Source organism: Hyperoodon ampullatus, assembly GCF_949752795.1.
Source record: "Hyperoodon ampullatus genome assembly, chromosome: X".
Lineage (NCBI taxonomy): Eukaryota > Metazoa > Chordata > Mammalia > Artiodactyla > Ziphiidae > Hyperoodon > Hyperoodon ampullatus.
Genome location: NC_136913.1, coordinates 131,459,344 through 131,527,729, shown reverse-complemented (window position 1 = coordinate 131,527,729; position 68,386 = coordinate 131,459,344). Strand labels below are relative to the sequence as shown.

At 58.8% G+C, this 68,386-nt stretch overlaps 2 protein-coding genes across 10 annotated transcripts; one reads left to right on the top strand and one right to left on the bottom strand.

Moving 5' to 3' along the window:
• The first annotated feature begins 8,206 nt into the window (after positions 1-8,206).
• On the top strand, positions 8,207-16,585 carry CCNQ (cyclin Q). Of its 2 annotated transcripts, none has more exons than XM_079727309.1 (5): positions 8,207-8,314; positions 9,279-9,462; positions 10,942-11,074; positions 12,299-12,526; positions 16,151-16,585. In XM_079727309.1, exons 2-5 carry the CDS (start codon positions 9,293-9,295, stop codon positions 16,178-16,180), a joined length of 561 nt encoding a protein of 186 aa, XP_079583435.1. In that variant the 5' UTR covers positions 8,207-8,314; positions 9,279-9,292; the 3' UTR covers positions 16,181-16,585. The 2 variants fall into 2 exon arrangements, with proteins under 2 accessions (XP_079583435.1, XP_079583434.1); XM_079727308.1 differs by having other exon boundaries at positions 16,091-16,585.
• Positions 16,586-23,371: 6,786 nt separating this feature from the next.
• On the bottom strand, positions 23,372-64,772 carry ATP2B3 (ATPase plasma membrane Ca2+ transporting 3; the record flags this gene model as incomplete). Of its 8 annotated transcripts, XM_079727216.1 has the most annotated exons (21): positions 23,372-23,692; positions 33,793-33,879; positions 38,481-38,663; positions 39,725-39,832; positions 40,745-40,956; positions 41,691-41,904; positions 43,431-43,622; positions 43,920-44,026; positions 44,639-44,726; positions 44,858-45,037; positions 49,581-49,815; positions 52,331-52,572; positions 52,946-53,188; positions 53,832-54,046; positions 54,413-54,577; positions 56,135-56,176; positions 59,263-59,388; positions 59,513-59,638; positions 60,038-60,295; positions 60,478-60,675; positions 64,565-64,772. In XM_079727216.1, the coding sequence occupies 21 exons, from the start codon at positions 64,770-64,772 to the stop codon at positions 23,372-23,374; spliced, it is 3,750 nt and encodes a 1,249-aa protein (XP_079583342.1). The 8 variants fall into 8 exon arrangements, with proteins under 8 accessions (XP_079583342.1, XP_079583341.1, XP_079583344.1 ...); XM_079727215.1 differs by lacking the exon at positions 56,135-56,176 and having other exon boundaries at positions 33,766-33,879; positions 54,413-54,620; positions 59,252-59,388; XM_079727218.1 differs by lacking the exon at positions 33,793-33,879.
• Between the last annotated feature and the right edge of the window lie 3,614 nt (positions 64,773-68,386).

Below are 68,386 nucleotides of genomic sequence, written 5' to 3'. Positions count from 1 at the left end.
TTTTTTTCTAGGTATTTTTTTATTTCCTCTTTGATTTCTTCAGTGATCACTTCACTTCAGTGATCCTTGCTGGGTATAGTAATCTTGGTTGCAGGTTTTTCTCCTTCATCACTTTAAATATGTCCTGCCAGTCTCTTCTGGCTTGCAGAGTTTCTGCTGAAAGATCAGCTCTTAACCTTATGGGGATTCCCTTGTGTGTTATTTGTTGTTTTTCCCTTGCTGCTTTTAATATGTTTTCTTTGTATTTAATTTTTGACAGTTTGATTAATATGTGTCTTGGCGTATTTCTCCTTGGATTTATCCTGTATGGGACTCTCTGTGCCTCCTGGACTTGATTAACTATTTCCTTTCCCATATTAGGGAAGTTTTCAACTATAATCTCTTCAAATATTTTCTCAGTGCCTTTCTTTTTCTCTTCTTCTTCTGGAACCCCTATAATTCGAATGTTGGTGCATTTAACACTGTCCCAGAGGTCTCTGAGACTGTCCTCAGTTCTTTTCATTCTTTTTTCTTTCTTCTGCTCTGCAGTAGTTATTTCCACTATTTTATCTTGCACGTCACATATCCGTTCTTCTGCCTCAGTTATTCTGCTATTGATCCCATCTAGAGTATTTTTAATTTCATCTATTGTGTTTCTAATCGTTGCTTGATTCATCTTTAGTTCTTCTAGGTCCTTGTTAACCATTTCTTGCATTTTGTCTATTCTATTTCCAAGATTTTGGATCATCTTTACTATCATTATTCTGAATTCTTTTTTGGGTAGACTGCCTATTTCCTCTTCATTTGTTAGGTCTGGTGGGTTTTTATCTTGCTCCTTCTCCTGCTGTGTGTTTTTCTGTCTTCTCATTTTGCTTATCTTACTGTGTTTGGGGTCTCCTTTTTGCAGGCTGCAGGTTCATACCTCCCGTTGTTTTTGGTGTCTGTCTCCAGTGGCTTAGGTTGGTTCAGTGGGTTGTGTAGGCTTCCTGGTGGAGGGGACTAGTGCCTGTGTTCTGGTGGATGAGGTTGGATCTTGTCTTTCTGGTGGGCAGGTCCACGTCTGGTGGTGTGTTTTGGGGTGTCTGTGGACTTTTTATGATTTTAGGCCGCCTCTCTGCTAATGGGTGGCATTGTGTTCCTGTCTTGCTAGTTGTTTGGCATAGGGTGTCCAGCACTGTAGCTTGCTGGTCGTTGAGTGAAGCTGGGTGCTGTTGTTGAGATGGAGATCTCTGGAAGATTTTCGCCGTTTGATATTATGTGGAGCTGGGAGGTCTCTTGTGGACCAGTGTCCTGAGGTTGGCTCTCCCACCTCAGAGGCACAGCACTGACTCCTGGCTGCAGCAGTAAGAACCTTTCATCCACACGGCTCCTCAATTTGGGATGATTCGTTGTCTATTCATTTATTCCACAGATGCAGGGCACATCAAGTTGATTGTGGAGCTTTAATCCGCTGCTCCTGAGGCTGCTGGGAGAGATTTCCCTTTCTCTTCTTTGTTCTCACGGCTCCCAGGTCTCAGCTTTGGATTTGGCCCCGCCTCTGCGTGTAGGTCGCCAGAGGGCATCTGTTCTTCGCTCAGACGGCCAGGGTTAAAGGAGCAGCCACTTTGGGGACTCTGGCTCACTCAGGCCTGGGGGTGGGGGGTGGAGGGAGGGGCACGGAGTGCGGGGCGAGCCTGCGGGGGCAGAGGCCGGCGTGACGTTGCACAAGCCCGAGGCGCGCCGTGTGTTCTCCCGGGGAAGCCGTCCCTGGATCCCAGGACCCCGGCAGTGGCGGGCTGCACAGGCTCCCCGGAAGGGGGGCGTGGACAGTGACCTGCGCTCACACACAGGCCTCTTGGTGGCGGCAGCAGCAGCCCCAGTGTCCCACGCTCGTCTCTGGGGTCCGCGCTTTCAGCCGCGGCTCGCGCCCGTCTGTGGAGCTCCTTTAAGCAGCGCTCTGAATCCCCTCTCCTCGCGCACCAGGAAACAAAGAGGGAAGAAAAAGTCTTTTGCTTCTTCGGCAGGTCCAGACTTTTTCCTGGACGCCCTCCTGGCTAGATGTGGAGCACTAGCCCCCTTCAGGCTGTGTTCACGCCGCCAACCCCAGTCCTTTCCCTGCGCTCCGACCGAAGCCGAGCCTCAGCTCCCAGCCCCACCCGTCCCGGCAGGTGAGCAGACAAGCCTCTTGGGCTGGTGAGTGCCAGACGGCACCGATCCTCTGTGCAGGAATCTCTCCACTTTGCCCTCTGCACCCCTGTGGCTGTGCTCTCCTCTGAGGCCCCGAAGCTGCCCCCCTCCGCCACCTGCAGTCTCCGCCAGTGAAGGGGCTTCTAGTGTGTGGAAACCTTTCCTCCTTCACGGCTCCCTCCCACTGGTGCCGGTCCTGTTCCTATTCTTTTGTCTCTGCTTTTTCTTTTTTCTTTTGCCCTACCCAGCTACGTGGGGAGTTTCTTGCCTTTTGGGAGGTCTGAGGTCTTCTGCCAGCGTTCAGTGGGTGTTCTATAGGAGCAGTTCCACGTGTAGATGAATTTCTGATGTATCTGTGGGGAGAAAGGTGATCTCCACGTCTTACTCTTCCGCCGTCTTCCCCGGAAGATCCCCCCGGGTTTTCTGATCAGCTTGCCCAGTCGTGGAGCATGAGGGCACGGGGATGATGAGGCTTCAAAGCTGTTGGCAGTGAGACATTCAAGTACGGAGCCAGACCCTGTACTAAGCGGTCAACTGTAACCAGTGCTGCAGGTGGGAGGCAGCTCAGAGGTGACGCTTGACCTTGGCGAGTGCTATGGTCCGAATGCGCCCTCCCCCAAACTCATATGGTAAAGTTTGAAGGCCCGAGGTGATGGTACCGAGAGGTGGGGCCTTTGGGAAGTGATGAGGCAGAGCCCTGTGGAATTAGTGCCCTTATAAAAGAGGCTCTGGGGACTTCCCTGGTGGTCCAGTGGTTAAGGATCCGCCTTCCAATGCAGGGGACGTGGGGTCGAACCCCGGTCGGGGAACTAACATCCCACATGCAGTGGGGCAACTAAGCCTGCCTGCCGCAACTAGAGAGCCCGCATGCCGTAACTAAGACCCGATACAGCCAAATAAATAATAAATAAATATTTTAAAAAAAAGAGGCTCCAGAGAGCTCCCTTGCCCCTTCCACCATGTGAGGACACAGCGAGAAGTTGGTTATCTGCAACCCAGAAGAAGGTCCTCCCCAGAACCTGACCATGCTGGCACCCTGACCTTGGAATTCCAGCCTCCAGAATAGTGAGAAATCAATGTCTGTGGTTTATAAGCCCCCCAGTCTGTGGTGTTTTGTTATGGTAGCCTGAATAGACTAAGAGGAGGATGGGGTGCAGGTGGGGTGGGAGGACAGTCTCCTGCAGCAGGGGCCATATGCGGGACAGGGGCCAAGGGCAGAGTATGGGATCCAGGGACATGAGTGGCTTCAGGGATGTGGTGTTGAGAAGGGTGGGTGGGCAGAGGTCAGTGGGGGCAGGGAGAGGGGCCCAGAGGGAGGCTGCTGGGCTTGCCTATGGGGAGAGGGAGGCTTGAGCACCTGCCCTCACTGGCCCGGAAGGTGCCAGTGGAGAGGGGGGAGGGAGGGATGAAGTGGTGACAGTGGAAAGAGAAGTTTCCAAGGACAAGTGGCAGGGCTGGCCTTGGACCAGGCTGTGCTTCCACTGACCGCTCCTCGGGTGGAGGCCCCTGGGGATGAGGTGGGCAGGGCGGGCACTTTGGAGATCACACCTGCCTTTGAAGACCACGTGGGCACAGGCTTTCCTCTGCACCCTGAACACCTCTACCCCTTCTCTGCCTCATCCCGTGAGCTTCAGCTTGACCTACTCATTCACTCCCTCGTTAGGTGACAGCGCCATCGGGAGAAGGAGGCTGCAGTTTACTTAATGTCAAGGCGCACAGTCAGGGGGTAGATAAGGAAGCGTTGGCAAATATCAGAATCCTCTTCTGAGAGCAAGTCCGCCCTGCCTTTATTGATCATTCTCTCTGTGCAGGGACTGGAGATGATCCCCAGGTGAGGTCAGGGGAGGGGGGATGAGAGTGGAGATGCCACCTTTGGGAGTGGTGACAGGTGGCAGGGAAGGGATGGCCCCCGTGGTGGGTGTGGCTTGCCCGTGGGAGAGGAGACAGTGCCTCGAGGTTTGCTGGCTCCAATTGGTGGCTAGTGAATGATTCATTTGTCAACCACTGTGCCCAGGCTGCCTGCCAGGAGGGTGCCCTGTGACCCAGTGCTTTCAAAATGAATGTGCTCTTTGAGTCATTCCCTCGGTCACATTCACAGGCACCTACTGCTCGCTGAGCCCAGACTCCTCACACTACAGAAGGCCCAGGGGAGAAGGAGGGGTCCCAGCAGGGCTGTTGAACCAGCAAACAGCGGGCCAGAAGGGGACAGGCAGGCCGCTGGGCCAGGGGCCAGAGGGAAGAGTGATACGATCAGGGTGTGTGCGTGCGTGTGCACACCTGAGTGTACGTGGGGGGAGTGTCTGACTCGTGTGCGTGCATCTGTGTGTGCGTGCATTGGGGGGGGGCGTGTGCATTATGCACAGATGTGGGAAGCTCGGAGGCAGTGGCCCCATCTCCCAGGACCCACAGCGCCTTTAGGAGGGGAGAGGGTGGTGCTGCTCCCGGCCCAGGGACAGACAGCAGTGACAGAGAGCTCAAGGCATGACAGGGGTCAGCAGCCCAGGAGGCTGGGGCCCCCAAGCCCCTTCACTCGCGTGCACACGCACGCCCACACAGAGGTACTCAGCCCAGAGGGCCTGCCCCTTGCCCTGGACAGAGACAGAAAAGGAGAGACACAGACACAAGGGAGGAGGCCACGTGAGGAGGGAGGCAGAGACTGGAGTGATGCGGCCACAAGCCCAGGGACGTCTGGGGCCACCAGAAGCTGGAGGACAACGAAGGATGCTCCTATAGAGCCTCTGGAGGTAGTATGGCCCTGGCGACACCTTGATTTCAGACATCTGGCCTCTAGAATCGTGTGAGGATAAAGTTCTACTGTTTTAAGCCACCTAGGTTGCCGGTCATTTGTCACAGCTGCGCCAGGAAACCAACTCAGCTGGTGTGGAGAGAGGGCTGGGGGAGGGGGAGCTGAGTAGGGGGGTGGGGGCTGAGGAAGGAGATTAAGGTTGGCCTGGGTGGGTGGGTGGGAAAAGGTGGCTTTTTTCCTCTCAAAGTTCCCAGCTCTCTCAAATCAGAGCAATTGTCTGACTATCAGAATGCCCAGAGTAACTGTCACTGGCTTGGGGGTCCCTTTGGTGTTCTACATGCCTGACTCCTGACGCAGTTTCCTACTTGTGGAAGACACAGACGAAACGTGGGAAGTCACTGTGAGCTGGACATTCAACCACATTCATTCAGCAAACATTTATTAAGCTCCTACTGTGCTGCCAGGCTGAAAAGCCGAGCAGCAACCAGATCCCCAAGGGATGCTGGGCCCCTGGAAAACCCTGACACAAACAGCCCTCATGCCCTCATTTCGGGCACAGCATTTCCTTCAGGGCTCATCTGTAGGTCTGGGAAACTCCGACAAACCTGGATTCGGGTTTTACGAACACTGACATTGAACCCCACGTCTTCTCCAGTTGGGAGACAAGCGACACCCCCCCCACCCCGGCCCCTGCCCCCCCGCCGCGGCTTGGCAGACAGCCAGCTCTCCCCGTCCTGAGCCACGCTGGGCCACCAGCCCCGAGGGACACCTTAGTCGGACCGCAGGGACTTGTAGCTCAGGTGCCGGGGAGGGTGATATTTTCGTGCCCTGATCCTAGGACTGTAATGTCACTTCACCCTGGAGGAGTAGCCCCGCTGGTTCCGGTTGCCGCCGTTCGGCTCCCGAGGGCGGAGCGTGAGTCTCCAGGAGGCGGGGCGTCAGCCTCCCGGGGGCGGGGCCTCGGCTCCAAGGGTGTCGGCTCCAAAGGCGACGTATGTGGCATGCAGGGGACAGGGCGGGCGCGCTCAAGCTGCCAGGCAGCTTCAGCCTCTGCGCTTGCGCTTGAGCTTGAGCCTGCGTATTGGGCCGGACCCGCCTTCGGCGGACAGCTGCGCTACCCACCCGGGGGCGGGCGGGCGGGCGGGCCGGCCTGGGCTGGGCTGGCTGGCTGGCGGGCTGGCGCGCTGGCGGGCGGGCGGGCCGGGCCGGGGTGGGGCGGGATCTCCGCTCCCGCCGTGAGCACCCGGGGAGCCGGCCGCCTCGCGTCCGGGCCCTTCTCCTTCCCGCGGGGGATCTGGGCCCGTGGGGCGGGACCTCATGGAGGTAGCTGGCCCGGGGTCCTGCGGTGGAGGGGGCGCGGCACTGGACGCGGAGGGGCGGCCAGCACCCCAGGCGAGGGTGCACTTCCGAGTGACGAGGTTCATCATGGAGGCAGGTAACCGCGGCCGGGAAGAGGGCTGGCGCCGCGCGGACGGGACGTGGAGGCCAGAGCCGCAGTGCTGCACTTTCACCCAGCTGGCCCCAGCCCGCCGCGGGAGCATCGAGCGGGCAGGCAGGGGCTGGCGTAGCGAGGATCCGCTTCCCGAAAGATGGGACCCGCCAAATTCGGTGCTGGCATGGCTGAGCGCAGGGAAGAGATCGGGCCTGCCCTGCCCTAGCGGAGGCTGGGAGGCTCGGCTTAGGGGTACCGGCCTCTGCCTTTCCGCCACGCCCTGCACACTAGGCTTTGAGCTGCGAGGCATATGCGATCATGGCCATTTCATGGGCGGGCGCATAGGTCCAAAGAGAGGATGTGGAGCCTAGAAGGCCCCAACTAGAAGGTGGCGGAATCTGGGCACCCGCATCTCGATTGAGTGTACTGCGCCTTCTGACACACCTGCCTCGCAGCATACGGGGACGCTGGCACTTGGTCACACGGAGCCTTTTGGAGCCCTTGGTGAGGCTCCTGTCAAACCTTGCTGACGAGGTCCCATCACATCTAGGGCCCAGGGGCTTCCCCGGTGGCGCAGTAGTTGAGAATCCGCCTGCCAATGCAGGGGGCACGGGTTCCATCTCTGGTCCGGGAAGATCCCACATGCCGCGGAGCAACACAGCCCGTGCGCCACAACTACTGAGCCTGCAGTGCTGTAACTACTGAAGCCCGCGCGCCTAGAGCCCATGCTCCGCAACAAGAGAAGCCACCGCAATGAGAAGCCCGCGCACCATAACGAAGAGTAGCCCCCGCTCGCCACAGCTAGAGAAAGCCCGCGCGCAGCAACGAAGACCCAATGCAGCAAATAAATAAATAAATAAACAAACATACAGGGAACTCCGGCAAATTTAAGTTTAAAAAACAAACAAACAAACAACCCCCCCCCAAAAAAAAACCCCAAACAAAACAACTAGGAGCCGGGGCGCAACTTGTGTTTTGAACCCTGCCAGGGCATCCACACCGTAGTGTTGGGCGCTCCTGCTCCGAAGGCGAGGCGATGTAGCTGATTGGCTTCTGGTAGAAACACTTTATCTGTCAATAGTGGTTTTCTCAACTGACAGATAGCTGTTGCCGATCTTTGTTACTTTGTATGCATTCTGCGGAGGAGGGCAATCTTTGTTACTTTGTGTGCATTCTGTGGAGGAGGGCGTTGGGTGAGTCCGCTTTCAAGTCAAGGTGGGCAGAGTCTTCGGAAATAGCGCAGGACCCTTAATCCCAGTGATTTGTACATTTAATTTCCAGGAAGTTTTGCAAAGTGTATAAGGAAGGATGGCAGTGCCCCCTCATATACCCCATTCATCTGCTTGGAGGATCCATGTAAACCAGGGAAGCATGCTACCCTTTGAGGGTTTGCTATATAAAAACCAAGACTTGGAGGGTCATGTGCAGTAATACCACCTAATCTGACATCTCTGAGAATGAGTGGTCCCATGTAGGAACTATCTATGAAACTGAAGTTTAAACCCGGAAATGCTAAAACCTAAATGCTAAAAGTTAATGCTAAAATGTTTTGCATATGCCCTTGCCCTCTGTGTGAGGCTAAATACCGGTCCTCCAAAGATTTCCCCATCCTAATTCCCAGAACCTGTGACTGTTACCTCATGTAGCAACAGAGATTTTGCAGCTGGGATTAAGCATCTTGATGTTGGGGAACTATCCTAGGTTATCTGGTGGGCCCAATATAATCACACCCATCCTTAGAGAGAGAGGCAGGAGGAGTAGATAGGCCATGTGATGATGGAAGCAGAGTTAGAAGATGCTGCACCGCTGGCTTTGAAGATGGAGGAAGGGGCCGTGAGCCAAAGATTGCGGGCGCTTCTAGAAGCTGGAAAGGGCAAGGGAGTGGATTCTCCTCTGGAACCTCCAGAAGGAACCAGCCCTGCCGACACCTTGAACTTAGCCCCCTAAGGCTCATTTTGGACTTCTGACCACCGGGATTGTAAGAGAAAAAAGTATGTGTTGTTTTAAGCCACTTAGTTTGTGATAACTTGTTACAGCAGCTCTGGGGAACTAATACACCTTTTTAGGTAGAGGATGTTGAACACAATTTTAATGATTGTTGGTTATTCTCCACCTTCTTTCAGTCTATGGGATGTCATTTAACTTTCCCTTATTAACCCTGGTCATTTTGAATTTCTTTTGGTTCTGTGACCCAATGCAGTGATTTCCCTAGGAGCTGTCTGGGGGATTTAGGGCTTTAACCCCTAAATCAAACCATCATGCTCTGTTTTTTGAGTTCTGTTCCCTTTTCAGTATGTTGCTCTTTTTCCCTCGAGCCTGGCTGTGGCCATTGATGTTGCTTTTCTCCTGCTCTGCCTGCGGTTGCCTTTGGCAGTCACCCTGCTTGCTTTTCTTGCCTTTTCTAACCTGGGGACTAGTAAACCAGTGCTGAGTATAATCTTAAACTATGACCTCGGGACTTGTGGCATCTGTTTGATACTCAGAGGCCTTTTTCCTCCTGTCACCTTGGCAGGATTTTGGTTAGGTGAGCTGCAGAGGTGGGGGCAACCTCTAGTTAAATGCCTGCTAAGGTGGAAACAGGCACACAACTTGGTCCTTTTCAAGATGTGCAGAAAGGGACATGCCAGGTGCAGTAGTTTGAAGCCTTGCTTCTCCTGGCGTGGCCTTGAGGCTTGGGAGAAGTGTGGAGCCCACAGAGCTACTGAAGGGAATGCTGCACTTCAGCGTGACCCCCAGGGGCTTGTTAGCACGTTAGAGTCTGAGAAGCTCGCGTCTAAATCCCTCCGGTCGAGGACCCAGTGGAAGGCACGGCAGCCCCTGCCAGCTGGGCCCTGAGCTCTCAGTCTTGTCAGAACAGGGATGTGCACCCTTAGGGCCCAACCTGGCGGCTCCCCTCACACTTTGCAGGGAGTGAGCCCTGGATGAAGCACTCCCCTGCCTGCTTTCTCTCGGTAGGTGTCAAGCTAGGGATGCGGTCCATCCCCATCGCCACCGCCTGTGCCATATACCATAAGTTCTCCTGCGAGATCGACCTGGACGCCTATGACCCCTACTTGGTGGCCATGTCTTCCCTTTACTTGGCCGGCAAAGTGGAGGAGCAGCACCTGCGTACTCGTGACATCATCAACGTTTCCAACAGGTAGCTGCTTCCGGTGTCCCCCTGAATGGGAGGCCAGAGAAGGATCTCACTAGGCCCTGCCCCCCAGGCGGCAGCAGTCCAACTAAGAAGGAGGCACCAGGGTGGCCTTGCACTGGGGCCGGGAGCACTAACAGCAAAGGCAGGAGTGAGCCAGAAGCAGGGGCACCTGTACGAGAGAAGCTGGGGCCAGATTTTGGGAAGCCTCAGAGGCCAGGTGGGGTGCAGAGGGGAGTGGGAAAGAGGGTGTCCCTAGCGTCGCAGGCGGGCACAGCTGGAGCAGAGGGAGCTCGCACGGTGTGTACATACAGCTGATTCGCTTTGTGATACAGCAGAAACTGACACACCATTGTAAAGCAATTATACTCCAATAAGGGTGTTAAAAAAATAAATAAAAGATCAAATTCTATTCTAAAAAAAAAAAAAGATTCTCGTGGAGTCTTGGACAGGCTGGATGGAACCAGTTGGGTTCTGGGGCCGCCGTCCTATTTAGATGGTGTGGAAACTTGGTCAGAGCTGCTCAGGGGTGTCTCTCGCAGTCCTGGGCCCGAGCGGCTGTGTTCCTTTTGGGGAAGGACACGGGGGTCCAGCTGGCTGGGCAGGCTGTGCCGAGGTCCCGGGGCCTGGGAGGAAGCAATTTATGGAAAGTTAGTGCGTCATAGCCTTTCCAGGAACTCTAATCGATAGGGAAGAAAACTATTTTGTGCTGCTTCTCTTTTAAGAAACAGTTAACGGAAAAGCACTCCCCACCCTGTAAACATGACAGGTTCATGGTGTACCTTCAAAGAGTAGGAGAAAAACAGGAGAGGCAACTGTGGAAGGGCAGCTGGAGTCCACGTGTAGTTGCCAGGGCCCCAGCGGGGAGGGCGGGCGGGCACGAGGGGAAGCTGCGGGGCGCTCTAATAGGACGTTGGCGCCGCTGTGGTTCTGTGGGGAAATCGGAAGAGGAGGGAGGCGCGGGGAAGGGCGAGTCAGCGCAGAGAACTGGGATCACTTGAGTGTGTATCCCATTCCCGTCCAGCTTGGTGATCTTGCATAGGTGGGAGTGTTGTGGACGAATAAGGTGTAAATAAGGACAGAAAGATCTGGAATGAAAGACAATGGAAAACTAAAATACATTTACATTTCTGAGGGCATCATTCTTGTGTTTAAATGCCTTCCTTGGGCCCAGAGTGAGAGCCCCGGGCATCGCCGCCGCGGGTGCAAAGACTGTTCCTCTGGAGACATTGCAGAGAGCCCATCTTTACACTCGACGTCCTGCTGAGGAGGTGGGACAGCCATGGGGCTAACGCTAGAAGTGGCTTCTTTCGTCTCTGGTTACCGTTTCTATCGCATACGTAGACCCGTAGGTGGAGAGTGGTTGATGGTGACCCTATGCTGATCAACAGCACAGGGGCCCTGGCATTGCATCCGGATATCCCATGACTGGGGGCTCCTGGGGCCACCCACTTCTGCCGTCAGCCATGCTGTTTCTCTGCACAGGTACTTCCACCCGGACAGCGAGCCCTTGGAACTGGACTCACGCTTTTGGGAGCTCCGGGACAGCATCGTGCAGTGTGAGCTGTTCGTACTGCGGGTTCTGCGTTTCCAGGTCTCCTTCCAGCACCCTCACAAGGTATGTGCTGGGGGGGTCGCCGACAGTTCCCAGAGGCATGAAGCTATTTGCTTTTTATCCGGAAAGTGCAGCCCCCTGAGCCTGGAGCCACACGGGGCCCTGAGGAGGAGCAGTGACCGGCTCGGGCAGCCTCGTGCGTCCCCACTCTCGGGGTCCCTCAGGCAGCTCTAATTTCAGCTGCTGCCTTTCCGCCCGCTCGGCTGTGGCTGCAAGCCGGGATCCGCGTGCCCTCTGAAGCCCGTGCCCGTCCCCAGACCCGTATAAGTTGTTTGTTCACTGAGCTACGGGGAGGCAGGGCCCGTTTCCTGACCTGCCGAGTCCCTGGGCCAGGAGTTGCTGCCCCGCCTCAGAGCTCACGCCAGCTCAGCTGTGTGTACGAACCCACGAGGAAAGCCTGGTCACTCACCATTCACAGCTAGGAGTGCATTCGTCCCAGCAGAAGAATTGCTTCCGAAAAGCAGCAGAAGGGGCACGTGAACCCGTAGAGCACTCGGAAGGCCCCTGTGCGCAGCTGGAAAGGCGGCCTGCAGAGAGGCAGGGGAGGGCTTGGTACGTGGGCCTTCCCGACCGCCTCCCTAGTCCCAGAGCCACTGGTGGAGGTTCCCAGCCGTAGTGTTTTCTGTCGGCATGCAGTGCAGGGCTGCCCTCCTCAGTGGCACTCCCCGTGGGCTCAGGACAGCGTGGTGTTCGGGCAGAGGGGGTGCTGACAGATGGCCGAGCTGGAGGGCATTCAGAGGCCCTAGCGCCCCGAGAGCCAGTGTCCGGTGTCTGGCTGGCCCCTAGCCTCAGGCTGGACTGTGGGTGCCATGCCCTGTCGTGCAGATCGGGACGCTGTTTCTGGAGTTTTAATGTTTGAGCTGGGCCAAGGGGATGAGCAGAATGATCGCTGATGGTGGCCAGCACAGGGCCACGTTGACGGAGAGGGACAGTGGCGGGGTGGCCATTGAGAGCGGCTGAGCGGGTTTTGGGAGCCGGGCCTGGAGGCTGAGAGCAGGCGGGCCCAAGGGGACCGAGGCGGGGCTGGAGGTGAACCTGGCAGGAGGGTGCGGCAAGGCCCGTGGAAGGCACTGGGGCTTTTTTCCAATGGCACCGGGAGGCGACATCCGATCTGTGGTGAACACACATCGTGACAGCCTAGGGGCGAGTGGCTGGTGGGCAGACAGGCCGCAGGCTCACAGTGAGGAGGCAGGTGGCTGGGGCGAGCTGACTGCCGTGTCTTTGCAGTACCTGCTCCACTACCTGGTGTCACTCAAGAACTGGCTGAACCGTTACAGCTGGCAGCGCAGCCCCGTCTCCATCACCGCCTGGGCCCTGCTGCGGGACAGCTACCACGGGAGGCTGTGCCTCCGGTTCCAAGCTCAGCACATAGCCGTGGCAGTGCTCCACCTGGCCCTGCAGGCCTATGGGGTCGAGGTGCCCTCTGAGGCCGAGGCCGAGAAGCCATGGTGGCAGGTGAGGTGACTGCGTTGGCAGTCCCCCTTGGCGTGTGTCCCCCTCTTCTCTGCCTGAGGTCCCTGTACCTGGTGTCACATTTCTTTGTAGTAATTATCCACAAAGAAAGATACGGGCTACTTGGGAACCTTGAAGCTTGAGGATACTCTGTCCTAAGCGTCTAAGGCAGGCTCTCCCCCTCGACACTGTGGGCGTTCAGGGCCGGATGCAGGATGTTGGGCAGGACAGCCAGGCGTCGCCAAGTGCCTCGGGGTAGGGATCACCCCTGGCTGAGAACTACTGAGGTCAACCAAGTCCTGTTTTTGAACTGAGTGGGAGCTTCTCATAGATCCGAGGTTAATAAGTCTGGCTTCACGTCAGAAGACATTTAGGGGGTGCTCTAAAAAGACACTGGTTGGTAGGTAGGTAGATAGATGATGTGTGGCTGGATAGGTGATGGTGGGTGGTGGGATGGAGAGATGATAGAAAAGGAGGTTGTTGGATAATAGATGGGGGTGTGGATGCATAGATGGATAAGACAGATGACACCCCGCTTCCCCCAGACGTACTGAATGCCAAGAGCAGTTTGTTGAGAGCTGGGTGAACTGTGTGTGTCAGAAAGGCTGCAGTCCTAGCGGGTTTCCCTGGGTAGCCCCACTGTTTCTTAAAATGGGATTTTGACATCATTTTCTGTTTTTCCTTTCCTATACTTGAAGTTTGCTGCCCCTCTCTTCATGACACCCCATTGTCCCTCCTTGTCCTACAATGAGGTTCCATGTAAGCAGACTTTGGGGTGACGGAAGGCTCCTCCTTTTTGGGCACCACCCCTCCCATGTGAACCCACAGTGGCTGCCTCCCCCTTCCTGAGGCTCCCTCCCCCCGGCCTGCTCGCCCTTCCTGGGAGGTCACAGCTTCTTTCTGTGCTTCATTGACCTTTATTGCCTGTCTACCCCCCCGCCACCACCCCAAGGCCAGGGACCTTATCTGCTTCATCAGCTGCCCCACGCCCAGTGCCTGGGCAGGTGGGGGGCAAAGGGCGGCTGCGTGGACAAAAGCATTGCTCCGTGCCGGGCTTCTTGGGGACTTCCAGATCACGTGAGCCCAATGTCCCCACTCTCTTGAATCAGGTGGCGGCGCAAGGGGCCGCTGCTTCCTGGCCCATCCTGGGCTACTTGAATCTGCCGGGTCATCACTGGCTTCCTCTGTGTGTCTTCCGTGCTGCTCACCTTTCTCTTCACTTGCTCCTGCCCGTGACCAGGGCTGGAGCTGCCACAGCACCCTCTGCCTCCCGCTCTCGGCCGTCACCCCTTGCCCCTCATGAGAGGAGAGCACGGGGAACAGCTCCGCCGTGGACCTCTTTTCTGGGCGACACACACTTAACCCAGCAATCGTTCTCCTGGACGAGGCCGCCCCTCTGGGCGGTACACCTGCGCTTCCCTCGCTCTTGTCTTTCCGGGTGGCTCTGGGTTCCATGCACGGGAGTGGTCGGGCATCCTTTGAGCAGGTGAGGGCCACTTGCTTGGTGATGTGTGGCTGCTGATGGGCCGCCCGCCCCGCCCCCGGATGCTTCCTCTAAACCGTGAGACACTCTTCCTGCTCATCTGCTCTCAGCCACCACTTCTCTGAAGTCGCTCGTCTGCCCTCGAGCGTGGCAGCCGTGGCAGCGGGGGTGGCCGTTTGTGCCCAGGTGCTTCGGGTCTCTGGGTGGATGAGGCTCTGGCTCTAAAGCAGTAGCGAGTTGTAGCAGGTGTCAGAATTCCCATCTTTTTAAGGCCGAGTCCTGTTCCGTGGTACGGCTGGGCCACGTCATGTTGGTTCGTTCCTCCATGGAGGACACTTGGATTGTTTCCAGCTTTTGGCCCTGGACTACTTTTTAAAAAATATTTATTTATTTACATGGCTGTGCTGGGTCTTGGCTGCAACAGGCGGGCTCCTTAGTTGCAGCTCGCATGTGGGATCTAGTTCCCTGACCAGGGATCGAACCCAGGCCCGCTGCATTGGGAGTGCGGAGTCTTAACCACTGTGCCACCGGGGAAGTCCCGGCCCTGGACTACTTTTTAACGATCATTTCTTGGCTTGGGGTCTCCAAGAGCATACAGCTCGTGGACCCTGACAAGTAAGCCTGTATTTCTTTTCTTTTTTTTTTTAACCTCTTTATTGGAGTATAATTGCTTTACAATGGTGTGTTAGTTTCTGCTTTATAACAAAGTGAATCAGTTATACATATACATACATCCCCATATCTCCTCCGTCTTGCATCTCCCTCCCTCCCACCCTCCCTATCCCACCCCTCTAGGTGGTCACAAAGCACCGAGCTGATCTCCCTGTGCTATGCAAGCCTGTATTTCTGAAGTATTTATTTTCCAACCAGAGTCCAGGGGGTGACGGCTGATCTTCCTGAGCCAGTGGTCGAGGGAGGGGGTGTTTCCAGGTCACCATCTCCCACCTGAAGTGACAGCCTGTGGAGAGTTCAGGCTTCCTTTGGTGGCCATGCAGCAGGGTGGACTCAGGTCCAGCTTTTGCCCTAGCTCAGCCCTGGGCCTTGACCTTCGTGGTACCTTGATTCCCCAGGCAGCAACCCCCTGGCCCAGGGGCCACGGCATCCAACCAAGTGCTCCTTGTTTTGCTTTTTACTTGCCGTGTCATCAGGGGTCCCCAGGAGCACCCTCAGGCTCGATGTGTTGCCGGGAGGACTCACAGAGTTCAGAAAAGCCATTATGCTCGTGGTTATGGGAGTTCGAGTTAGTTACCGGGGAAGGATACAGGTTGAAATCAGCAAAGATAAAAGGAACGGAGGACAGGTCCAGGAGAGACCAGATATGAGCTCCCAGGTCCCTCGGCCCTGGGCAAACCGAGACCCTCTCATCAGGCAGGGGCCTAGAGCTCCCCTCCCAGGAGCCAGGCCAGGACCAGACCTTCCTTGGGAACGTGCAGAGCTAAGCCCTCTTCATTTGGGCCCCTGGGGACTCATGTTGCAATTTTATAAGCTCCGTGGCACAGTCAAGTGGCGGTCTGGGGACTTCCCTGGCAGTCCAGTGGTTAGGACTCGGCGCTCTCACAGCCGGGGCCCGGGTTCAATCCCTGGTCGGGGAACTAAGATCCAGCAAGCTGTGCAGCGTGGCCAAAAAAAAAAAAAAAAAAAAGACGTGCTCTGGTCCAGGCTAGAGAGCAGGTCCACGTGTTCCCTAGGGGTTGGCCTAGGGTAGAGTGGGGTCCAGGAGACCTAGCCTATTTCTGGAAATGAACTCCCCACCCCTGCTCCCATGCCCAGAGACTGTGGACCTGAGAGCTCCAGGGGGAGGCAGGAGCCTGTCACCAGCTTCCCATGTAACCCAGGACAAGTCCCCTCTCGTGTATGAGTTGGACAATCACCACAGCCTCTTCCATCTGGAATGTTCTCTGCTTTGTGATCAGCCTCGGCAGGCTGGACCTGAACCGGCTGTGCAGAGAGCCACCCTCGTTTCCAATAGCCGAGTCCCCATGCCATCCCCCACCCCTGTGCACTGTGATTCTGTGCTTAGTGGCAGGTGCCTTGTTTAACCGAGAGGGAGTCTAACCAGAACCTGTTTTCCTTCTCCTTTCTAGGTGTTTAGTGAAGACCTTACCAAGCCAATCATTGATAACATTGTGTCTGATCTCATTCAGATTTATACCATGGACACAGAGATCCCCTAAGGCCCTGGTCCAGGCCTGCCCAAAGAGAAGTCCGTGACGCTCGGCAGCCTGGGGATGGCAGCGCCACAGGGCCGTGAACGCCAGCCCCCAGAGGACCAGCTGGAAGGGCTGGTGAAGGCGATGACTGTCCCCGGCAGCCGTGGTCTGGACAGTGACAGGAACCACGCCTCCAGCGGGCGGGCTGGGAGTGCACCGCGAAGGGCTGCCGAGGCCAGGCGCTGCGTCTGCTTTTGTCCTTTGGGAGGACCGGACTGCCGTGGAGGGTGACGTCATCGGAAGGAAAATCAAAGAAAGGATGGGACTGCGCCCCTGGGGATTTTTTAAAAGCCTGATTTATAGAATGAATTAATGTGCAACATAGATGGAACTTTATTTTGTGTAATAAAAGATACAAATGAACGGGGACACCCTGTGTTTGCTCTGTAGCCCGTGCTGCCCTGGGGGGTTTGTGGGTGCCATCCAGACTCGATTTCCCCTCAAATGCTCTCCAGTTGGAAGTGCCTGGGGTAGGCCCTCCACCACTTCTGGAAGGCAGGATGGCACAGCGTGTGCTTGTGTCACAATGACGTCCCCTAGGAGGGCCCACATGTCCTCCCTCCTCTGCTGGCACCCTTGCAGGGCTTGGCAATCATTCTGCTTGGAAAGTGAGGTTACATCTTGGAAAGAGGGGTTAAGCAGTGTCATTTGAGTTCAAGAAGACCAAAGTGTATCTAGAAAGTTACAAATTTGTATTAATGCCAAGACAGTGAGTCAAGAGGCCAAGCCTAGGGAATCTCAGAGCCGTGCCCTGCCCCCCGACTCCCACTCAAGTGGCACTGCTCCAGGAAGGGCTGCTCCTGGGTGTGCCCTGGGGGAAGGAGGCCAGCCTGGGCGGTTCTCCCTGGGAACCCCCGTTGGGCTCGACGCATGCTGGTAGGACCATCCTTCAACACATGATGGCATGGGCGCTGGGGGACTGTCCCAGGCACTTCACCACATTTGCGAGGTTGTCACCAGGGGAGCGCAGGCTCTGGTCACTGGCCACCATGCCCTCTGGCACCCACAGGTATGGGGGCTGGTTCGCACGCCCAGGGTCCACTGGGTGAGAGGCAGAGGGAGGGGTCACTCATGGGTGACAAGTCAGGCAGTAGGGCTTGCTTGAGTTTGCAAAGTGATTGTGTTATTTGTCTTCAGGGTGAAGGATATGAGTAAATGTCCCCTTTTCCACTGTGTCCTTTCCAGCTCAACTGGGCACCCTTTGATGACAGAGTCTGTGCCAAAGCCCAGGGCCCGGTCTCTGAGCGCGGACAGTGGAGGGTGAGGGGCCTGGCTGGCAGGCCTCTGAGGGCGGCTTCGGCTCTCTTGCCAGTCCTTTCTGCCTCGTGCTTTTTAAAAAGCACCTTGCCTCCATCACCCCCTTCCTCCCCACAGGCTGGGCCCAGCTCCCCCCCACCCCGGCCTTGCCTGCCCCACGTGGCCTAGCACTGCCCTTGGTGTCCCCACCCCAGCCGAGAGCCACCGTGCTGAACAGGGCGAGCTCTGGGCTGCGGGGCTAACAGCAGCCTCTCTGGAGGTTCTGTGGCCCTAAGTTTCCTCTCACGATTACCAGGTATCAGGCAAGTTCCTTTCTCTCAATGGGACTCAGTTTCCCACTATGTAAATCGAGCAGGTTGGACCAAACAATTTCAGACTGTGACTGCTGACTGCTATTTTAAATCCCTCAACCCATGTGTGTGCCTGTCACACTGCCCTGGGGACTTGCTGGCTTTGTGTGCTGGCCTCTGGGCCTGTCAGCTCAGTGCTTGTCACTAAGGGGTCGTCTGTGTGTCTTCCTGATGCCGCTAAGGCTGTGAGCCCCACCTTCAGTGTGTGTTGTCATTGGAACAGAGATAAGGATAGGTATTGGGACGTATGTGACACTTTTGAGGAATATGTGACACGGCCAGCTGTGCTTTGTATGTGCTTTGCAAGGACAGTTCAGCCATAGAGTATGAATTAAAACCTGGTGCAGGGTGGTTTTCTTTTGTTTGCTTTGGCTTCCTATTACTGAGGCTTTTGTAGAAGACAGTATGGATTAAAGATATACAACCTTCCATCTCCTTTATTTTAGGTTCAAAAAGGAGAGATTGAGATAAGATTTTCTAGAACCTGAAGCTTCCAGGAGCTTTTCATTCCAGAGCACATCTTAATTACTGTAAAGTGATAAATGTTTGACCCTTCCTCGGCCTGTCAAGCCAGAGGAAGGAGCGGGCAAAGCAGGTTCTATGTGGGGCTCGGCCCATCTCTTCTTTTCCAGCTGGGATGGGGAGTGGTGTCCCCCAGAGATATGTTCATGTCCTAAGCCCCGGAACCTGTGGATGAGACCTTATTTGGAAATAGTCTTTGCGGTGCTGTCAAGGTAAGATGCGATTCTACAGGAGTAGGGTGACCCTAGTCCAATATGCCTGGTGTCTATCAGAAGAGGAGAGAGACACAGAGACAGGCCTGTGCAGAGGGAGAACACCAGGTGAAGACACAGACTCACAGGGACAAGGCCCTGTGACGACGGAGGCAGAGACTAGAGTGATGTGTCTACAAGCCAAGGACTGCCAGCGATGCCAGAGCTGGAAAAAACTAGAATCTTCCCCTAGAGGCTGCAGAAGGTACGTGGCCCTGCCACACCTTGATTTCAGACTTCTGATCCCCAGAACTGGGAGAGAAGGAACGCCTGTGCTTTAGCGCCCCCATCTCCCGGTTTGTGGTACTTTGTTACAGCAGCCCAGGAAACTCACACATGGGCCTTCCCCCAACTCATGGCACCCACCCCTGTTCCCAGGCTACCAGCTGGTAAAGATGGCATCCGGCTTCGTGAAGGCATGGGTGTTAGAGTACCTTCCTTGCCCCAAGGCACTTGGCTAAGTACCAGTTTCTTCCCATGGGAACCTGGGTCATATTTGATAGTGGAAGTCCATGAAAAAGAGAAGTCAGACATAAATGAATGAGATCTCTCCAGAAGGTGCAGCTGTCTTGATATGGCATTTGGCCCAACCTAGACTTACTTAGCATTATGATTCGAGATGGCCTTGTGCTTCAGTGAAGCAAGAGCTCCCTGCTATTTGTTTGCCTGCTGTTTTCTGCCATTTGTCTCTGGTCTTTTTTAGAAGTATGGACTCTGGTGGTTGGAAGGGAACTTAGAAGCCATTTTGCTCGTTTCTTGGCAGCTTCCCTGGAAAATGCTTTCTCTGGCACTGCCAAGTCTACAAGGGTGACAGGCAGAGTGGGGGAATAGAAATATGAGGAAACAGGACGCAGGGACTTTTGGCACCATTGCCGCAGGAGTCATTTGCAAATCTTGGGCCAGAGTTGCCTTCGTGGCTCTACTGGTGCAGCACGGCTGTCCCCAGCACAGGTGTTCAAAGACGCCTAGTGAGCGAAGGAATGAATGGGACAGTGACGCTCGGAGCAAGTGAATGAGTGCAGTAATGGGCTTTCTTTCCATGGCTTTGGTTTAAAGAGGAAATCTGTGATTGGAGCCCTTGTGCACTGCTGGGTGGAATAGAAAACGCTGCTGGTGCAGTGGAAAACGGTCTGGCCGTCCCTCCAAAAATTAAACAGAAGATTACCATAGGATCCAGCAATTCCACTTCCAGGTATCTACCCAGAAGAAGTGAACGCAGGGGCTCAAATAGGTATTTGTACACCCGTGTTCACAACTGCGTGATTCACACTAGCCAAATGTGGAAACCACCCAAGTGTCCATCAATGGATGAATGGATAAACAAGATGTGGTCCATCCAATCAGTGGAATGTTACTCAGCCTTGAAAAGGAAGGTCGTCTGACACCTGCTACAACGTGGCTGCACCTGCAAGGCATCATGGTCAGGGAAATCAGCCGGACACAAAGGACGGATACTGTGTGACTCCACTGGTATGAGCTGCTTCGAGCCGTCAGATTCCTAGAGACAGAAAGTAGGGTGGGGGGGCACGGGCTGGGGGAGGGGTAAGGAGGGCACGGGCTGGGGGAGGGGTAGGGGGGCACGGGCTGGGGGTGTAGGGAGGGCACGGGCTGGGGGTGTAGGGAGGGCACGGGCTGTGGGAGGGGGAGGGGGGCTAGTGTCTAATGGGGACAGAGTTTCCCTTGGGGAAGATGAACACTTCTAGAGATGGATGGTGGGGATGGCTGCACATCAACTTGAATGTACTTAATGCTGCCCAGCTGGACGCTGAAAACTGGTTAACGTGGTAAACTTGATGTTATGTGTACTTTCTCACAATTAAAAATGAAGCCGTCTGCATGTGTGCCAGGGTTCTGGCATTTGGGTGGTGTTCCCTGCTCCCACCCTCCTCTGAGGATGCCACTCTGGAGATTCACATCAGGCCCTTCCAGGTCAAGACAGTTGGAGGACCACCATGCGAACCTGACCCCACAGGGTGGTCGAGCCCTCTCCTCCTTCCATGAGGATTGGCAAGGTGGCCACAGCCCCAGGGGACCCCCGCTGCTCCCGGGGCTCACCCCAGCTTGGTAAAGGGAGGAAGATGCTTCTCTTTAGGTCTGGAGGAGAATTCACCAAATAATAAATCACACACGTTACCCAGACTGAGATTGTGGGAGCCTTTCTTTTTTTTTTCAATACACAGAAAGTTTGGTCTATTCTTTAAATTAGGAAATTCAACTACAGACTTTAAATTATTATGCATCTGTGGTCTTCCTCATTAAGATATTTTTGTTCATCTTTATAACAGGCAGATAAAAATGTAAAACAGATTTAATAAGTGAACACAGTTGACCAAGCCATTCCATATAAGATAATGCTTGAGAGAGAGGGGCTCCCCGACGAGACAGGGCCCCGGGTCTGAAGACGCACAGAAATGAGAGCAGCGATCTGCACCCCACACCCCATGGAAAGGCAACCTAGGGACTAAACAATCGCCGTGTACAGGAGGCAACTTTGGACAGCAGCAGCAAGGCTTTGTGTCTACAACAGAGGATGAAAAGAAGCCCGTGAGCATAGCATTACTCAGTGTATATTCTTCAATTTGAACATTTCCAATTTCAGTTCTTGTCTGAGAACACACAGACCCTCAACAAATTGAGTTGCCCTGTTTGTTGTTGTTTAAACAAGCACATTAGGGAACAATTTACAAATGGGAAACATTCTCAATGTGCCCTTTGGAAGAAAGGGATGGCTTTAAGTTGTCGGTAGCTGGCATTTTAAGTGGGATTTGCTTTTCTAACCGAAATTCCTTTGCCCGAGATTTGACTACTCCTGCTCAGGGGTGACATGGCATTAATGTTAACAGCGGGGACCGAGCACGCTTGGGACGCCGCCTGCCCGGAGGCACACAGACACAAGTGGAGGCAAGGCAAGCCCTGGCCAGGGGCTGCGGGATGGGCACGGGATAGGCGAACCAGCCTTGCCACTGGTCCAGCTGCTGCTCAGCTGCTGAGCGTGCCCCTCCACCCCTCAGCTCCCAGCTGTCCCCCAGCGGCTCAGCCCCAGACCCGAGCGACAGGCACCTGTACTAGCCGTGGTTGGACCCCAACCTCCTCCCTGCAAAATGTGAGACAGAAGAATTCTGAAGGTAAAAGAACCTCTGCTCTTTCTGCATTTCCCACCCCGGTTGTCGCGCATTAGAGGAAAACTGAGGCTTGGCACGCCGCGTGCCCACACTTCCAGGAGAGGCTCCCGAGGGAACCGTCTGGGGAGCCCAGGCCCAGCTCTCCCCACCTGCAGACCAGGTGCTCAGCCGATGACGTGGCAGAGCTGAACTCCTCAGCTTTCCGCACGCACCATTATAGCAACAGAGACGAGGGACCATCGCTCCCAGGGGCTTGGCCTCCCCGAGGTCGCCGTAGGCGGCTGCAGACCCAAATCCATGCCCTCGTGGGTCACAGTTATCCTTGAACAGGATCCGAAGAGTGCTTTGCGCTTTGGCGGCTGGTGACTGAGAACTTTTCCCAGTCGCTTTATGGGCGTCTCAGTGACAGCTTCTTGGCATTTGCCAGAGCAGAGCGGGAGTCCAGGTGGAGGCACCCAGGGGGCTGGGGTCTGCGCTGTGGCCGCAACGGCTCCTCCTGGGTTTGGACGGTGCGTCTGTCTCCGCTTTCTTTCTGACTCTCTGCATTCTTCCCCACCTCCACCCGTGGACCTGGCTCTCCTGGGGCTGCTCTGGGGATTCTGGATCATTCCAGGAGGTCAGGCATGGCAGGCGGCCTGGCTTCGTGCTCTTGAAGTTGGGGCTCTGACAAAGAAAGCCTACCCACTGGCCAGAATTCAGGACTTGGAACTGGAGTTGGAACCAAAGGAAACCGAAAGCAAAACTCCCCCTTCGGCCTTCGGCCTAGTGGAGGGAATCATTCTCATCAATACTTTGGTATTTTCCTTTTAAGTAAAAATTCCATCCAATGGTGTTTTTTTCTCTATAGGCAGGGGTCTCAAAGTGCAAATGTTCCAACTGTTCCAACTGTAATTGCTCCGGCCTCGCGCCTGCCCTCCCAGGAACTGTGCTGGGAGTACGGAGGATGGAGCGGACTCGGGGGAGGGGAGCAGTGCGGGGGAGGGGGGTCCCAAGCAACCAGAAGGATATTCTTGCAGTCTAGTTCCCTGAAAAAACCCCTGCCGCGATAAATAATGAAATTTCAAAATGAAAACACCCGATAAGAGAAATGGAAATATCATGCCGTTAAGTAGTTCCTTATTCTTTAGATATGCATCTGGTCCTATGTGCACGTACACGTCTATACGCGCACACACGTGGCTACGCACACATGCACACACAGACTGACTGCACGTGTCCTGGGGAGGGGGTGCTGGGCCAGTGGACCATCTGGGCGGGAGCATCCTTCCTGCAGAGCGGTGCTCGCCTGTTGTACCTGTTGAGCCAATTGCTCTGCAGCAGGTGCCACGAAGCTCTCAATAAACCGAAAGCAGCCCTCTGCCGCACTGCACAGCCCAAACAGGGAACATCTGGTGGAATTACAGTGTTCGTTTAAAAAAGCTTCCATAGAAAAAGGGGGGAACACAACTGTTCTTGCTCTCTGGTCTCTCCTTCCTCCTCCTCCCCCTCCTGGTCCTCCTGAGTAAGAAGCCTAGAATGGATTGGCTTCTGGCAGGTGCCTTCGAGCATCTTCAGCGGCGTGGCGGGCCCTCCTCGTGGCCGGTGCCCTCGCCCGGCCCGCCCGGGTGCGTGTGTGTGCGGGGAGTGCGCGTGCCGTGCCGAGAGCAGTTCAGCTTAGAGGGACGTCTCCACGCTGTGGAGCGGGCTCGCGGGGCCGGAGGAAAACACTGACGAGGTAGCTGACTTGGTGCCGCGCGTAGTCAGGTAGACGCCGCTGTCTATGGCGTTGTTGTTCTGGTTGGGGGAGGGTGGGGGCGGGGCCCGCAGGCGCTCCTCGTTCTCGTCCACGTCCGTGTCATCGATGAGTGGGATGTTGTGGGTGTAGTCATTGATCAGAAACTCGGGCGTCGCCATGAAATTATGGATGGAGGTCTTGGATTCCGGTTTCTCCAGGCCTTCGTAGAGGGAGCTACGGAATGCTTTCACCACCCGGATCTGGAGGGGGAGGGGGAGGGACAGGGAGCAGGAGGGCGGGGAGGGGGGAGGGGGGAGGGGGAGGAGGGAAGAGGGAAGGAGACCATCAGCGGTGAGTTCCGCCCACATCCATGGCAGGGGTCACTGCATGACAAACGTTCGTCTTTTGGAACAGTCGGAGCCCTCTGCCCCGCTGCGGTCTCCCTCCCGTCACCTGATGCACATGCAGGACAAATGGCAGTGGCTTTCTCTAGGCTGACCTGGGCAGATGTTCTGGAACTCAAGAACAATGGATTCACGGGACTCCTGGCTGCTCCCTCCCACCCCTTCCCCTGCACTGGTTGGGGGGGATTCCAACGTGGGAGCCCAGAAAGATGACTGGGCAAAGGGACAGTGCTGGACAGTGGGCTCTCCACTTTCTCTTCCCAGAGAGTCCAAGGAACTTTCTGGCAAGAGAAAGTCCCCAGCCTATGGGCACACTGCAGGCCTTTCTCGAGTTGGTCCCCCTCCCTGGCTTCTCAGCGTCCTCTCCTCTGTCTCCCAGCTCCTGTGGCAGCAGCCTGTGCTGGCCAGGTCCAGACACATCTGCCCATCACTCTCCGTGCTGCTAAGTCCAACGGCCCTTCTGTGTCTCCATCTTATTTGATCCCCCAGGGGCCGCCTGCCCCTCTGTCTGGGAACTTCTCCTGGCTCCCCTGACACTGCCCCTGTCTGGCCCTCCTCCTACCTCACCGGTTTCTCTGTCTTCATCTCCTCCATTGCTCGTTACTCTTCTCCCAGAGTGCCCAGAGCCCTGGCCTGTCCCTGTCCCCCTCCTCCCTGTGCATACCCCCAGGCTCACCTCCTCGCCCTGGCCACAGCTCTGGGCTCATCTGGCTATAACCAGGGACTGCGGCCCAGGCCCCTCATCAGAGCTCCAGGCCTAAGAGCCTGCCAGTCCCCCATCTGGAGGCATCCAAGATGGAAAATGGCCCCATTTTTAATTTACACCGACCAAGCCTGTCCTGCTCGGATGTCCTGATTCACCAGCTGGATGCATTTGATCTGGTTGTCATTTCCCTTCTCAGACCCTTCCATCCTGCACCTCCTGCCATCAGAGCCCTTTGTACTCTGCCGATACCCGCACCTCCAGCCTTTCTCACCCTCTTCCTTTTCACTCTCCAAGCCACACAACTTCTTTCAATCCCTGGAATTTGGTTGGGGGCCATATTCTTCCCCCACTCACATTTTCTACACCTTGTTCCCTGGTTGCCCCACTGGCATCTGCAGACCTCAGATCAGCACAAGTGCCCCCTGCCCGGGGAAGAGCTTCCCACAGTGCCCTGCTCCCCAGCTACCGAGTCCCCAGCTGAGCTCAGGCACCCCTGGCCTCCGCACCTCCCACAGGACCCTGCTCTCAGAACTAGCCCCTTGGCCTCCACTGGCTGCCCTGCCTTCACCTCCACATGTGCTCAAGTCTCACCGGGTTTGCTGCCTCTCTCTGCTCCTTCCTTCGGCCCCCAGCCTGGGCTCCCTCATGTTTCTAGAAGGCAGAATCGATGGGAAGCCTTCAGCTGGGCCCCGCACTAGCCAGCTGGCCCTGTGCTGAGATGCGGAGGCCAGAGCCTTCCTATGTGAGTGCGTGGACACAAAGTGAGTTCTAAAGCCATTTCCAGGTCCAAGGTTCTAGGGTTGGGTTTTCTTGGTTTAGACAAGGTGTTGGCAAACTGTGGCCCGAGAGCGAACTCTGGCCCTCAACCTGGTTTTGTAGATAAAGTCTTATTGGGTACACAGCCATGCCGTGTCCTCTGAACGACATGTCCAATGTTCATGGCTGCCCCCTGGTTTAGACCATGAATCCCTTTCAGCCCTGCAGCGTCCGGATCCCGGGGTCAGCCTCGCTCAGCCAAGCTCAGTGCTCCTAGGTCAGTTTAAACCAGGAGAACCTCACAATCGAGTGCAAAAAAAAAAAAAAAAAATGAGCCAAAGGGCTCCATAAAATTGGAATTTTCTGATTCCATGTCTTAAATCCAGTTAGGATTTTCTCTGAATTTGGTAAAGCCACATCTTCCAGATCGTAGATGGCCATCATTTGCTGTCGGCCCCTTCATTCCCCAGACTGGCTTCTGAGACCAGGGTGACACAGAAATTGACAATCATTTGACATTTTTAATGGAAAGAAACAATTCACTTTTTGTAGCCATGGCAGATGTGGCCTCATAATTTGGGCCTTTTCTGGTGCCAGGATTGTGGGAGAGCCAATGGGACACTGGCTGTGGCTGTGTGGTGGTGGAGGATCTACTCCGGCTGTCAGCCACCCCCTCAAGCTACAGAAATGGGAGCAAGCAGCGTGCTGCCGCCCTTGACCCTGGAGGCCTTTGTGGTAAGTTTGCCAGCAGTGCCCCGGTGCCCCTGGCTACATCCTTTCCCCTCACCTGGACCTGGGTCATGTGATCAGGCCAGGCCCCTGCTCAAACTCATCCTCAGCTCCCCCAGAGGGTGGCCGGCTCTTCCCTCCCCAGCTTCTGTTGCTCTGGCCTGGAAGGCTCCTTCAGGGACCTCCTCCCAGGTGTAATCAAAGACTCACTTTGATGCCCCTCACTAGCCTCGTTTGCTGCCTGTCACCAGAGCCTGGCGCAGAGCGGCCGCTCAGTCACCAGCAGAATGTGCCAGGGCTGCCCACTCCAACGTGTGCCATTGGCTTGAGTCATCCTGAGTGTCTTAGAGCTGACGGTGAGTCAGCTTCCCTCCAGCTTCCATTTCCCTGCATGCAAATCTTGGGCTCTTAACACATGGCTTGGGATTGGTCTTATGATGGGGCGTTTTCAGGCCACTCCACGCTGAAGGGCACAGTCAACCCCCGGGACACGGGTTTGTCGGGAACTGGGAAACGTTTCTGAGAGGGCCACCCTGGAGGCCTGAGCTCGCACCTGGGAGTCTGAGGACATCCCCACGGTGGAGTTCAGTGCGTCCCTGCGAAAGCCTGGTCACAGCTGGGTGGGTCCAGTGCTCTTCCCCAGTGTGTGACCCTTACTGCCTCCTGAAGCTCCTCTCCTGGCCTGGGACTGTCCCAGGGGCCAGGGCAGGGTCCTCAGGCCACCTGTGCATCTCTAGGACGCCCAAAGGGATGTCATTGCCCTCAAGGCTGTGAGTGCCGCCCACAGTGCACAGCCCACCTCGACGCCATCAATGCCCCGTGCACCGCGTCCACCTGCGTCTGCTGCTCCTGTACCGCCCGTCGATGGCTAACGGGCCTCTGGAACTGCAGGAGGTCCAGGAGGACCCTCAGCCTTGACCCCCGCCGACCCTGCCCCTCGCCTAGTCTTCGCATCGTGGTGCGGGGCTCTGGCTGAAACTTGGAGGCACCAGACCCAGTGCCGTACGTCAGCGTGTCTTGGGGCCCCTCTTTCCCAAACCTCTCCAGGGTGGAGCCCCGAGCGCAGAGATGCCCCCTGCCTGGTCCCTGGATCTTTCCCGGGCTCCAGCCTGCGTGGCTGCCGTCCCTGGGGTCTCTGGTCCTTCTCTCTGACCGCTGAGTCAGGCCCTGCCCTTGCTGTGTAGAAGCAGGGACTCCAAACATCCCAGCAGCTGCTGAAGCTGCTCTGGGTCCTGACTGGTGGCACGCACACTGGGCTGCGCAGTGTAGCACACCCCCAAGTCCAGGTTACTGTAAGAGAATTTAAAGGTAAAGAAAGACGTGAAAAGCACCGGCCAGCAAAGAGGACGTCTAGATTATAGCCAACAAGGAGCAGGTGTGGCTGGGGCCGGGCGCTGTCCCATGGCTTCCCTCCCCTTTCCGAGTGAGGCCTGTTGCACCCCACCGCCTGGCCTCTGACGCTGCATCCTGCTTCCTCCTTCGCTGCCATCTCTGTCCCCCTCGTCTAGGTTACTCTTTGCCCCTCTCTCGGGGCTGCAGCCCCTCCAGCTGTTGGTATGCAGGGGCCCAGCTTCGTTTGGCCCTGTTCTCTTCCGCCCCCACTCCCCAGGGACCTGTCCACTGGGCGCCCCGTGCTCCCCACACCCACCCCTGCTTCCAGGTCCCCCTGCTGCTGCCCACCCACTATCGTGGCCAAGGGCCCCAGGGTTGTCTGGGCCTCTTCTCCATCCACATCCATGCATTTCCTGGGTGCTTCTAGCCATCTGCCTGCTAAGGAGCTCCCACCTCAATGTCCAGACTCAGGGCTCTGCCTGCTTCTTCAACTTTACCTCCCACCCCCCACGTCTCCTCCCTTGTCTCCCTGTTGCCACCCTTGACGTCCACAGTCTCTTCTCAGCATGGCAGCCTGAGCAATCTTTTCCAGCGGAAGTCAGAGCGTGTCACACCTTCCACTGGTCCAGACACTTTAGTGGCTGTGTCTCCCTCAAAGGAAAAGTCCTGCCAGGGCCTGCCTCGGGCCATTCTCTTCCTCTTTCTCCTTTACCCTCTCCAGCCTCCCGGCTCTTCCTCAAGCCCGACACTCCTGCCTCAGGACCTTGGCACTGGCTGTTCCCTCTGTCAGGAAGGCTCTTCCCCAGTGAGCCTCGTGGCTCCCCCTCAGCTCTTTCCGTTTACAGCCGCAATCCACTCATCTCCCTCAGCACCCCGGTACCTCTTCTGCCTCCTTTTCTCCCCAGCATGGTTCACCTTCAAACACCCCACACATCCCATTATCCTCTCCTCTGTCTCCTGTCACTGGAACATAAGGCCCCTGACGTCCCCAGCACCCAGCACAGCATCCGCATGCAGCAGGGGCTCAGTGGATAGGTGCTGGGAGTAGGGGGCCCACACAGCCTGGCACGTATCTCCCACCATAGCTCCCCCGACCAGTGCTCTCTGCCCACGTTGCTCGGAAGAGCAAGCCTGAGTGTCCCCCAGGGCCATCACCCCTGCCCTGTCCCCCGCCTACACTCTTCTTCCGCCAGATCATCCCCTGTTGGCCTTGTCTCCTTATTTGGAACTCAGCTCACAAATCATCCTCTGAGAGGCCGTCGCGGACAACCTTTATCTAAAATAGTGCCGCTAATGTTTCTCTCGTTCCGCTTCCTTTTCCTCTGAGGCCGGTGACCACCTGCACTCAGCGCAAACTTACTTCTCTGTTGTTCGCTGCCCGGCCCTCGCGCCCGCATGTGAGCCCTGGCCTGTCTTCCCCTCACCGTGAGCTCCATTAGCGGGGATGGGGCACGTGATGCTCCAGACCCGCAGGACTACCCCGGCCACAAGGAGAAAGGATGCTTGTGTCAGGCTCTGCCATGGGACCATGCTACTGATGAAGAGTTGCAAGCAGAAGGGGTGAAAGTCACGGCTGAAAGTGGATGTACCCCGCTTTCGTTTTGAACTTTAATCGCTTGCGTTTGCAATGTAGGTGGTGGTGGAGGCGGAGAAGGGACGTGAAAGCAGGGAGGAAAGCGAAGGATGAAGGAACACCCAGCCCCTTAAAGGAAAAGAAAAGGAGAGAAAAATAAAAGCAAAGGCTACCGAACAACAATGACAATGGCCACAACAGAAACAGGGTCTGACACCTTCGTACTGTGGGAGGAGCAGGCCCTGGGGGTGGGTCGGCACCCTCCCTTCTGTCTCACTGTGAAGCTCACAGAACTCAGAATTCTTCCATCCAACTCCTGCCCTGTGCTTCCGTACCAACCACTATCCAGAGCCTTCTGGGGGAGGAAGGAACCTGGCAGCTTCCCTGGCATCGGGGCTTTGGATTTAGAGCAAATTCCGAACACAGCAGCCAGGGAGAGCCATGGTGCCTCCATGAACTTTAGGTTCCCAAGTCCCACACCCTCCCCGTAGGCAGGAGGGTGAATCATGACTTGACAGCAACACAAAGAGGTGTGTGGTGATGGACCCACAATCAAAGGGGGAGCAAGGGGGAAGGCTCCCTTTCCTCACCGCGGAATCAGGAGACGTGAAAATTCAGACTCCGGAGTTGGCCCTTTCACTGAAGGATCGAATCCCAAACCAAAGACACGGCTTTGTGTGTGTCGGCAAGCCGGAAATGCTGGTGGCTTGTGAGTTTTGCGAAGATCACCTCCCATTCTGTGGGCACGCACGTGTGCCCAGGACCGGGACAGGCCAGACTCAGTGGCCAGCGTCAACAAGATGTCGCACCGAACTGACCCAGGCATGGAGAGTCCTGGGTTTTTCAGGGGCTCGGCCTTGCCTCTCATCCTGGCTGTCTCCAGCTGCAGGGCCTCAAATAAGTCTCCTGAGCTTCCTGGGCCCTGTTTCCCAGCCCCAGGAGTCGGCCCGGAAGTGTCTACAGGGGAGGGCTCTGGAGCAGGGCTTCCAGGGTCTGCCTTAGGCTGCAAGCTGGCATGTGCTTTAGGAATTGCCTGGAAGGTTCTTCCATGTGCTAGGGTGCCTGGCTGCAGGAAGGCTCGGGCAGGGCTGATACTGTTCCTAGAGCTGACCAAAAATGCCAATTACACGATTCCCAGAAACCCACGGGGGCAGACTTGCCTCGAAATCAATGGATTTCCTGAGAAGGAAGCATATTCCTGCAAACAAGACAGCTTTCACTTTGCAGGGCTCCTTCCTCAGTGGGGCTGGCTTAACTACTGCTCTGGGAGTGTGTGAGGGGCATGTCTCCCCAGGCTCCAGAAGGGTGTGTGCACGGAAGCCCCGGGGTCTCACCGGGCTGGGCTTTGCCAAGTTGGCAAAAGCCAATTAAAATAAAGCAACTGCCATGATCTGTTTTCGGTATGGTTGATCAGAACTGAACGGCCCTGAGGGAGTCCTTCTGGTCACATCTGACCAAACTCACCACCTGCCCCTGTGACAGTAATCGTTTGAGTACAGAGGCCCAGTGTTGCTGCTGGAGGGCCAGGCTGCTGGGGAACAGGCTGTGGATACGAGGCTGGGGAGGGCCTGGGTGTGTCTGTGTGGCTGCCCTCGCACCTGGGGGCAGCCATCTGGCGGCCTGGGCTTGCTGCTCATTAGTAAACCTGAGTGAAGAGACACCTCCTGTCTGCCTACACCTTGGGGATCCTGACAGCCAGCTGGGGAATGAGGCTGAGCTTCCTGAAGAATTATTGTGTGAGAGTGTGACTGGGGCAGGAATGAGGGTGACTGACACACCAACAGGGGACAGGATTTCACACCCCCTTCGTTTCCAAAAGGCTGATGATGGTTAGTAAAGAATGCTTGTTCCTCAGCCACTCAGGTGGGTGGCCTCAAGGCCATGCATGGCTGAGGTCCCATGAAATGGCTGTGGTGGGGCGGCCACTAAACCAGGCAGGACAGACGGCTGAGTGAGCAGTAGGGAGGCAGCCAAGGCCGTTCTGGAGCCGGGAGGTCATCAGGTGTGGCCAGGGGAGTGGGGACCGTGTTGAGACTCCCGAATCCAGAAGCAGCAAAGACCCGTGTGCACATGTGGGCATGGGAAGCCCGGGGGGGGGGTGTCAGAGGTCAACTACGAAGTGTGCATGGCCGTGAATGTGGGTGCGCTGAGCCCCGAGGGTCATTGCACCTTTAGCCTCCCCCCATCACTCCTCTGAGGGGCTCTCCTCCCCCTCGGACTCTAGCCGCTTCTTGCATTGGTGTTACCTGCCGGGGCCTGCACTGGGCGAGCAATGTCACCTGTCACTCTGGCCTTCAGGCTCCTTGTCCACACCCAGGCCTTCCACCTACGCAGCCTGAGGTTCTCATTGGAAGTGATGTTGGGCCGAGACTGGCCGCGGCGCTCAGGATGAGGCGCGGCCGGGCCAGGGGGTAGGCAAGGAGGACAGCAGCCTTCCTGAAGGAGCTGGGTTTTCCTGAGGAAACCTCGTGCCCCGTGACCACTGCACCCTGCCTTTCTTCTGGTAAGTTCCGAGAGAGAGACTGAAGGCCTAGGGCTGTCCTCCACTCTGCCAGGCCTTCCCCTGATTGGTGCGATGTGGGTGCCAGGCTTGGTGATTTCTCGGGGTCTTTGAAGCTTGGACTGGGAACCGGTGATGGTGGCAGGAAGTGGTCTTGGTTGGCAGCTTCTGGAAGCAGGAACGTCCCCTGGTGTCACCTGGCCCTCCATCCAGCATCTTCCTCCACAGCGGGGTCCTTTCTGAGGGGCAGTGGCTCAGCCTTGTGAGTCAGGACATCGGGACCCTCCTCAGGCAGAAGGCGCTCATCTCCCAGTGGCACGTGGTGTGGAAGGAGCAGTGACCCTTCTTCTGGCCAGGAGCTACTTAGGTCCCCCGGGAGCGGCTCCTACCCCACACTGCTGGGCTCCCGGCAGTGGGAAGGGGGACAGGACAGGTGGCCGCAGAAAGAAGGAAGGTAGTAGGAGCCGAGAAAGAGACAGGAGAAAGAGGCTGCCCCCAGGGAGGAAGCCTGAGGCACCCGGAGAGCGCGGCCTCAGCAGGAGCGTGGGGAAGGCCTAGGAGTGAGCAGAGGAGGGACGGGCTGCCTTCCCCCAAGTCGACAGACAGGCGGATGGACAGACAGACAGAGAGGAGGCACAGAGAGAGATGGCAAAGGAACACGTGAAGGAAGTGGCAGGGGAGGGCTTCCCCAGGTGGACTGGTGCCAAGTACCCCGTGGGACAAGCTCTCCAGCTCACCTGTGACGGCCGTCAGCCAGTGTCTGTGGCCCCGGGTGGGTGGCTCAGTGAACATTCAAGGGAGCTGGACATGTGTGTGGCCTGTGGGATGGGGAACACGCTCGTGTGTGTGTGTGTGTGTGTGTGTGTACGTGCGTGCTGTTTCCAAAGGGGGCAAGGTGGCCCCAGTGGGGACCAGTGCAGCCCACATCCCTTCCATAAAGGGCAGAGTGGTCTGAAAGGACAGCTTAAGCAAGAGGAGGGACGCCCTCCACTGGGGACCTCTTACCAGTTCCTAAAAAAAAAAAAAAAAAAAAAAAAAGAAGCAGAAGAAGAGAAGAAAAAACAAAAAAGAAAACACAAGGCAAAAAGAAAAAAGGAAACGAGAAGTAATCAAGCAAAAAGAAAATCCCAGAGTCTGGCGTGGGAAAACAGCATAGTTAACAACTCCCGTCCATGGGGAGGTGATGTGTTCACGGAGGTGAGTGTTGCCGGGTCCCACTAGAAGGAAAGGAAACAGGCAGCAGTGAACCATCCTGGCAGGGGCTCTGGGCTCATACTTGAAGGTGTAGTGTTTGGCTTTTGAAATCTCGAGTTTGCTGTGAGAAGCAGGTGGCCCTGGTGGGCAGTGGGGGGCCCACACTGTTCCTTGCATTGTTTCTCACTATGGGGACCGTGGGGTGGTGGGCTCAATGGTCTAGTGGCTTTCCCTTTGTCTTTGTAAAGAAATGTGAGCAAATATGGAACTTTCTACCTCTTTAGGACAGCCCCTGGGTTCCTTTTAAAATGTGACAGACATGGTGGGAACTTTTCGGAGGGACGTATAGAAAGGAATCAATTTCTCCCAGCTTCTCGAAGGAAGGAGGAGAGAGAGTATGGACCAGATCAGGTTAAGACCTTCCAATCCTGAGGCCTGCTTGGAAAGAGCGAAGATGCGTTGGGGACAAAAGGAAACGTGGCCGAGGGCGGGCTCGAGGCACGAGGAGGGCTCCTGGGGACACTTCTAACGCCCGGTGGCTCAGGTGTACTGCCTTTGGAAACCACCTCAAGGAGAGTTCTGGAAGCTGCTGCTTTAGTCCCAACTGGGTGGGCTGGGTTCTTCCACGGCGAATGACGCTGCAAAGGCGCTCGCCTCTCCTTCCAGTCCCTGAGGGGCGGCCCTGAGCCTGCGTGCCTCCCTCGAGCTGCCCCGCAGAACACTGACCAAGGCCCCAACCTGACTGACACCAGACACCACCAGAAGCGGCCCAAGTTCATGAAGAACCATCAGCAAAGGCAGACAATTTCAAGAAAAGAAAAAACCAGTGACAGAAGGAGCACTAAACAAAACCCCCAAAACCAAAGAAAAGAACAGAAGGTCCAGCAGTGCCATGGATTCAGTACATTTCATAAGAGGATATGGCTTTAGAGAGACACACCGTCTGGGCGGGAAGGACTGAACAGTGCGATAAAGAAAGAACGGAAAAGCCTCGGTGAGCGGAGGATGCAAGACTGGAAAAAAAGAGAAGGAAGAGGCAGGAGGCTTTTTCCTCCCCCAGAGATGCCATTTATGAGAGAAAAGGGGACTCAAGACTCACTCCCAGCGGCACTGGTGGGGTGGGCAGCAGAGAGAATTACGTGAGTAGGGGTAGAAAGATTGGTTACGTCATGGAGCTGGCTGAGGACCGAGGACCGCCGGCACACAGCACCCTGAAATGAACCGCTTCTCTTGAAGGTACTCACTACCTCCATCTGTAGGAGAGAAAATGAGATAAAGGTTGGCTTGCACTGCAGTCCCCTCGACCGCACGGGGGTGGGGCTGGGTGGGGACGGGGGCCACACTGGGTGCATATCGTGACAGCAAAGCCTCACTGAGGTCGCCTCGGTGCTTCTGCTGGGGCCGAGGCCGAGGCCGGGTCTGGCCTCTGCGTCATCCACCAAGAGAGGCTTTGCTGAGCAAATGATTAGCGCTCAGAAGACCTGGCGTGCGGGGCTTGACGATGGATTGGGCACACCGCAAACACGTTAGAAAGAGCCATTTGCATTCACGATATGAGCCTTGCAAGCCACTCATCAATAAATACCCTTCCCTGGCCCGTCCTCTGTTCACATTGCCATAAGCGGGGCCGTCACTCTCCTTCTGCGGCTCATCCAAGTGACTAGGGGGTACTCCGTGGGAAGTCTCAGGGTAAGGATGGGTTTTAAAAGAGGGGGAGGGGTTTCCCCAAAGCCCCTGCTTTGTCTCATCAGAATGCCTTCCCACAGAGCCACAGGCAGGGCAGGAGGGAGAGTGGAGAGCCTGGGTCTGGGGAGCAAAGATGGCTTTACTTTGTCCCCCACCCTTAAAGCCTCCTAGGAGCCTTCACGAAATGAGAGCCATGGGGGTGAACTTGCCAGAGAGGCAGTATCTTTGGATTTCCCGACCCGCCTTTGGCTGGCCGGGGGGCCTGGGGGTGGAGCAAACCCAGGCGTGGGGTCCCAAGGAACCGTGGCAGGGTGGCCACTGTGAATGTCCCCCCATCAGAAGACCGTGTGTCTAGATTCTGGGAGGCCAGCCTGCTGTGGCGTACTTTGGGCCGCTTCTTAGAGAATGCCCTCGTAGTGGGGAGTGTGTGTGGAATCTTTGGCCTTAGAAGGTGGATCTGATTTCTAGAAACTGCCACATAGTTCATTGGATGATGTGAGCAGCAGAGCAAGTATGCATTTCTGGAGCCCAGAGCACCCTGGCTGCCTGCTCTGGGCCGAAGGACACGGCCCCCACCCCCAAGCCCCCAAGGGGCTACATGGTAGCCGCCAGGTTCCGTGGTGTGTCTGACACGGGGCCGGGCTCTTGGAAGAAGGCAGCTCGAGTGCTCAGACTCCCCCCATCCCAACCAGAGTGAAGACGGACGTCACTTCAACCCTTGGACGCGCTGCCAGACAGACTAATTGTTGTGTACGCACCGCTGAGCCCCCTTCTGCCCAGCAGAAGTAAGGCACACTGAGTGCCCACGGGGACTGGCACAGTGCCGAGTGCCCCAACACACTGAAGGAAGATGACCCATGCCTTGATGTCGCTGTGTCTTGGGGGGGGGCATCTCCTCCCTAGATTGAGATGTTTCTAAGGCTACGGAGACAGGGGACTGTCTCAAGAGGGGACTCTTACTGTGGCAAAGGCGACAAGGGAAGGGAAAAATGCCTTTCCTGCCTCTGATTGGGCCTCTCCGCGTGGTGTCCCGATGCGATGATGGTATCAGTCAAAATACCACAGAATTATCCCTCCGCCCCACCCCTACCCTGGAAGCCCCCCACACTGGGCCAGGAACAAGGCCCAGTCACTGCTGAAGCTTCTCTTTGGTTTAGAATGGAATGCGAAATAGACCACGTCGTGAGCACTTCGAAAAGCTCCACGTCCTGCATTTGGAGGACTCTTTTATTCTGGGATGACTCCCTGCCTGGCTGCTGCATGGAATGATGGTGAAAGCAGGCAGCAGCTCAGGAAATGCCTTCACTTAGCAACATAAAAAGCTGTGCTGGTCTCCGAAATCTGGGGAGCAATTTTGTGTTTTGCCAAAGTTGGAAATCTAGGGCTGGCTGCCTAGAGAATGTTTCTCTTGGCATGGGGTGTATGCAACTTGAGGGGCTTTATTTCTCCTAGACTTTATTTCTGCTTTTCAAGCAGGTATTTTGAATCAAAATGAACAAACGCTCTTAAAAAGTGAACTAAAGCAACTGGTTGGTTCGGCATTCTTGAGAAGTGTGGTGGATTTGGTGGGACAAAGTCAAGGGGAGGAATGAGTGGCTCCATGGAGAGGCCAGGGCTAAGGGATGGGGGAAGGAGACTTGGGTAACCTTGGGCAAGTCCCTTCTCTCTGGGCCCCATTTCCCCGTGTGGAAAGCAGGGACCCGACCAGCCCGGAACTGCAAGGCTCTGAGTGAGGGGACCCACTCTACCAACGGGGTGGCAGTGTCAGGTCCAAGAGCCCGCAGGCAGTAAGAAGACACAGACGCACAGGTGGCTGGGGCACCAGAGACCTCTTCCCGGACACCTAGGATCGGGGCAGGGCTGTGGTCTTGGCTGCTAGAAAAGCTAACACTGACTTTGGCTCATCGATGGAAGCAAATAGGCTCTGCTGCAGAACCCGCCCAGCATGACACACCAGAGCCCGTCGGGGCCGGGATGGGTGGGTGGGTGGGTGCTCACAGTTGAGCAGCCAGGAGGCCACGGGGTAAACCTGGACAGCTGGCGACAAAGGCTCCTCCCGTTCTACTGGGCGCTCAGTGTTCTGGCCGGGCCCAAGACAACCTTCCCCCGCCACGCTGGCCAAGGCGCCTGGGACGCTGGGAGGGCTGAGCCAGAGGCCCGGAGAAGCCCCTTGGGACTCTGAGAAGGCTTCACGGGGCCGCCGTGGGATGAGGAGGGGCCCCAGGGGACACGGTGGGAGCTGCGGGGGCCTGGGGCCCAGACAGGGGCCAGCATGGAGGCACAGCAACGTGGGCGAGCGGAGTGGGAGTCTGGGAAGGCAGCAGGGGTTCTGGGGACGCAGGGCACGTGGGGTGATGCCGAGAGGCAGACGGGAGGCTGAGAGCTTCTGGCCGGGGAGCTGAGGCTGGCGCCTGGGGAGAAGAGGGGCGCCCAGAGACTAGGCCCCCAGGGGTTGTGTGGCAGCAGCTGGTGAGCCGCGTGCACTGGGAGGGCACTTTGGGCACCTGGCATGGAAGATTCTTTGGGATGAGCCCATGGTGATTTGTGACAGGCTGGAGGCGGACACTGGGGAGAGCTGTGGTCTCAGGTCCTGGCCCAGGCCAAGGGGCCCACACGGGAAGTTGCCTAAGCAGGCGCCCGGTGGTGTTCTTCCTTCCGGTGGGTCTCGGGGCAGTGGGGCTGTGGGTCCAGGACAGAGCACGGCGAAAGGCCTGGGAGGAGCAGGGAGTGATGGGTGTCACACGCTGCCTATGTTGCAAATAGGCTGCAGGGGCCCAGGGTGGACCCCAGGAACCTCAGTCCAGGCAGAGACGCGGGCAGCTGGAACAGGAAGATGCTGGGGGCGGGGCCGGAGGTGGCTGGACCGGGCATGCGCATTCGAAGGGCCATGCCAATGTGCCAGGTGTGTGGGGATACGGGAAGAGGGTCTGGGACAGCTCCGGGGCTCTGGCTTGGGCAGTAGAAGTGACGGAGCCATGGATCAGGAGCTGGGGGGCGGGAGGAGGTGGGCTTGGGGAGGTGGGGCCTGGGTCTGGGCTGACCTGAGCCCAGGGTGGGTGCTGTGAGGCAGAGGAGAAAGTGGTGCGTGAGGGGCGCCTGGTCGCCATCTGGAGGCTGTGCGGGGAGGGCCAGGCCGCGGGGAACTGGCAAGAAGAGACCAGTGCCCCGGGACTGCGGGACTTCCAGCAGCTAGGGTCACAGCCAGGCGACAGGGCAGACCACGGTCTCAGTGGGAGGTGGGAGTGACAGGCAAGGAAGATGGAGAGGGGACAGCGAGCTGCCAGGAGAGCAGGGCGGACCGCACTTCCGGAAGGGCGCTGGGAAACAGTCTCCAAGCAGGAGGGATGGAGGGACGGGAGGATGTCTTGCAGACCTTGGTGAGAACTGCCTCTGGGGTGTTGAGGGCTGATGTTAGGCCATGATGAAGTCACCAGTGAGTGCCAGGGAAGGACACAGAGAGACAGCAAGTATGGAACATTCTGGCAAGAAGGCTGGCCGGGAAGAGTTGGGGGCAGGAAGCGAGGGTGGCTCTGTCAGGCAGACTCTCACGAAGCCTTTGCAAGTGCCCACAGCTGGGAAGTTGTCGTGGCTGTCGTCTGACTGTATAGAGGACAGCCACTGATGGCCTTGACCTTGACCAGCACTGATATTTGGAGATTGGGGTGAACAGAACAGACCAACTTGGTGACCAGAGTTCACTTCTCAAATGAAGTCTTTCCACAGAATGCACAATATAACCCAATGAATGGTGAGCTCACCAAAGGCTATTTGAAACGGGCATCTGCCTCATCCCGAGAAGGCCCCTTCCCCATGACCTGGGGCGGCTCCCAGCAAAGAAAACAAGTCCCAGCAGCTATTCAGACAGTGGGTGGCCCATGCCCCCATCTCCCTGAGATACAGCTCTGGGTCACAGCACACGCTGTTAGCTGATACCTGTGCTCACTAGCGGGGAGGGCCACCTGGGCTCTGAGCGAGGCGTCAGGGAGAGGCCATCTTGGAGACATACTGTCAACCGGCACATCCAGCAACTGCCCTTGTGATCATGGCGGCAAGACCCAAGGGCTTCCCTGTTGCTCTCAGGCTCATTTTGCCCATTCTCTGCCTCTGGCTTGCTTGCCCCCCTCGCGAGGTGGGAGAGCCAGAGTGGCCGAGCAGCCCGGCGGCTTACCTGTGTCTGGATCCGGTTGAGGCCCCGGAACCAGAGGATCTGGCCTCTGCGGAGCTCCCGCTCGGCGTGGTCGATCTCTTCCTCGCCCTCAGCCAGCTCCTCGTCAGTCATCTCGTCCTTCCCGGGCCCGTGTCCCGCTTCCTTCAGGCACTTGAGCTGGCTGGTGGGGATGGTGGCGATGACCTGGGTCGCCAGAGGTGAGGGACAGCAGGCAAAAGTGGCCATCAGAGGTGGGAGCTCTGCTGGGGCCGGGAACGGACGCAGGCTGCCCACCTCCCGCGGACCGAGGCCCAGGCCAGTGTGTGTGCCCACCCCTGCACAGGCCCCGGCACTGTGTGCAGTTCTTTCCTCAGTGCTTGCTCCCTGCAGTGTGCGCGCCGGTGGATCCTCCTCCGCCGACGCCCAGAGGAGTGGCTCATGCCACCTTCCTGCACAGCGTGTGATGTTAGGGACTTGCTTCACCAGACCGAGGTGTGGCCCTGGCCTGGCTCATGGGAGGGGACCTTTAGGCCCCTGCCTGATGAGAGGGTCTTGGTTCACCTGGGGCCAAGGGCAGGCAGGCTACACTGCCGGGGTGATTTGGGGCGGGTCCCTGGGTCGCATGTACCAGCTTGACCTCCAGGGCGCAGAGTTGAGTAACTAAGTCACACGGGCTCCCCAGGCCTCCAGGACGACTCCACTCAAGTCCCCGGACTGCACCGCTCAGGGGAGCTGCCCTGATGGTGGTACCCGTGCGTGTCATCACACATTACCACTGGGAGAAACTGCACTGCCATGCGACTCCCCTGGCGGGGGACCTGGGAGCTCGTGCCCGGCCTCTCCTGGACCCGCCCTATGTAAGCATGATCTTGGACATCTAGCCTCCAGAGAATAACACCTGCCGTTGAAGCCACCCTGTCTGTGTTACTTTGATGTGGTGGCCTTGAGACATTCTCTTTGCCCTCTGGAAGGTTCAGAGAGGTATTGTGTAGCTTCAAATATGTGAGCATTTTCCAAGCCACCCAATTCTAAGGCACGATTTTCAGCTCCTACAGTGGCAAGGGGAGTGGTGGGTGGTTTTGCTGGGGGCTGTGACATCCCAGCCATGGCCCTTTGCATGATCTCTGCTGAGGCTGTCACTTGTGGCCTTGTACCTAGGTCGTGGCCTGTCCCAGAGGCAGGCTAGGGGATCCTGGGCTGCCCACAGTTCCCCAGACAAATGGGAAACGGGCAGGGCTGGGAAAGCCACCGAGGCAGACACTTACCTGTCCCCAGACCAGTTCCCCAACACCAACAAACAGGCACCAGAGCCACTGCTCCGTAGACAGTGGGGAGCAGCTGAAGGGCTTTCCGCCGAACTGGACGATGACAATCTGCGGGAGGGGGTGGCGGGAGGTGGGTCAGCACCTCTAGCCCTCGGGGCACCCCCTGTCCTGTGAGCCCAGCTCAGGGAGGCAGAAGGGTTGTTGGTTCACCCAGGTAGACAGGCAGTTCCTGGGAGCCTTCTTTTCTCTGGCCTCCGTCCCTTCATCCCCACCTCAGCCAGTGCCTAAAGAAGCTTCCCAGAGCAGCTGACCACAGGCCGTGGGTGCTGTGCCGGACGGGCACGTGGCCTCGCTTGGTGCAAGGTGCCCACTGACCCAGGCGCCCCGGACTGTCCCTTTTCCAGCCTTCGGGTGTGGCTCGGTCGTGTTAGCCACGCTCCCGGCTTCTGTGAACGTGATGCTTGAACGTGCATATGCCAGACACTCTGACTGGCCTCGTGCAGCCTCATGGCCCCTCCATGGGAGGAGTCGTCTTCCCGGGGCGAGCTTTTCAACTACAGACCAACTGGTCCCAAGTCCGCACTCCAACTCTCTCTGTTCCTGGGCTCTCACCCTCCAGGCCACTGTCCCCCTCCCTAACCACCCAGGGCTGGGTCCCAGACCACAAGATGGACAGCCCTACACCCCAGAGCCCAGAAATTATTCACACCATCAAGTGCTCAGCCTGCCCCTCCCGCCTCAGCTCCTGCTCTGGGTTCCCTGCTCTCCTCCTGCCTGCTGACCAGCCCGGGTGCTTCCCCAGGTGGTCCCCGTGCCATGGCTGGCCCCCCTCTGAGAAGTGCGAGAAACCAACTCTCCTGGCCTGCTGGCCTCACTCTACCTCACATTTTCTATCAATACGCCCTAGTTTTGAGCGCTCAGTGCCTCCTGGAGTTAAGGGCCTCCCGCCAAGGAATCGAGTTCTAGAAATGGGAGTGGCAGACCCGGAGGGACCTGCAAAAGTGGAGCCGCCCCTCCTACCTGGATGGCAAAGGTGCCCAGCACGATGGTGCAGAAGATGGGGTTGCCGAAGATGCCATGGAAGACGTTGCGCTCGCCGTGGATCTTGCGGGCGTTGATCTCGTTGAAGAGCTGCATCATGACGAAGGTGTTGAAGATGATGGTGTAGTGCTCGGAGGGCGGCGAGTGCAGGGGCGCGTTCCTCCCGCTGTCAATGTCGAAGAAGAGCTCCCCTGCAAGCCCAGGGCCGCGTGAGGGGAGCCGGGCCCAGGTGGGCGCGTCACCACCGGGCGACATGGGTGGAAGTCGTGAGCCCCCCAGCCCCCAGGCTAAGCAACAGGAGCTCACAGCCAAGGCCGGGTCCCGACCGGGGGCATCTGGCACTGAAACCCCAGGACAGGGGTGAAGACATTGAGACCCATTTGCACACTGGCTCGAGCTGGGGAAGGAACGGGAGCTGCAAGGCTCAGGGCAGGCTCGGCCCTCCTCTGCGCTGCCTCAAGAACGGCTCTCGGGTCAGCCATGACCAGCTTCTGCTCCCGAGATAGCAGAGAAAGTCCCCGTGAGAGGACCCCCAGGTGCTGCCGTTTGGGGGCCCTCACGTGGTGACTCTTGCCCCTTGGCCACCGCCATGCCTGCACTGAACTTTGAGTCTACTCCCAGGAACGTGTGCTGAGAGCTAAGCCACCACGTGGTCAAGCGTCCCCAGACCCATGGAGGCCCTCTGATGTCAGGAAGAGAGGCCACACAGACAAAGCGACAAACCCGCCCCCATGTAAATAAAGGAATCTCCTAAAAGGAGCCGATGCCACACAGAGAACAAAACTCCCAGGACGGCAGGGAGGTGAGGGCCGAGGGGTCCTCACCGGATATCGGGTCCCCAGGTGCCCGTCTGTCCCGGCCACTGCCGGACAGGGCCAGGGCCTGCGGGGCTGGCCGCAGCACAGGGTGCCCTGGGCCAACCTACCGACGAAGAGCAGCGTGAAGATGATGGTGAGCTGGTAGACGGCGTGGCCCAGGATGTTCTTCATCATGGTCCGCGAAATCAGGGGCTTGTCCCGGCCGTACGGCTTCCGCAGCAGCAGCGACTCCGTGGGCGGCTCCGTTGCCAGGGCCAGAGAGGCGAATGTGTCCATGATCAAGTTCACCCACAACATCTGCACGGCTTTGAGAGGAGAGTCCTGTGGAGAGGAGCCAGTTACCCCAACATGGGCCTGGAAACCCCACCGGCCGCCCACTCCTGGGAAGAGACTCAGCATGGGGTCAATGTCACTGGAATTGAATTCAAGTGAAAATGCAACAAATCCAACCTTCCCATAAAAACGTAACATCTCCATCCCTATGTTTTCTTAAGGTTAGCACAGAGTTTTCACTGGGCTTTCAGATTCCTGCTCTTAAAATGTTGCCAGTCTCCCTTCTTCTCTCACCTGCTGGCAGTGATCTAGAAGGTGTGGTCCAAATTGTTAGCAGGAGGCTGCCACCCCCTGTCACTTGCCCCAGACCATAAAAGGGCCCTACGGATGCATTCCTTCACCCAAGGGCCAGGAAGAGGTAGAAACTGCACTGGACCTTCCTTCTCATTGCCTCTGACTTGTTGGTTAAAAATGAGCCTCGCAGAAGACAGACACCAAGGACCATATCCTATAGGATTCCATTCCTATGAAACTTCTGGAACTGACAGATCCATGGAAACAGAAAGCGAATGGGTGGATGCCAGGGCTGGGGGAGAGGAGAGTGCGGAGTGGCTGCTTAGTGGGTACAGGGGTGATGAAAAAGGTCTGGACTGAGGTATAGGTGACGGTTGCACAAGATGGGCAATGCATCAAAAACCACTGGATGGTATGTTTTGGTTCAAATGGCTATCATGGTACAGTTTATGTTATGTGGATTTTATCTCAGTTAAAAAATACTTTTGAAAGGGAGACAAATTCTGGACACTCACTAATGGGGAGAATTGGAGAACTGAAAAAGGGGAAGAGGCTCCTGCAAAGGTTAACCACGGAGTTCCCAGCAGACCCAGGACTAGTGCAAATGCAGGTCTACCAAGACTTGCACACGCACGTCCACAGCGGCCACAGGTGTAAACAACCCAAATGCCCATTGATGGAGGGATGCAGAAACACAAGGTGCTCGCTCCATACAATGGAACATCAGTCCGCCATCAAGAGGAATAAAGTACCTGCTACAACATGGATGGACCTCGAGAACATTGTGCTAAGTGAAGGAGCCAGACACAAACAACCACCTATGATTTGGTTCCATGTAGCTGAAATGTCCAGAATAGGTAAGTCTGTAGGGACAGAAAGCAGATGAGCGGGTGCCAGGGGCTGGTGGAGGGGGAGTGGGGAGGGACCGCTCACGGGGATGGCGCTTCCTTTTGGGGTGATGAAAACATGATGGAACTACATAGAGGTGATGATGGCACAACACTGTGAATGTACTTAAAAGTCACTGAATTGTATACTCTCGAATGGTGAGTTTTTTGGTGGCTGAATTCTACCTCAACCAAAAAAGTCTGCAACAAAAAAACCCCTGGCTCCCACCACTGGGTCCTCAGGTAGGGGCTCTTCAGCCCTCACCCTGCTGGGCGCGGGGTCCCCTGGGCTTGCTCTGCACACTGGGGTCCAGGTGTACCAGGCGGGAGGAGCCCAGCCGTGGGAGGGAGAGCCCGGGGTCTTCCTTGGGCCCAGTGGCCCCCAGTGCCCACCTGAGTGATGCAGGCACCCGTGAAGGCCACAATCACGGCCACCACATTGACCGTCAGCTGGAACTGCAGGAACTTGGAGATGCTGTCGTAGACATTGCGGCCCCACATGACGGCCTTGACGATGCTGGTGAAGTTGTCGTCCGTCAGGATGATGTCCGAGGCCTCCTTGGCCACATCAGTGCCCGCGATGCCCTGGGGGACACACACACCGTGTCCACGGGGCCGCTTCCCCAGCTCTCCTCACCCACTCCAAACGTGTCCTTGGACTAGAGAGGTTTTGCTCACAAATGAAGAGGGCGCCACCGCTGCAGCAGCCACCAACAGGGCAGAGCTTGCAGAGGCCCAGGTGGCCAAGATGTGAGAGAAAGAAACTTCTGGCACTCTGCAACTTGCCTCAACGCTAGCTCCCACACTGCTGCACAAAGCTGACGTCCTCCATCACAAGGCCCCACCTGGCGTGGTGAGCCAGGCTGACAGCGGGTGGCTTACCATGGCGAAGCCCACGTCCGCCTTCTTGAGGGCTGGCCCGTCGTTGGTGCCGTCCCCGGTCACGGCCACCACCTGCCGCTGCTCGCCGGTGCTGCTATCGATGATCCCTGGAACACAGATCAGGGCAGGGCAGGGCAGGTCTGCTGCCATCTGTGGCCCTGGGTGACTAGCCCGGGGGCCGTGGGGGGCCAGTTGGCTCCAGTACTCCGTGCTCTCCACCATCTTTGGGACCAAGTCCTGTGCCTTGACTGGCAGTCCCACCCCGCTTCTCCCACCCTGGCCCATCGCCCAGTGAGATGATACAGGGTGATGGGATTTGGTAGAAGGCAGGGGCTCGGCACTGGGCAACTTGGATAAATGTCTCGCTCTCCTGGGCCCCAGTTTCCCCAGCTGCTATGAAGAGAGCTGGCCTCTACTGGCGTCTTCCATTGATACTGTGAGCACAGAGAAGTGGAGGCTCGAGCTCTGGCAGCTCAGCCCTTTGAGGGAGTCTCCATTATTATCCCCATTTTCCCGATGAGGTTCAGGGAGGGCCAGTGGCTGAGATACAAAGCCTCCAGCAGCAATGGGTCCAGAGCTGAGCACCCTGAGACCCAACTGGAAGCTCAGCTTTGGGCGTCTGGGAGCAGACGACCCGAGGGGTGATGGCCACACCCAGCCTGCGTCCCGCCACCCGGGGCAGGGGCAGGGCGGGGGCAGGAGTGAGCCCACTCCATTACCTTTAACCAGAGTGTGTTTGTCGGTGGGAGACGATCGGGCAAGGACCCTCAGCTTGGGCCACACCTTGTCCAGACGCTCCTGTTCTATCTGGGAGGGAAAAGCACACAGACGCTGCAGAGCCTCGGTGGCAGGGCGGGCAGTCAGGGCTGAACTGGGGCGGCGGTGGAGAAAGTGCCAGAACTGTGGACTCGAGGGAGGGCTGATGGGCCGGGAACTACCTCGCCTTTCTCGTTTCGGATCCGCCGGTTGAACTCCTTCCCCTCCAGGCACAGGAAGTCCTCCCCGGGCTGGATGATGCCGCACTTGGCCGCAATGGCACGGGCTGTGTTGATGTTGTCCCCGGTGACCATGCGGACCGTAATGCCAGCACGCTGGCACTTGCGGATAGCTTCAGGGACCTGGAAGGGACAAGATGGGTGGGTGGGGCCATCACGGCCCGACGCAGCTGTGTCTGGGCTCTACCCGTTCCTCCATCCAGATCTGCAGCACCTCTCCCTCCACCACGCGATCTGGAGGAGGCGGGAGAGATGGCCTGTCAGCTCTGCCCCGGCTGTCAGCCTGGCCCGCAGGGAGCAGGCTGCCCCCAAACCCAGGTGCCTCCTTCCCTGTGCCAGCCCCGGGGACCACCGACGACTCAGACCCAGGCCCTGACACCACGAGCAAGGCTGGGAGAAGCCACTGGAACACTGTCAAGGGGCACCATCAGAGCCGTGTCCAGCAAGGTGACCGGAGAAATCACCCAGCTCTTTCAACCTCAGTTTCCACTGGGGAAAAGGAGACCCAGAGCAGCCGAGCCAGGACCAGTCCCATCAGCAGGCCGGCTGGCGGGGGTCGTGCCAGTGAGCTCCGGAAGGACAAGAAAGGAACCTCTGGCCCCAGCTGCCCTGCCAGCTGGCAGGACCCACCTCGGGTTGGACCGTCTCGGGCCCTGACTGAAGGCAGGCTCTGGCCTTGTTGGCCGAGCTCTGGTAAGCCCTCACTTGTTTCCCCGCCACTTTTTTTTTTTTTAAATCATATAAAACCCAAGACATTTAGAGCCGTAGGCTTGACATGACAAGGTATTCTCACTGCTCATTGGGGGAAATGGTACATCGCTCTGGTTACTTAGTACATCTCCATTTCCCAAACATAAGATTAGATTCCGGAAAAGGGAGAAGAACAAGACATCCCTCTAGTGCTGAGTGGAAAATGGGCTGAAGGGAGCGGAGCCCAGCTGGGAGGGGATGGCATTGTCCCAGAGAGTGGAGACCCTCCCGTTCCAATGAGGAGGGGACTTGTGAGGCTGAGACAGCAGCGCGGAGGAGGGCCATGCCGGCCACGCCTGAGGGGCCAGGAGGGGAGAGGAGGACGAGGAGATGCGGCCGGGGCCGGGGGTGCGGCCCGGGAACCCCCGGCTCCCTGCTGTGTCCGCTGGGCCCAGCGCACCCCACTGTGGGCTTCCAGCGGGCACCGCCAGGCTGAGCCCCAGGAATCGTGTGAGCACGAGGTGTCCCGGGTGTGGCCTGGTGGCCAGGCCAGGGGAGCTGGGGCTGGGCGCCAGGGGGTCAGGGCAGCTGGGAGCCCCCAGGGGAGGTGGGCAGCAGGCGGGGCCAGGTAGGCTGCAGGGGACCACTGGCCCGGGAGGTCCGGGCACGCTGGTGGCCCCCGAAGCCAGGGGGTGGAGGCTGTGATCTCAGCCAGGGAGAGGGTGGGAAGAGGACGGGGACCCGGGGCCCAGCCAGAGGGGCTCCCACTTCGGGGCTGGGACAGAGTGACCTTACGATCCCTGCAGCAAATATGGCTCAGCCCTGGGAAGGGGGCTTGCATCCCGCACCCCCAGTAATGCGTCTCCTCACTCAGCCTCAGGGACGCTTTCTTGAGAGCTAGGGGATGAGCTGCGGGGAGATACCTCCCTTTCCAGCAAGCTCCCCGCCCGCCCCACGCCACCCCCCACACCCCCCCGCCCACCCCGCCCCACGCGTCTGGGAGCAGCCCCTCTGCTGCCACCAAGTGGCCGTGATGAGCCTGAGCCCTGGGAGCCCCAGATCCAGTGTCTGCTGGCCTCCTCTGTGTGGGCTCAGCCCAGGCCCGGCTCCGTCTCTGGCCTGAAAGGCCCTTGGCCTCCAAGCCAGGTGGCAGGAAGCTCCCTCCGTCTGCAGGCGCCCTCTCCCTCATCAGGTGACTGTCCTTCCTCGCCTGCCTCCCTGCTGTCCCACTGGGCCCAGCTGTGGTCCCGGCCTGATGGCTGAGTCCCGACAGCACAGCAGGCAGCCAGGTGTCTGCAGGAGCCCCCAGGCCCCTCTGGCATAAGTACAGCCTGCCTACAGGGTCCATGCAGCTCCCCAGGGCAGAGACACCCCCCTGCCAGGCCCTCCTCAGGCTGTAGCCGTCCCAGGCCCCCAGGCATCCCGGCAAGTTTAACAGCACCCTATCGGCCTTCCCGCCTGCCATCAGCACCTGGGGCTCCCCTGGGCCCTCGGGGCACCCTCCTTGGCCACTGCGTGGCTGGCTGGTCCCCGTGGGCTTCTGCCTGGCTTCCCCACCTGCTGCCCAGCCTCTCACTCAGCCACTCTCCAGCCAGAGAGGAGCTATCCTGTCCCCCGGGGCCCTTTACCAAGGCCGTTTCTGGATCTTAAACGAACTGCCCATTGCCTAGCCTTGACGGCTTTCTCACCCTGTGCTTATACCCGTCGGGGCAGCCACTGAGGCTGAGCCTTCATGGTGACCTTCAGGGAACTTTTATCCATGTTTTCTCTAAGATGAAAACGTATAAAAACAATAATATCCCTCTCTGAGAAGAGCACTGACCGGGGGAAGGGGTGGGCCTCACCCCGCCTATGTGCAGCCCTTCTGGACTGTTCCATCTAGCCCCCCCACCCCGTCCAGCCCCCAGTCTAGCCTCATTGGCGCTTCTGTAAATGAGCCGCCATGGGCCAGAAGATGGCCTCTGCAGCTCTGTCTTGGAGATCTACAAATGCATCTCAGGCCTCCAACCTTACATCGATGACTAGAGCTTCAGTTTGCAACAAATATTTATGCCGGAAATTAGGGGAAGCTTGCAGGGTTCCTTGGCCCAGGGGGTCAGGCAAGAGGGGCTCCCCGTGCCGTGCGGCTGCCAGCCACTTCACACCTCACACCCCTCCATCCGGGCAAAGGGCGGAGGTGGAAGGGCTGGGCGGGTTTGTTATGATGCTGTTGAAATGGCCTTGGCCAAGGCCCTGGGTGTCTGTGAATGTCGCCTTCCTGGGTCTGTGAGACATTCCAACAGGAGCTCTGGCTTTCCGGCAGCTTCACTCAGCCCCAGTTATCTGGATGGAAAAGTCTAGAGCTGCTACTGTCGACACCTCCCAAGGAGTAAGGAGAGAACAGCCATCACCCTGGAGCGGCCACCTGGGGGCCGGCGGTGGCGAATGGCTCTTTTCAGATGGGGAGGCCATCAGGTCTATGCAAGGGTCACAAGGCTTTAGGACTCGGCTCGCCGTATGGACACAGCCTTCCTCTGCGCCTCAGTTTCTCCTTGGTCCAGCGAAGGGAAAGGCCCAGTCCCTGTGTCCCTGGAGGTAGCCCTGCCACCCTCAGCGGCATCCTGTGCCCCTGCTCTCCCAGGCAGCTCCTCTCCCCACCTGCCTTCTCTGGGCCCATTCCTTGGCTCGAAGTCTCTCCCCTTGCCTCTGCCACCACCCGCTTCCTCCTGGGGCCAACTCCGGGTGCCCCCTCTCTACACACGATAGTCCCTGTCTCCTTGGAATTTGGGGATGCGCTGTTGCTGATGATCCCTGACTTCTGAATGGAGGGTCTGTGGTGCCTGATCCAGCACGTGAATGCCTGTCTCCCGAGGGAGAGCTGAGGGCAGCCCGTGCACACACATGTTTTCAGGCTAATTGGCAGCATCAAGGTGCCCGTGCTTCTGACACGAGGTGGGCGCCACTGGAGAGGCCCTGGGAGATAGAGGGTCCTTTGCTGCCTCACAACCTGCACCCTCCGTGCCTTGCACACTCTCTCTGGGGCCTGGTGTCCTGCAGCTGCCGCCAGCACCCCGCTCCAGGGCCAGCCTGGCAGGCTCTCTCCCTCGGGGGTCTCGCATCTTGAAGGACCAGCACCGTCTCCATTGCTCTTCCTGTCTGCACCCTGACCCACCTCTGCCCTGTTGCTCCGTTCCCTGTTCAGCAAAGCTCTGGGTGAAGTTGTGTCCACACGCTGGCTGCCCTGCTCAGCCACACGCCCCTCACAGTTTCCCCTCCCCACCCGGCCCCTTCCTTGGAGTCTCCTTCACAGGCTCCTCCCACCTCTGCTCCGCTGCACCCACGACCATCACGCATGAAAAGACGTTTCTGGAGAATGTTCCTCTGGCCAGGACCTAACCACGTGACATCTCCATGGGGATGTCCCGAACCTCACTCGGCCCCAACCAAACCCTCGACTGAGAACTGCCCTCCCCTCCCCCAGCCCCCCCAACACCATCTACCCAGTTCTCGGAACCAGAGCCCTGGGAGTTGTCCCCGGCTCCTGCCTCTCCCTCACCAGCCCCTCTGGTCCACCAGTCCTGTGGGCGTTGGCAGCCGTCGAGGTACTAACTGCCGCCCTCTCTTACCTGGCGGAGGCCAAGCAGGAGGGGGCCTTCCAGACGGCAGGACCGAGCCTCCTGAAGGGTGCAAGGGCAAGAGGACAAGGGTGGGGGTCCAGTGTGCCGGGGAAGGTCTGATGTGGGGCAGGATGGCCACGCCCCTGGAGGAACCCGAGGCTCTGCCATCACCCACCCTCCCCAGTTGGTCCAACTCTGGCCATTTGTTCTGCCTATAAAGTCTGGCAGGGAGTGGCATGACGGCCAGGAGGGCAGGAGAAAGGGGCAGTTCCCTCCGTGCATTTATGTCCAAAGGCCTCACAACCAAGGCCAGACGTGAAGAAGGGTGGCCCCTCCACCCGTCCCGACCAGCGGGCAGCTCACAGAGGGGCTCTGGCTACCTCGGGCCGCACGGGGTCCTCGATGCCCACAACGGCTATGCAGGTGAGGTCGCCCACGACCTCGTTCTCGTTGTCCCAGTCGGGCTCCTGGGCAGCGGAGAAGTCCCGGTAGGCGATGCAGATGGTGCGCAGCCCATCACAGGCCATCGGCTCGATGATCTTCTTCACCATGTCGTCCCGGTCCCGAGGGCGAAAGCTGCGCAGTTCCCCGTTGCTGTTTAAGATGTTGGTGCACCTGGGGCGGACAGAACAAGAGGAGAGGAAAAGGTTTTGTTAAGAATAATCAGGAAGGGGCTTCCCTGGTGGCGCAGTGGTTGAGTGTCCGCCTGCCGATGCAGGGGACGCGGGTTCGTGCCCCGGTCAGGGAAGATCCCACATGCCACGGAGCGGCTAGGCCCGTGAGCCATGGTCGCTGAGCCTGCGCGTCCGGAGCCTGTGCTCCGCAACGGGAGAGGCCACAACAGTGAGAGGCCCGAGTACCGCAAAAAAAAAAAAAAGAGAGAGAAGCGGACATGTCGAGACACAGACACAAGGACAAGGCTGTGTGACGATGGCAGCAGAGATTGGAGAGATGCAGCTACAAACCAAGGGAGGCCAAAGGTGGCCAGCCACCACCGGCAGCTGGGACAGACAAGGGACGATCCTCCCTTGGAGGCCTTGGGGGGAGGGCGACCCCACCCACACCTTGATTGAGGACTTCTGGCCTCCAGCACTGGGAGAAAATAGGTCTTTGTTGTTTTAAGCCACCAGGATGATGGTACTTTGTTTCCACAGCTCTGCACGGACTCGATGGGAGTTGGGGGGCTGTCACTCTTGCCCCGTTGCACTTTACGGAGACAGGTTGGACATCAGCAAAAACCGAATGCCACGGAACAGGGCCACGACAAGGCAGCAACCACAGAAGGGCTGGGATGGGGAGGGCTGGCAGGATTCAGGTGCAGAAAAGTAAGGAGCAGAGGAAACACGGGCCCCAGAGGCTGGCATGGCAGACGGACAAATGGGGGCCCCGAGCAGACTGGTGAGGAAGGAAAGAAGCTGGCTGTGGAGGCCAGGGGAGGAGCCCAGAGGTCCTGCTCAGGACTCTGTCCTGAAGGCCCCAGAAAGCCGGGGGTGAGCACTGAGGCACAATCAGGCCAAGTCTTAGAAGGGTGCGTGGGCGCTGCAGAGGCCAAGGCCAAGGGGAGGTGTGAACGCTGAGCGGTTGCGGGGCATGGTGCACTTGGAGGCAGAGCTGTGTGCCGCCCACCTCAGTTTCCCTAACAGCTCTGTTGAGATATAATTCACACAGCACACGACTCACCCGCTTAAAATGTCCCATGCAATGGCTTTTAGTATATTCACAGTTGTGCCACCATCACCACAGTCAACCTGAGAACATTTTCACCACCTCTAAAAGGAACCCCGGGGCTTCCCTCGTGGCACAGTGGTTGAGAGTCCGCCTGCCAATGTAGGGGACACAGGTTCGTGCCCCGGTCCGGGAAGATCCCACATGCCGCGGAGCAGCTGGGCCCGTGAACCATGGCCGCTGAGCCTGTGCTCCGCAACGGGAGAGGCCACAACAGTGAGAGGCCCACGTACTGCAAAAAAAAAAAAAAAAAAAAGGAACCCCGCACAAGCAACAAAAGAGAAAAAGAGATAAACTGGACTTCACAATTGAAAGACATTTGCGCATCCAAGGACAAATCAAAACAGTGAGCAAAAATCTGTCAAGGGAGTGAAAAGACAGCAGCCCACAGAATGGGAGAAAATACTTCAAAATCAGATACGTGTTAAGAATCTAATACTCGGAACATATAGAAACTCTTACAGCTCAACAATCAAATGACAAAGAATTCACATCCAAGATGGGCATGGGCTGGAATAGATATTCCTCCAGAGAAGACAAACAAATGGCCAATAAGCACATGAAAAGGTGCCAATATCACTAGTCATCAGCAAAATGCAGATCAAAACCACCACGAGATCCCGATGGCGATAACAACAGCAACAACAACGATAATAATAATCAGGTAATAACCCATTGGTGAGGGGGAGAAGCTGGAACCCTCATGTGCTGCTAATGGGGAAGTACAGTGGGGCAGCCCCTGTAGAAACCAGTTTGGCGTTTTGTCAAAAAATGAAACATGCAATTACCATATGACTTGGCAATTTCACTCCCAGGAATGTACCCAAGAGAACTGAAAACACGCGTTCAAGCAGAAACTCGTACGTGACCATTCAAAGCAGCATGATTCACAGTAGCCAAAGGTGGAAACAACCCAAGTGTCTGTCGATGGATGACCGGATAAGCAGAATGTGGCCGACCTGAGCAATGGAGTGTTATTCAGCCATAGAAAGGAATGAAGCACTGATATGGGCCACAGCTTGGATGAACCTTAAAAACACTACGCTCAGTGAAAGAAGCCAGGTGCAAAAGGCCACATACTATGTGATTCCATTCATATGAAATGTCCAGAACAGGTAAATCCACAGAGACAGAAAGCAGATTAGTGGCTGCCAGGAGCTAGGGGGAGGGGGATGGGAGAGCTTGTGGAATGGGCACAGGGTTTCCTTCGGGGGGATGAACTTGTTCTGGGATTGGGTGGTGGTGATGGCGCACAACCGTGCGAATGCACTTAATGCCACTCAACTGTCCACTTTAAAGTGATTAAAAGGGCCAATTTTATGCTATGTCTACTTTACCGCAATAATACAGCCAGAAATGCCATACGCTTTAGCCAGCCCCATGCTGGGTCCTGCTGCCCACTCACTTTTTCAGCAGGATCTCCGAGGCGCCCTTGCTGAAGAGGCGGAAGCCGCTGTCGGGCATGCGTATGACTGTGCTCATGGACTTGCGGACCGAGTTGAAGGTGTACACCTTGTAAAGCTTATCTTCAGGAATCTGCTCCCTCACGGGCTGGAAGTCCTGCTTCAGGTCCAGGACGAAGCCCAACAGAGCGCACTCCGTCTTGTTGCCCACTTGGCGTGGGAGGGCGCCTTCCTTCTCTGGAGGCTGCGAGGTGAGGAGAACCAGCATGGCCCTGGAGGCCCAAGGCCACCCTCCTTACTGTCCCCGGGCCCCAGCCCAGCCTCGGCCACCACGTCTTTCAGGTGTGGTGGCAGGGAGCCAAGGAGGGCCTCCAGTATGGACTAGACGGGCAGGTTTTCCACGATTCACTGGGCCGGGAAGGGCTTCCAGAACCTGCAGGCCCCGCCCAGTGTCCGGGGACGAGGAGGGAGACCAGCACCCCAGAAACGATGGTGGCTCGGCTCAAAAGTCCTTAAGAGAGCCTACTAAGCCCCTGGTGACAGCCCATGCCATAGCCGGGCCAAGCTCCCTCCCCTCATCCTACCCCCGCCTTGGCCTGCCCTTGCTCCCAGCTCACTAGTATTTTGGTGGTGTAGGCACTGTTGATGGAGATGGCGTGGACCAGGAGGTCGAGGATCTTGGGGGTCAGGGCGCTGGGGGCCGGAACCTCTTTATAGTGGGTGTCCCCGAGGTAGGACTGCACCACGGTCATGCGGTTGGTGGTGAGCGTGCCTGTCTTGTCTGAGCAGATGGCTGTGGCATTGCCCATGGTCTCACAGGCGTCCAGGTGGCGGACCAGGTTGTTGTCCCTCATCATTTTCTGTAAAGGGCACAGATGGAGGCTTGGGTAGCCAGCTGTCCTCGCGGGGTGGGGGAGCACAACGGCATGTATGATTCTGCTCCGCCCACCAGCTTTCCTCGCGGCACTAACAGCCCGGGACCTCGGGCAGCAGGTGCACAGCTCAGATGGCAGTGGGGTGGTGGTCAAACCGAGGCAGCGGGCCTGTGAGACGTAAGGACTCTCATCAGACAGGCCGAGCAGTCGACTCTGGGTGGCCACTCTTCCTGGAGCTCAGCTGGAGCCTCCCTGCTGCCCAGAGCCCCCTCTCAGGTCACCTGCAGGCCCTGTGGCTCCCCTGCCCACCCCGATCTCTGCCCTGCCCTCTGTCTCCCTGTGGCCCCCTTCCCCCCTGCCCCCACCTCAACTCCCTGGCCCCTCGGTGACCCTGCCCACATCCTGCAGATGCTAGCTCGTCACACCGCCCTGCCCAGGAAGCCAGGTGGGCAAGGATGTACAAGTCCAGCTCTGCGTCCCTGCTCGGCCTCCCGTTCTTCCCCTGAGCAATCCCAAACTTTATCCAGTCCTTGCTTCGTCCACGTTGCTTAACGGCTTTGCACCCCAAGTTCTGGGTCTGTACCCTGATATCACGGAATTCTTATTCGTGTTGTGTTTATTTCATTACCTTGACAGAGTAAGCTAAGGATATGGTGACAGCAAGAGGCAGGCCCTCTGGGACAGCCACAACCAGCACAGTGACACCGATAATGAAGAACTTGACGAAGTACTGCACGTAGACGGGTGTGCACTCTGCCAGCCACGCCCGGCCATCCACCACGAAGGTCTCGATCACAAAGTAGAGGACCAGGATGATGACGGTGATGGCGGACATCACCAGCCCTGCCCAGCCACGTCAGAGGCCACAGAGGGTGGAGGCAGGAAGGGTGGCCGGCAGTGGTGAGGGAGGGAGAGAGCAAGAGGGAAGAGGTAAGGGACGCTGCAGCCACATTCCCTTGACCCCCGAGTCGGGGGAGGCGCTCCTTGTCCCTGGCCTTAAGGAGTTTTGCAGTCCACGCTCGCCAGAGGGGGCGGAACCAGACCCTGAAGGCCATCACCTGCTCCTAGTCCTTGCCCTTGCTGCCTGGCCCACATCCCACGTCACATCCCTTTCCCACTTGTTCTCCTTGGTCCGGCCTCGAGTCCAGGAGCCCAGTGTCCCCCCCTGCCCGTCGGTGGCCCCTGGGCCGCTCCCTCGGGTGCCCCCACCTGCTTTCCCGATCTGCACAGCCAGTTTGGTGAGCTTTCCCTGAAGGACCGACTTCTCCTTCTTGGGCACGTTGGCTTTCTTCCTTTCCCGCTCCTCCATCTCCCCGCCTTCTGCGCTCTTCAGGGGCTGCATTTCCATGGCAACCGCCCCATCCTGCTTCTTAGCTGCACACAGAAGAAACCCGCAGCCAAGTTTAGGGCCTGGTGACTGGGGTGACGGCTACAAGGGGCTTTCACGGAGAAAGATATGCCACACCATCCGAGAGGAAACGGGGGGCTCTGTCCTCTCCCTCCTCTCTCATCAGCCCAGGCCCTCCTGAGGTGGGCAGTGGCTCCAGCGCTGTCCTGGGCAGGACAGAGATGCTTCTCTTGGGGCCTCGCAGGGGAAGGGAGGACAGACACAAGCACTGGTAACTTGGGCACACAGACAGCGTGGCCAGTCCTGTAACGCCCCAAATCTCAATACCTGAAAGCAGAGGCCTGGGGCCCATGGAATGTTCCAGAACCCAGAGCTGACTCTTGCCTACTGCTGTCTTAGCCACGTTCCCACTCCCCTCAGGGAGGTCCAGGAATCCCCGCACTCTCCTCCCCCGCTCCCCGCTCAGGCTGTCTCTCCTGCCAGCCCTCAGATGGACACCCCTCCGGTGGATGCCTGGACTTCCGTCGGGGCCCCAGCTCAGCACGTGCGCAGTCCTCAGCCCACTCCCCGGCTGCTGGCGGGCAAGCCTTGCACCTTTCTCTCGCCATGGGGCCTTCGCTCCTCTCCCCTAGATGCCTCTCCACCTCCTCTCTGGAACCGGCAGCCCTCTCACAGCCCCCTTGGTGGACCCTAATGTGGTGGTGCTGTGTCCCCTGCCCCACACCTGCCTCTGGCCTGTCCACCGCCTCACATGCTGCCCCGTGTAATCTCATCCGTCCCCTACCCGCAGCGGGCACCCAACCCTGCCACTCGTCCTTGTCCCCACCCAGTGGGGCTCTCAGTGCCCCTGCATGCCTCCTGTCACCACGCAGTGTCAGCCGCTCCCTCTTTCTCTGTCTCCCCGCCCATCCCTTCTCCACTTGGCTGCCTGAGACCACTCACCAGTGGCCTCTTCTTTCCATGGCCTCGGGCCACAGCCTTAGCGACATTCAAGGTCCTACTCCACTGGGCCACTCTAGCCTCTACCCCACTGACTGCCACTCCCTGTCCCTGCCCGGGGCCCTGGCCATTGGACTGTCCTCCTGTCCCAAATGCCATCCCAACCCCAGTCGGCCTCTGAACTCCAGTCGTTTGCCTGCGTTCCTGGGTCCCACACTGCATTTGAGTATTGCCCCTGGGTTCACATCTGTGGATTGTGACCTTCCCGAGGGCCAGGACCATACTTTATCCGTCTTTGGATTCCCAGCGCCTACAACCCTTCACCCTGGCTACAGAGTATCGGCACCCACCAGGCATTCTGGCTGAAAGGGGAGCAGGCCTCAAAGTCTCAGCAGAAAGGCAGCTGAACCAGGAAACCCACAGGACCGATTAAGTCTTGGGTGAGTCAGCCCTCTAGAGCCTCAGTTTCCTCACCAGGATGCTCGCTCACGGGCCATATTTGCACACTTCTGGCGGGGTCTGCAGACCAGCCGCCCCGCCCCACTCACCTGGCCTCCAGGTGTTGCTCCTGCAACCGAGGCGGGCGGCCCCCCACCCTGCGCCGCACCCTCTGCCACCCATCCTGAGCGCAGGGCGCGCATTACCTTTGGTCTGGCTACTCTCCATCGCCCCATCCTGCTGCTTGCCTACAACGGGAGAGGAACGACAGACACGGAGACTTGAGAACACCCACGTGGCCTTGGCACACACGCGCACACAGGACAGCGGGGCACAGACAGTGCAGCCAGAGAGTGCGGTGAGAGGGGGTGGGCGGGGGAAGAGGGCCTGGTCTCCAGCCCTCCAGAGAACCCGCAGGCCAGCCCTGGACAGACCCTGGCTCACACACGGTCGGCAGTGGGAGGTTTCTGGAAGGGCCGGCACCACGGGTAATGAGAGCTGCCAGGTGTCGGGTCCCAGCTCTGCTGCCTCAAACAGGGCCCCCCAGTCGGGATGCGTGTTCCCCCCAGAACCAGCACGAGGGGGTTGACCTAGATGGTTCCTAAGCCCTGGTGGCCAGCAGTCAAATCTGTGGGCGCTTTAGAGGATAAAGGAGCGAGCCGGCTAGCCTCAGGGCACCCACAGCGCCGGAGGGAGCGGCAGCGGCACCGGCCGCGCTGGGCCCCAGGTGGAGCTGTGCGGGGGCTCCTTCACAGATGTGCTCTGCCACCACAAAGCCCACAGCTGGGTGCTAGGGACTGGGGCAGTGACCAGCTTCCCCAGGCCAAGGTAAACAGTGCTGGCTGTGCCTCTGGTTTCTGAGGCCGGGAAGGACTGCAACTCTGGCAGGGCCCAGGAGAGCCGGCAGGCTCCGCCCCCCAGCTCCACCTGCCTCACCTGCCCCAGGGCAGCAGCCGGGAGAGCTCTCTGCAGGCCACACACACACTGCCCTGGATCCAGAGACCACCGGCCTGGGACAGGAAGGGCTAGTGGGCCGGCTTGTCAGCCACCACCCAACAGCTCATGTCACTGGGGACCCAGGGACACAGACCGGAGGCCAGGTGTCTCCCAGGCAGTGGGGTCTGGTCTGGGGGTCCCAGGGAGGAGGGAGAGGTCCCCTCCCAGCCCCAGTGGGGTGTCAGTTGGGCCCTGTGGGGCATTCAGAGGTGAAGGAGACTTCTGGGGCAGGGCAGGGGAGAAACCTGTAGACACACGGTGGGTGACAATGCAGCACTATGGGGGGGTGTTGCCCTGGGGCTGTGGCAACTTCTGGAGGAGGGAGGGAGGTTTGAGATGAGCACGGTGGGAAGATGAGGGCTGGGCCTGGCCCGAGAAGGGGCAGGAGGTGAGGGAGGGGGAGGCGAGGGGAAAGAGGTCAGCCCAAAGAAGAGAAGGACGACAGGCAGTCAAGGCCGGAAGGCAAGAAACAGGCGGCGACAGCAGTGCCCTTGATGGACAGGGAGCATTGAGCCCCCCGGCCAGATCGAGAGGTGGCGGGGGGCGTTGAGGGGGGCTGCTGAGGGCGAGGTGCCACCTTCCAGTCTCTGCAGCGGCCAGGGCCTTGGGCGGAGACGTGGGGGAGGTGAGGGGTCGTGGGTGCCGCTGCCCCCTCCCCAGAGCCTGGCCATCTCTGCTTCCCCCGCAGGGCACCCCCAGATTCCCCTCCTCCAGGGAGCCAGCTGCTGCTGGTGTCCCCTCTGACTCTTAAGCGGCACGGCAAGCGGGGGAGAGGAACCGGGGCTGGGGGAGACCCGGGGGGGCCTGGAGGGGTCTTGTCAAGGTCGAAGAGAAGGGGCCTAGGACGGAGTCCTGAAGGACGGTGACATTTAAGGGACCTAGCGGGAGGGGAAGAGCCTGGAAAGGAATGTGGAAGAGGCGTCCTGCCAAGCAGCCATCAAGGACTCCAGTCCAGCCCAGAGGAGGCCCAGGGCCTGCCTACGCACCCATTTGCCCTCCTGTGGGCCCCAGGGTGCTGACTGTGGCGAGACACCGGGCTGAGCCCTGCGGGGAGGGGGGACTGGTGTGGCCAAGGTGGCCGAAGGTCCGCCGGTGCCCATTGGCTGTGAGGGGTGGGCCTGGTGGACCAGGAGCAGGGAGGAGTCCAGGAAGGGAAGCCAGGCCCAGGCTGCCAGGAGATGGGGCCCATAGAAGCTTCTAGGCAGCAGCGGCTCATCCATTTCCTCCCTCACGTGCCCAGGTCTGGGGACACTAGTGCGTCTTTCCTTACGCTGACCTGTCCCCACGTTACTGGGCTGGGCAGACCGCCTGCACTCCAGGCCCAGCAGCCTTGACTGACTGAGGTGGAGCTGGTGACCCGCACGCCCTGTCCCCAGGGCCCTGGCTGCAGGCTTCTGGCACACGGTCTCCCCGTACTCGTGCGCGTCTTTGTACTTCTAGTGGGCCCAGGTGGCTTCCCTCAGAGGTGGGGTGCACATCTAGAAAACGTCATTCCTTACCGGTTTGATGGCAGGAGTGGCCTGAGGGGAGACCCAGGTCAGAGCAAGGTGAGCTGTGAGCAGATGCAGGCCTGAGTCGTGGAAGGGACCAGGGTCCTGACTGGGATGGGGGCGGGGGGGACGCTGGGGGAACTCCAGAGCTTTGTAAACCCTGTTCTGAGGAGCGGAGGGGGCACCAGCCATGCCTGGGGCTCGGGACGCTGGCAAGAGGAGGCAGCTGGGTAGCCGTGTGCCAGGGAGGCCAGGGTGAATACAGAGCTGGGCCGTCAGAAGACTTCTGTCCCTCAACACTGCTTCCCCTTAGGGTGAGGGCCCTGGCCCCATATCAGCTTCCTCTGGCCCTGGATGTCCTTTGGGGTGTCTAGTCCTTTCTGCTTGGGAGCCCTCCACCTTTGGCTGCGTGGCCTGTGTTTCCCTAGCTGCCACGTTGGCCTGGGGCCCTCAGTGCCTCACCATGTGGGCTGAACACCCCCAAGTCCAGGTGGCTGGTCCCTGTCCCTCCAACCCCATTCCTACCCAGGCAGGGCACTCCCCCAACCCTGGCACACACGCCCCCAAAGCCTTAGGGGAAGAGCCATCTGAGGGAAACTGCCTCACACAAAACTGGGGGGCCCCCAACCTGCTGGCTCTGGGGCAAAGACCCCAGAAGAGGGGTCTCCAAAAGGAATCAGGGGACAGGGTATGGCCTCCCACCCCCTGAGGGCTGGTTCTCCCCAGTGCCAGAGCCAGGGACTGGGCCAGCAAGGGGCCGTCACCAGGCAGGCGCGGAAGAGGGCACGGCTACATACGGGGGCCAGTGGCATGGCGGCCCTGGGAACTGCAGGGTACTCTTGCCTTACCTTTCTTATCCCTCTTCTCCTCCTCCTCTCCACCAGCCCCAAGCAAGGTAAAGATGATGCCTGTCTGGGAGTTCACACCAACGGCTGTCACCACCATTCTTCCAGAACCTTCCATAACATGAGTGCCTGGCACAGCAACACACAGAGACTGAGACAGAGATCTGCACCGCTGGGTGGGAGGCATGCTCAGCACCTACAGGTTTTGTCCTGGGCATTCCAGGAGCAGGGACTCCGGTCCCATTGGGCTCACCTGACAGCAGCATGGGGTCTTTGTCTGCCGACTTGCGCACGTGGTCCGACTCGCCCGTCAGGGAGCTCTCGTCAATCTTGAGGTCATTGCCCTGGATGAGCACGCCATCGGCGGGCAGCAGGTCTCCTAAGGCCGGCCAAGTGGCCAGAACCACAGACCATGCATCCAGGAGGCCTTCCTCCATGCCGCCTCCCATCTCCCCCAGAGGAGGTCCTGTCGGGTGTGTGGCCCTCTTCCTTTGGTCTCCTGCTTTCTGGGGGTACCCACCCACTCCTAGCCCTGTCATCCGTCTTCCAGGGAATGGGGCCCACAGGAGTGCCCTGCCGTGCTGGGGAGGCCCTCGACAGGCTGTGGGAACAGCCTGCTCCTGGGGCGCTGAAGCCGCTGACATGCCCCGTCTTCGCCGGGCCTGCTGCCCGAGCTGCCCGCCTCCAGCCTCCCGCCCCACGTGCTCCCCGGAGAAGGCCTGCCCCTGACGTGGGAGCTGAGCCCCTTCGCGGCGTGGGTGGCGATGGGCGCGCTCACCATACTTGACTTGGGCGATGTCCCCTACCACCAGCGCAGCCACCGGGACCTGCAGGAGCTGCCCGTTCCGGATGACAGTGAACTTCTGCTCCTGCTCGATGCGGCTCTGCAGGCCCCGGAACTGCTTCTCCTTGCTCCAGTCGTTGAAGGCCGTGACCAAGACCACGCAGATGACAGACAGCAGGATGGCGGCCCCCTCAATCCAGCCCGCCTCGGCCTCCCCTTCGTCTTCTGCCCCAGCCGACACATTCCCGCACGCTGTGCCCGAAGACAGGAGGGAAGGGCAGAGGTGGCAGAGAAGTCCCTCCGCCAGCTCCTTCCTCCCTCCGTCATCTCAGGCTCTATCCCTCCCCACCTGCCAGCACCTCTGCGCTGCCACCCGCGTCCCGCCCCCGTCCACGGGGTCCTCCTTCACTGCCCTTCCCAGCCCTGTCCCTCACCATCGCTCTCCTCTCCGGGTGGCGCATAGAATGAGAGGCCCAGGGATACGATGGCGGCCACCTCCAGGATGATGAGGGTCACATCCTGCAGGGCCTCCCATACCAGCTGTAGGAAGGTCTTGGGCTGCTTGGGAGGGATGAAGTTCTGCCCGTAGATCTGCCTGCGCTTCTCCAAGTCATTGGTGTTGTCGGCCAGGCCTGCGCAGTGTGGGCACGTGGAACAGAGGCACAGAAGGAGAGGATGGGAAAGGCCAGCCCTGCATCCCCCTGCTCCTCCTTTCTCCGTGCCTGTCTCTCCCTCTACACTGAAAGCTCCCAGAAAGCGGGCACTGCACTGGCCTGGCACCTGGAGCCCTTCTGCAAACCCTGGGGGCATGTAGGCGGGAGCGCTGGCAGCCTCTCCAGCTGCCTGGAAGGCACGGGAGTGCGACCACGACCACGCGATAACTCGGAGCCCGAGCACAAGGAAGTGTGGACCATCATCCTGATGCACCTGCGGAGGTCTAGGAACTACAGTCTCCTCTGCAGCCCCGACAAGCTGTGTGGGCTAGGAGGGAGGGAGGGAGGGAGGGTGGCCGGTTTACACAGCGGCTCAGAATCAACACCCACAAAGGGGCCTGCCCCAGCTTTTGGAAGCTGGGCCCTGACTTCGCATTCTTGGGACGACCCACTTCCCACCCAGGCCTGTGCCAAGGCCGCTGGGTCTCTCCTTCTAGAGCATGAGTCTCCTCAGGCCCATTCCTGAAGGTACCGAAAGCTTCCATGTGGGACGGGTATCCAGGCCACTGCCTCCGAAAGCCGGGCATCCACTTGGCCATCTTCCCCAGAGGCAGGCAGATGGGATGACACAGTCCCCTGGCCCCGACCTCAGCCCTTGGGACTCTGCTTCCTTCCAGGCCCATCCACGGGTCCCCCCACCTCACCCCACCAAGCCTTTCTGGCTTCTCTGCCCCCAAGTGCCTGGTCCCACACTGACACCTCGTGGACAGACAGTGGATTGCAGTTCCCAGACCTGAGTAGCTGCCCCTCCCCAGGCCTCCAGCGGGGAGGGGCGGGGCAGGGGGTGGGCAACCAGAAGGGCCCGGGTGCCAGTCCTTGGGGTGCCCCCTGCCAGCTTGGAAAGCCACAGAAGACCCGGTCCCAGAGGAGTTGAGAACAAGAAAGTGCTGAGTGTGGTGCAAAGGAGTTGGAAGGAAGGAGGGTGGGTGTGTGCAGGACAGGGAAGGGTGGCTTCTGGGGAGGGGGAGGGGGGCCCCTCGGGGTGGAAGGACTGACAAGAGCAAAAGCCCCCAGACGCACCGCCTTGGCACGTCTCCCGAGCTAGGCCATGACCGCACACCGTCCGCCCCACCCAGCAGGAGCCCCAGCTGTCTCTGCCCTTCTCCCCCTGCCTCACTGTGCCTGGGCCTGGCCACGGCTCAGGTTTCTGGAGGCTGTGGCCTCCCAGTTGGGCGTCTGGGAGAAGCTCAGGACCTCAGCTCCTAAGGGCTGGGGACCCAGCTGAGGGCCCATGTCCCACTCCCTTCACCTACAGGAGATGTGAAAAGTGGGGTTATTACTAGGAAGGTCCTCGAACCCTGAATCTCCCAGACACTCAGGGTCTCCACTACCCCCACCCTGGGAAAGGACACTGATCTGGAGGCCCCGAGAACGACAGAGGCCCCCGCACCCTCTAGAGAGCCCATGGGTCCTCGTCACGCCTCAGGAATCTGCATCTTGCCTGCCCTGCCCCCTATGCCCAGCTGGTCCCCACAGGAAGCTGGGCCCTCAGGGCCCCTTCCCCAGGAGCTCCCTCCCTCCCTCCTTCCCTCAGCCTGTCCCTTGGCCTTGGTTTGCCCTTGGTGCGGCAGCAGTGTTTCTCTCTGCCTTGCTCTAGACCAGCCCGAGGCCTTGGCCTTCCTGTGGGTTCAGGGGTCCGAAGGGCTTGCTGGGGTGACTGCAGGCAGCTGCAGCCCCTCTGGTTCTGAGCACGCACTGGTCCAGCAGGGCCCCTGAGGTGGCCCAGGTCCTGGGTGCAGGGGCAGTGGCCGGCAGTTGGCATGGACTCAGGTGGGCACCCTGCCCAGAGCAGAGGCCAGATGCCATCAGAATCGGGTTAGGACCACATGGGGCAGCTCTCGGCTAACCTGCCCTCTCCTTTCCATGAGCGCCAGTGGAGGCCAAACGGGGGAAGGGCCGGGGCCCAGGTCTCCCCAGCTCGGCCTAAGACCCAGGCTCCCTGGCTTCTGGAATCCTCTTGGATAGCTGAAAAGGCGGAGCCCATTGATGTGCTTGCTGCCAGGAGAAGAGCAAGTCCCCTCCTCCAGTATAGCACGCACCGCCCTGGTCTCCTCACCCTCCCCAAAGCACCAGTCTGCCCGCCTTGCCAGGGGGTGTGCGTGGGGCTTGGGGCTCAGCTAAGTCGCCCCTCCCCCCAGCTCAGGTCACTGTGTCTGAGCAGGAGCGGGCACGTCCAGGTGAGAACTCTGGGGCCTTGAGGGCTCCCAGGGTCGGAGATGGGAGGGTGGTCCTCGAACCGCTCATTCTTCGGGATGCAGACCAAGCCAGGCTGGGGTCCCTCCGTTGGGGCCACCCACCTGGGCACCCGCCCTTCTTTATGCCCGCCCCTCCACAGGCACCGGGCGAGCGCCAGAGCCTCTGTGGCAGAATCGGGCACGTTCCCAGGGGCCTTGACATTTTAAATATTTAACAAGGCCTGACAGGCAGAGGAAAGAGCTGCCAGCTGAAGCCCATCTGCTTCCTTTTATCTGGGAGAGGCCAGAGCCCTTGTGGCTAAATGGCCCTCTACCCCGGCCTCCCCCCGCGCGGCCCCAAGTCCGGGGGCTGGGGGGAGGGGATGGGCCAGGAGGAGAGCAGGCGAGAGCTCCTCCGGCCCTGAACCGAGCCATCTGCCCCGATCACACACCCACAGCAGGCTGGGTCCCTTTAGAGCACAAAGCAGGAGAGACCCAGGCGGCCCCTCCGAGCTCCTGACGTGGCCGTGCGGGCGCCCCCTCACCCAGCCTCAGGCCCACCTCCTCTGCAGTGGGGGCAGGGGCAGGAGGCATCTCCACTCCCCGTTCCAGCCCAGGTGTCACCTGCACACAGATGGAGCCAGAGAGCAGGAGGCAAGGGTGGCGGCCAGGGCCCTGGGTGCACAAAGGTGTGATAGCCGAGACAGGAGCTGATGCGATCAACCGGCACTGGCCGGGAGCAGGCCTGGCACCAGCAGCCCTGCCGGGGAAGCGGCAGCTGGGCCAGAAATGCTCCGGCCTCTGGAAACTGGGGCCAAGCCTGGCTCCCGGGGGTCCCGGCCTCCCAGCAGACCCAGCGGGCAGGACTGGGGAAGGCTGGTGCAGGGCAGGGCAGACGTCTGCTCTGGAGCAGGGGAAAAGGGCCACAGGGCAGAGGGGTGGACCAAGATGGCAATCAGGCCTCCACCCCTAGAACCTTGTAGAGGACACACCCCAGGCTCCCTAGAGGCTCCCTGCAGCAGATCTCAGAGATATACCGTCTCAGATTTGGACTCTTCAGGATGGCCTGCGCTGGTGCCACCTCCACTCAGCACTCTACCTGGCCCCCACCCCAAGCCCCTCCCCAGAGGACCGAACCCTACGCCTTTCCTCCTCTTCCTGCCCCCCTTAACTGCACAGAGGGCCGAGCATATGGGGAACCAGGGGCACTCGGTCAGGGGCTGCCCCGCTTGTCTCTTGGAAGAGCTGCTGGGGTTTCAGTTTGGGGCCCATCCCGCCAGCATGTGCGATTCTGTGCCGGCTTCTCCCTTCCTCTTCTCTGTCGTTCCATTTCTATTTAATCCAAAGAAGAGATGCAAGCGGGAACTGCTGATTACGGACGCACAGGTGCAGGGGGTCAGGTTGCCCCACACAGAGTATGTCCCACTCAGGGGGAAATGGGAGCGCACAGGCACGATCATGGTCATGGTCGTGGTCAGGAGTGCCTCTGGGAAGCTGCTGCAAGCCCACCCAGCCCTTGACGGGGCCTGACCCCGGGGCTAGAGAACGTCTGCAGGGAGGAGTGAGGGGCGGTGCAGGGCCCTGCATCCCCGGCGCACACGCCGCCCGTGCCAGGGCTCTGCTGGCAGACTTACCCTCCGTGGGTGAGGTCTTCAGCCTCCTGCAGAGCCCGCCCACATCCCCGTAGGTTTCCTGGACTTTCTGCAGCGCCTCGGCCCCTCGGAGCTCCATGAGGGAGCGCAGCTCAGCCAGCGTGCACCCAAAGCCCCCTGCATGGGGGGCCTCCCGCTGCTGCTGGGGTTTGGGGTGGAACTCGATGGAACTGTTGGCCACGTCCCCCATCCTGCCTGTGGCGCGGGAGGGGAGGGTGTCCTCCAGGGTCCCAGCGCCTGGGTGAGGTGCGGCGAGGCGGCGGCAGAGGGAAGTGGCCGCGCACAGACACCTGGGGAGAAGCAGGTGAGAAGAAGCCCGGGGCTCGGTTGAGACAAAACCAAGGTCCACTCTCCTGGAACGTTCTCTGCAAATCTGCACTCAGTCTGAGCCACGACTCACTGAATGCAGAATTGCCCTCCCAGGCCGGGCCAGTGGCCCTCATGCCCCCCCAGGCCCACCTGCCAGCTCACCCCCGTGTCCTGCCACCCCCGTGTCGCTGCGTGGGGAAGCAGGCAGCATCAGAGGCTCCTGGTGGGGACCTGCCGCCGCCAGCACTCGCCAACCTGGGATGCGGAGGCTCTCACTGCCCCCCGGTGCAGCTGGGAGCCCACACCAAAGCAGGGGCGACGTGTCAGGATTGAATAGTGGCTGGTCTTGCCCTGGCGCGGTTAGGTTATCTGTGCCTGGGCCCAATCTCGAGCTTTCCTCGTCTGCTCCAGCACGCTCCCACGCTTGCCTGATTAAGACTCGCCCGGTGCAGCCGGCATGCTAGAAACCCCTGGGGGCAGTGGTCTTCTGGCGCAGCCTCTGCGGCTCAAGGTTTCAGGCCCGGCGCTGTGCAGGGTTCCGGGGAGCAGGCCAAGCCATGGACAGAGCCAGCTGGGCACTAGGTCAAGGCTTAGCGTGCAGGGTGTTTCTGCTGCCTTGAGGGGACCTGGGGTCGGGGGCAAGGAAGGAAGGGGGGTGCGGTGGGGAGGGTAAAAGGAGGGGAGAGGGAGAGAGGGAAGGGGAAGGAGGGAGGGAGGAAGAGAGCGGAAGGGGAGGGTGGAGGAGAAAGTGGAAAGCAGCCACAGGTCACTGGTGACTTCTCCGCCACCCTGGCCCACAGCACAGTGCCACCCACTCCCCTCCACACCCCTCTGCCCTCCAGATGGCAGAGTAAGGAGCTAGGGTCTCCCCAGGTTAACCACAGCCAGCCAGCTCCTGGGCCACGCTGCCTTCCTCCTCTGCAGAGCATCGTGCAGTTGTCGTCCCTCGTGCTGTCCCCACACCCCGCTGCCACCACCCCACCTGCCTGAGGAACCTCGGCACCCTGGCTGCCCTGCCTGCCGCCTTCACAGGGTCTGGTGGCGTGGACCACGGGGGCCTGCTGGGCCGCCCCTTCTCGGGCCCCTCGCTTCTCCTGCTGGTCTTTCCCCACCTCTCATTCCCAGCCTGTGGCCTGAGCATGAGCGGCAGCATCCCCCCAGGCCGTGCACTAAGCTCCCCGGACTAAATCAGCCTCAGCGCACGTGGCCTTGGCCTTCACACCAGCAAAGAAGCCTCCTGGCGGTGAGGCTCAGTTGGGCCCGATCCCTCACCTTTGGGGAAGCTCCTGGCTCAGAAGGATCCTCTTGGAAGCAGAACTCGGCCACCAATCCAGGTTTTTGATCTAGAACCGCCCATGGAAACACAGTAACCCAGAGCCTCGTGGCCTCTGCTCTCAGGACAGCCCTTACCTCTCTGTGAGGTCAGCGGACGCCAGGAGCATGGACGTGCCACAGTCCTCAGGGGATGAGACCAAGGTCCCTGGGAAACAAGGTCCACTCCCCCATGCCCACAGGCCTCAGGGGGTCTCGGAACATGGTGGAGGCCTCAGTTCCTCTGGACACTGGCCTCACGCTGTCAAGAAAAATCTCACGTACTTAAGGCAGTCCCGCCAGAGAGGTCTGGGAGACAGAGAGGCACCTCAGCAAATGGCCATCCAAAGTGAGCCAGGTTTTAAAAGTTTGGGCACCTAAGTGTTAACTCTCTAGACACTTTTTGCACGGAGCAGGCTTCATTGCCGGAAGATGTGGGAACAAGATGGCAGACACACGAATGCACCGTCCTCTCCCGCTCCCACGCATCTCCCCACCTCCTGTCCCTGCTGTTCACCATCTGACCGGTCTTTACTGAGCATCTACTGTATGCCCCTGCTGGCCATCTCTGCTGGGGACAGAGGGGTGGGCAGAACTGAATGGGTCCCCGCACCCTCTGGCCGGGAGATGGGTGCCTAGCAGTTCCCGCTGGTGAGAGAGATGGAAATAACAGCTTCAGAGCAATGGGGGCGCAGTTTCGGTTGGGGGCCGGGGGGCCGGGGAGGGAAGAGTGTTCTGATACCAGGAAGGAGGCGTATCCCATGGGGCCACGAGCGGCAGAGGCCACCACCGAGCAGAGGGCTGCTGGGTGATGGTGGACTGTAGGGGCAGAAGCCCGGACACGACGGAGGGGGCTGCAGGAGGGGTGGGGGCAGGGACCCCGGGGGCACGACCGGAGCTCAGGGCACTTGAAGGAAGCCAGGCTTCCGGGAGGTCGGGGCAGGGCAGGCTCCTTCTGGGGTGCTCTGTGAACGCACCTGCCCACCCAGGTGGGCACAGCAGGAATCCTCTGCCATCTGTCAGCTCGGGAAACTGAGGCTTGGCCAGGTGCAGTGGCAGAGCCACAGGGACGCCTGGGTGTCCTGCTTCTGACTGCAGGCTCTTTCAGGAGGCGCTGGAGGCCGTGATGGCAGCTTTCGACTCACCCGAGCTCCCCGGCCCTCTCCAGACGCCCCGGGCCGTCATTCCCCCCCAGGGGCTTCCTTCCCCTCCTTTCTCTGCCCTGAGCTCCGTGCCCCTGTCTCTCCATTCCCAGAAGGTAGCACCCTGGGTGAAACTGGCGGGGTTGGGCTCTGTCTCCCCAGCCCCCTAGCCTGTTGGTTGCTGGAGGGGAGGGCGGGGCCGGGTTCATCTGCGGAGCCTCCGCTTTGGCTTTGACCAATGGGCGCTGTGAGTTCCGGTAGGGTGGGGGGCATCCAGCAAATATGTGAGTCACTTGTCCCTGAGCAGAGTTCCCAGCCCTGGCTGAGGGGAGTGGCCAGCGCTCACCCGGGGCTCTGATGCCCTTGGCGGGCAGGCCACCAGCCTGCATTCCAAGACCTTGCAAAGTCGACCCACCGAGCTACCAGGGCCTCTCCAGCACTTCTCTCTAAAAGGGAAGCCAGATGAACAATTTGTTCCTTTTATCCTTTTGGCCTCTACACCCACTCGGTGAAGACCCAGTTGAAAGGCACCCAGCCCCACCCACATGACACTGGTGGGTTCCAGGGGGTGACCCAGTCAACCGCGCATGGTTGGGTGGGCTCTTGGGCCTGTGCTGGGAGGCAGCAGCTCATCCCAGGGGAGGTCGCACACTTCCAGGGGCACCTGCAGGTGGGCAGCACAGCATGTCCTCCGCCCCGACAACCAGGGCTCACCCAAGGGCGGCTTCATCTCCCCCGCCCCCCCCACCCCACTCCCTGCTCCTGTCCCCAGGTGTGGCCCTGCCCTCCATTCAGCAGCAGCCGCGACCCAGACATAGCCGCGCCAGGGCCTGAGCTGCTCCTAACTGGTGTGCTGTCGCCACTGCGGCCAACTGGGCCCAAGGTGACTCACGGTAAGGGGACCGGGCAGGGAGTCGAGGCCTGGCCTTCTGCCCTCGCCGCAGCCCCTTGGCTGGCCTTGCCATGGCTCCACGCCTCAGTATCCCCGGCACCCTGCCTGCGCCGCAGCCCGCTCTCTTTCCCTTAGCCCCCGCCAGGCCCC

What these genes read in the sequence shown, in the direction of transcription:
- CCNQ (XM_079727308.1), top strand. Translation starts at nt 9,293, where the DNA reads ATGCGGTCCATCCCCATCGCCACCGCCTGTGCCATATACCATAAGTTC. An exon ending in ATCATCAACGTTTCCAACAG is followed by an intron (nt 9,463 to 10,941) that starts GTAGCTGCTTCC and finishes TTCTCTGCACAG; the next exon opens with GTACTTCCACCCGGACAGCG. An exon ending in CCGAGAAGCCATGGTGGCAG is followed by an intron (nt 12,527 to 16,090) that starts GTGAGGTGACTG and finishes TCTCCTTTCTAG; the next exon opens with GTGTTTAGTGAAGACCTTAC.